This window comes from Urtica dioica, chromosome 4 (assembly GCF_054948205.1).
Source record: "Urtica dioica subsp. dioica isolate 48M chromosome 4, U.dioica_male_clone48M_v1_H2, whole genome shotgun sequence".
Classification (NCBI taxonomy): domain Eukaryota; kingdom Viridiplantae; phylum Streptophyta; class Magnoliopsida; order Rosales; family Urticaceae; genus Urtica; species Urtica dioica.
In genome coordinates this window covers 31,307,443-31,379,531 of record NC_142759.1, presented here as the reverse complement: position 1 = coordinate 31,379,531, position 72,089 = coordinate 31,307,443, and positions in this window count along the sequence as shown.

The window sequence follows — 72,089 nt, the reverse complement described above, 5'->3', positions numbered from 1 at the left end:
CTGTTCTAGCCAGCGTCCACGGGAAACCTGGCCACACAAATGTGGCATCGCGCTAGCCGCCCAGCTCGTGAGCCGATAGGCAACGAGTTACAAAGGGGTTCTAGGCTTGCGTCCGCTGGACGTATCTGGTCTAGCCAGCATCCACGGGAAACCTGGCCACACAAATGTGGCATCGCGCTCGCCGCCCAGCTCGTGAGCCGATAGGCAACGAGTTACAAATGGGTTCAAGGTTCGCGTCCGCTGGGCGTATCTGGTCTAGCCAGCGTCCACGGGAAACCTGGCCACACAAATGTGGCATCGCGCTCGCCGCCCAGCTCGTGAGCCGATAGGCAACGAGTTACAAATGGGTTCAAGGTTCGCGTCCGCTGGGCGTATATGGTCTAGCCAGCGTCCACGGGAAACCTGGCCACACAAATGTGGCATCGCGCTCGCCGCCCAGCTCGTGAGCCGATAGGCAACGAGTTACAAATGGGTTCAAGGTTTGCGTCCGCTGGGCGTATCAGGTCTAGCCAGCGTCCACGGGAAACCTGGCCACACAAATGTGGCATCGCGCTCGCCGCCCAGCTCGTGAGCCGATAGGCAACGAGTTACAAATGGGTTCAAGGCTTGCGTCCGCTGGGCGTATTTGGTCTAGCCAGCGTCCACGGGAAACCTGGCCACACAAATGTGGCATCGCGCTCGCCGCCCAGCTCGTGAGCCGATAGGCAACGAGTTACAAATGGGTTCAAGGCTTGCGTCCGCTGGGCGTATCTGGTCTAGCCAGCGTCCACGGGAAACCTGGCCACACAAATGTGGCATCGCGCTCGCCGCCCAGCTCATGAGCCGATTGGCAACGAGTTACAAATGGATTCAAGGTTTGCGTCCGCAGGGCATATCTGGTCTAGCCAGCGTCCGCAGAAAACCCGGTCACGCAAACGTGACACCGAGGCCCCCCGAGGCCCGAGTCGTGCTAATCGATCACGCCTTCACTGGTAGGTCGAGAAAATAAGCCGCGCACAACAAAGACGTGCAAATCGATTACGCCTTCATCGGTAAGTCGAGAAAATAAGCCACGTGCAACAAAATCCGTCCCTCGCGACGCACAAAAGCCGTCCCTCGTGACGCACAAGAGCCGTCCCTCTTGACGCATAAAAGCCGTCCCTCGTGACGCACAAAGGCCGTCCCTTGTGGCGCACAAAGACCGTCACTCGCCACGCACAAAGGCCGTTCCCTGTGACGCGATCCCGAGAGCGCTCACCCCGCATCCACATAAAAGCGTAGGTTTTGAGTTTCCACTCGACCTACGCTCAACCGGAAACTCGGGGGGCTAATGTTACCGGTCCGTCTCGGCCCGGTAAGTCGACGACAGCCGCGCTGGCGGCCGTCCTAGGACTCCCCCACGTGCGGCCGACTCAGAGCCGGCGCTCGTCCAAGGACGGCGCTCGTCCAAGGCCGGCACTCATCCAAGGCCGGTTCTCATCCAAGGCCGGCTCTCATCCAAGGCCGGCTCTCCTCCAAGGCCGGCGCTCGTCCAAGGCCGGCACTCGTCCAAGGCCGGCTCTCGTCCAAGGCCGGCACTCGTCCAAGGCCGGCACTCATCCAAGGCCGGCACTCCTCCAAGGCCGGCACTCGTCCAAGGCCGGCGCTCGTCCAAGGCCGGCGCTAGTCCAAGGCCGGCACTCGTCCAAGGCCGGCACTCGTCCAAGGCCGGCTCTCATCCAAGGCCGGCACTCATCCAAGACCGGCACTCCTCCAAGGCCGGCACTCGGCCAAGGGGTCCCCCAAACACCCCTTGGCCGCCTATAAATAGAGAGGTCGGCCCTCTCCCAAAGGTAATCCATTTTTTAGTCCCGAAACGCTGCCGAACTCATACTTTGCTTGTTTCGCTCATCTTTGGCCTCTCACCACCCCTAAAATCTCTATACTCCACCTCAATCCCACTAATGTTGAGCGTCGGATAGGTAAACAGGGGCACCCCCCCTGTTTCCCCTTTGTAGTTCACGATCTCTTTCTTGCTTTTCAGGTATCGAGACGAGGTGAGCTTCACCAACAGCTAAGGGACGGCTTGGGATACCAAGCCCGACACGCTCGACTCAAGGCGAGGCCACTTGGTCTGGCCTTGGGTCTAACCGTCTTTGACTCCTAAATCGTTTTCCCAAAGGTGACCGGCAGGTCGATAATGCCCTCGGTCATAACCTTTTCCCCAGTGAACCCAAACAATGGTGTTTGGGTCGGAGTCGGGCGCAGCCCCCCGAGCTTCATGCGCTCTAGGGTAGACTTGAAAATTATATCGGCAGCGCTGCCGTTATCGATGAGAACCCTTTTCACCAAGTTATTGGCCACTTGGGCTTTGAGCACGATCGCGTCATTGTGCGGATGCACAACTCGCTTGGCCTCTTCATTGGTGAAATACATCGTCTCGTGAGGCACGGACGGAGGTTCTTCATATGTGAAGTTGACGTGCATAGCAGCGTCTTCCTGAGACACGGCCCTAAGGAATTTCTTCCGTTGTCGGGCTGAATCTCCATCTTGTGGACCTCCCAGTATGGTGGTTACCACGTGCAGTTGTGGGTTGGCATTGGCAGTAGCCGTGGTTCGGTCGGCAGAAGCGGCTGTTCCTCCTCCTTGACCAGACTGTTGTCTGTTCGCGGTGGGGCCCGCAGCGCCAATCATGCGCAACACGAACTCCTTCAGCTCACCCCGTTGGATCAAAGCCTCGATTTGCCTTTTGAGGTTGTAGCATTCCGAGGTCAAATGACCGTATTCCCGATGGAACTCACAATACCTGGATCGATCGCGAGTTGCGGGATCCTTCTTCATTGGAGCCGGGGGCGTGAAGTTGTCACGTGCCAGAGCCAAGATCCTTTCCGACGCTGTGTTAAGCGGTGTGAACGACGAGTACCCTTTGAAGTTTTCCGCAAGTCGCGGTTTCTGAGGTACAGGGGGTTGGTTGCTTGAAACCTGGTTCCCCTTGTTTCGCCTTTTACGAAGTTCGTTCTGCTCGCGGCTAGGTTCTTCTCGACGACGAGAGCTTTGATTAGTGCTCTTACGACCGTCGAGGTAATCTTCGACTCCCATGAAGGTCTTAGCTCGAGTCATTAACTCGGCCATGGTAGAAGGGACACGGCCGACGACAGACTTGAGGAAGTCACTTGTGCGCAAACCTTCTATGATAGCGGCAATTGTGTCACCGTCGTCAAAGCGGTCGACCTTGTTTGACTCTTCAGTGAATCGGGCGAGGTATCATCTAAGAGACTCTCCACTCTCTTGCCTGATTGACCACAGGTACATCTTGGTCTTCTTTTGGACCATAGATGTAGCGAACCGTGCTAGGAACATGTCCTTCAGGTCTTTGAACGAGTGGATGCTTCCTGGCCTTAAGTTCTTGAACCACTCAAAGCCGGATCCGGCGAAGGTCAAACTAAAAGCTTGGCACATGGCGCCAGGAGAAACACCCTGCATCGTCATCCAGGTTTCATAGTGCTGGATGTGGTAAGCAGGATCTGCTTTCCCATTATAGGGAGTGAGGTTCGGGAGCTTGAAATTCCACGTACAAACCTCAACCAGTATCTGAGCCGTGAAAGGCGATGAATTCTTCTCAACGACCCCATAGGCGCTTCCACCTATTTCGTATTCTCGGAGATCTCGTACCTCATTTCGAAGGTTGTGGATCATAGTGACCACATCGACACCGGTCGTTGGAGTAACCCCTTGTTCAGGAGAAGTCACCTGCAGCCTCTCGTTAGACCCTTGACCTACGCGGCTAGGTTTTTCTCGACGACGAGAGCTTTGATTAGTACTCTTGCGGCCGTCGAGGTAATCTTCGACTCCCATGAAGGTCTTAGCTCGAGTCATTAACTCGGCCATGGTAGAAGGGACACGGCCGACGACAGACTTGAGGAAGTCACTTGTGCGCAAGCCTTCTATGATAGCGGCAATTGCGTCACCGTCGTCAAAGCGGTCGACCTTGTTTGACTCTGCAGTGAATCGGGCGAGGTATCGTTTAAGAGACTCGCCACTCTCTTGCCTGATTGACCACAGGTACATCTTGGTCTTCTTTTGGACCATAGATGTAGCGAACTATGCTAGGAACATGTCCTTCAGGTCTTTGAACGAGTGGATGCTTCCTTGCTTTAAGTTCTTGAACCACTCAAAACCGGGTCCGGGGAGGGTCAAACTAAAAGCTTGGCACATGGCGCCAGGAGAAACACCCTGCATCGTCATCCAGGTTTCATAGTGCTGGATGTGGTAAGCAGGATCTGCTTTCCCATCATAGGGAGCGAGGTTCGGGAGCTTGAAATTCCCCGTACAAACCTCAGCCAGTATCTGAGTAGTGAAAGGCGATGAATTCTCCTCAACGACCCCATAGGCACTTCCACCTATTCTGTATTCTCGGAGATCTCGTACCTCATTTCGAAGGTTTTGGATCATAGTGACCACATCGAGACCGGTCGTTGGAGTAACCCCTTGATCGGGGAGGAGTCACCTGCAGCCTCTCGTTAGACCCCTGTCCTGCGCGGCGGTTCCCGTTAGTTAGGGCTGCCAGCGGGATATTGGGTCTAGAGCTTAGTCGCTATCTCAGATCATTGCCACGCCCAATGCGCTGAGCAGTGAGGCGGTCCCTAAGGTCAGGGCTGGTCGTACGGAGGCGCAGGCTTTGTTTGCGACGGTGCGCTCTCCGCGTGCCCTGACTTTCCGCAACATTCTCCCTCGGACCTAGTCGGTCGAGAGCTGAACGTCGGGAATTCCCCTCTGGAGAAGCTGCCGGCGCATCGCCTGTTCGGGGTAAGGGATTCGACAGACCGTCTTCAAACACGACGGTGAGTCCCCCGTCCTTCGTGAGAGAAGTCTCGATATCCTCCGACTCACCAGTACCCTCGTAATCAGGGTCGCGGTCGCGGCTTTCCTCGTTGAGGTTCTCAGGATCCCCGTTGGGGATTATCGTGTCACGCATAGGTTGCTTTGCAGCCAGTCGGCTGTGGTACCTTGCGTTCCTCGCCTTCAGTCAGCGGATACTCTCCTCTAACTCCATGATGCGGTCGTCCCTGCTATCAGGAGATGGAGATGGTGAGCGGGTCGAGCTCTCTTCGTGGAGCGACTCTTCATCACCATGCGCTCGGGAGCACAAGAAGTATTTCTTGATCCAGTGACGTTTTCGGGGTTGTTCACGCCCTCAGAACGTACGGGTGGTTGGCTACTCATCGTTTCTCAAGTTCGAGAAGGTTGAGTTCGCAGAAGAAAAGAAGAAGATGAACAGAAGGGATTTCGGGCTGAATAGGTCGGGAAGTCCCCTCCTTCTAGCGCCAAAATGTTGTCGCACGAAAATGAACAACTATTTAAAACCTCGGGCGGTTCGATCCAAGGCCGGACCAAGTGATCGCACCCGGGCCAAGAGTGTGAACTCGATAGTCTCGAGCTAGGGTTTTCTCCGATCAACCCGCCTCTCGGGAGAGGTAGGGGGTGAGGAGGAGGAGTGATCGTTCCTTGGTTGTCGGCTGCCTACGTACCCGTGTGTGGGATCAGGTCAGAACGTAGTTCAAGCGTGAAAGACGCAGTATGAGGCGTAGAACTTTGGTGGAGAGGCGTGCTCGACGAAGGAGACGGGGCGCGAGGAGTCCTCGGCAGCGTCTCAGAACCTCGGAGATCGCGTACGCGTCTAGCGTGTTAGACGCGTGAGGGGAACTCTAGTCGAGAACCGGAGAACGTGCGGTCAGAAGGAGCGACGTCCGGGAAGTCCCCGTGAGTGCTTCGGAACCTCTGAGAACGGGGGAGAGAGAAGAGAGACTGCTTCAGGCCAAATATGGCATCCAGAGAAGCAGAGAAGAGTAAGAAATCGAGCGTGTCGATAGGAGATTAAGAGAATTTGTTGGATTGCTTTCCCCTCAATGGGAGAGGGTTTATACAGGCGTTTGAGGGCCTTAGAAGGGTCCTTTGGCGTCCATGTGGGACTAGGAACGCACCCCTCTTCAAGAGGGGGCGCACAACCCGCGGCGCTCAGGGCGCGGGGCGCGACCCGCGGTGCGCAACCCGCGGCGCGGGATCTGCGCCGCTCAACGCGCGGCGCGGCCTTGTCCGGGCGCGGCGCGCGGCGCGTGGTCCTGCTGGTGCGGCGTGCGCTGGGCTTCGTTTCTGCGGGCTTTTTGCGATCGTCTCGCTTCTGGGCCCTTTGAGCTATTGTGGACATGGTATTTTATGACAAAAATGCTCGTTTGACGGATAAGACTCGACTCGATGTTTGATTCGAGGAGATCGATTCGAGGCTCGACTCAAGGAGCGAAGCTCGACTCGAGGAGACCGACTCGAGGCTCAACTCAAGGAGTGAAGCTCGACTCGAGGAGACCGACTCGAGGCTCAACTCGAGGAGCGAGGCTCGACTCGAGGAGCCGACTCAAGTCTCGACTCGAGGGACTCCGCTCGACTCAAGGAGTCAAGAGTTTGGGGCGAGGATTTGAAGGCTTGCCGCTTTCGAGGACCTCCGGCCTGACCATCGACCCTTTCAACGACGTGCCTCCTCGACGTCTCGGATTTTCCGAAAACGACCGACAACACCTTTAACGTAAATGATGAAGGAGTTTCCGAAGGAAGCACCCCGAAACGGCCACGTGACAAGAAAAAATACTGCGACTTCCACAAAAACTACGGGGCACGACACTCTGGATTGCGTCGTGGCCCGAAAAGTACTTATCGAGAAGTATAAAAATGGAGAGTTAAAGAACGTTGACCTGGGGCCACCACCTCAGAAGAAAGAATTTAACAACAACAGAACCCGAGGAAATCCCTCCCCAAAAAGAGGAAGAGCAAAGGAGGACGACAACGACGTCTCCCAAGCAAAACCCCGGATCGACTACATCATGGGAGGTTCAAAATTTTGCAGGGATAGCATAAATTCGATTAAGGCACACCAACGCCGACTTAAAGGTGCGCTGAGGTAACCTGGGTGCCAAGAGGAAGATGATGCCACGATCTCATTTAGCGAAAACGATACCAAAAGGCTATACGGGCCCCATGACGACGCTTTAATTATCGAACTCGAAGTGGGTAACTGCGTAGTAGCCAGAATCTTGTTCGATGGAGGAAGATCCGTGGATGTTATATTCAAACCCACTTTGGATAGAATGAACATCGAGGAGGCTGAAATCGAACACAAACCCAACCAGCTATCAGGATTTAATGGAGAAGTGACACCTTCTCTAGGAATCATTGAACTCCCTGTACGGGCTGGAGACGTAAACCGGATGGTCGAATTTACCGCTCTCGATTGCCCGTCCCCGTTCAATGCTATCCTAGGGAGACCTTGGATACATGGGATAAGGGCGGTACCATCAACTTACCACCCGTGCGTGCGATTTCCGTCCCCCAACGGGATACAAGAAATCAGAGGGAGCCAAGAGGCGTCTCGAATTTGTTATATGAATAATCACAAAAGGATCGTCGAAAAACACCCGCCAGAAGAAAACGATTCGGAAGATCAGACTAGCAAAGAAGCCAACGAGGGCCAATAGCAATTAATGACCGCCGGGGACGTAATCACCTTCTCGCCTCCGAAAGAAAGTTCAGAGGAAAAAGATGAGCCTAGTATGGAGTCAGTAACACAGATTCAAATAGACGGAACCGACCCCGAAAGATGTGTAGGCATCGGAGCCAAGTTGAAAGGAAGCATCCGCCGAGAACTAATAGCGTTCCTAAAGAAGAACAAGGGAACATTTGCATGGACGACAGAGGACATGCCAGGCATAGACCTCGAAATCGCCGCACATCAACTCAACGTCGACCCCAGTTACAAACCTGTGAAACAGAAGCGTAGGAAACTCGGCCCAGAAAGAGCTAAAATGGTCAACGAAGAAGTAGACCGCCTCTTAAAATCCGGTTTAATACGCGAAGTAAAATATCCCGATTGGCTCGCCAATACCGTCGTCGTCAAGAAAAAGAACGGTAAATGGCGCGTATGCGTCGATTATACCGATCTTAATAAAGCTTGTCCTAAAGACAACTTTCCTCTATCACACATAGAACGCTTGGTGGAAGCCACCGCCGATCATAAAGTCCTGTCATTCATGGATGCACTTTCAGGATACAACCAAATCCTGATGCATCCCAACGACCAGGAAAAAACCGCTTTCACAACCGACAAAGGTATCTATTGCTATAAGGTGATGCCCTTCGGGCTGAAAAACGCAGGAGCCACGTATCAACGCCTAGTGAATAAAATGTTCGCCGACAAGATAGGAACAACGATGGAAGTTTATATCGACGACATGTTAGTAAAATCACTACGAGAAACGGACCACGTCTCACATTTAGAGGAGTGTTTCAAAATCCTAAACAATTACCAAATGAAGTTGAACCCGTCCAAATGTACCTTCGGGGTATCTTCTGGAAAAGTCCTCTGATACATGGTAACTCAGAGGGGAATTGAAGCCAACCCAGACCAAATGCAAGCGCTCCGAAATTTACCTTCCCCCCGAAACAAAAGAGAAATCCAGAGGCTAACCGGGCGAGTGGCAGCCCTTAGCCGATTCATCTCTCGGTCAACCGATAAATGTCTTCCTTTGTATAAACTCCTAAGAGGAAATAAGAAGTTCGAATGGACAAAAAAAATGCGAAGAAGCGTTCGAACAACTAAAACAATACCTAGCTAAACCCCCAATCCTAGCCAAGCCTGAAGTAGGGGAACCACTCTACTTGTATGTCGCCGTATCGCACACCGCGGTCAGCGGAGTACTCGTCAGAGAAGAGCGAGGAGACCAAAAACCGGTATTTTACATCAGTAGATCACTCGTTGACGCAGAAACAAGATATTCGGCAATGGAAAAATCAGCCTTGGCCGTCGTCACAGCAGCCCGAAAGGTACGACCATACTTCCAATCCCACTCGATAGTCGTAATGACCACTCAACCTTTACGATCATTCCTACACAGCCCCAATCAATCAGGAAGATTAACAAAATGGGCCGTCGAATTAAGCGAATACGACATCGAATATCGCATTAGGACATGCGCAAAATCACAAGTTCTAGCCGACTTCCTCATCGAGCTCCCCGCAAACGAAAGCGAAACCACGGCAAGCACCGGATGCTGGACCCTTAAAGTCGACGGTTCCTCCACGAAACAAGGGGCCGGAATCGGGATATGGCATCGCCACATGGAGAAATAATCGAACAATCCTTCCGACTGGATTTCACCGCCTCAAACAACGAAGCCGAGTACCAGGCACTAATCGCGGGACTACGCCTGGCAAAAGCTGTAGGAGCAAAATCCGTGTCCGCCTTCTGCAACTCGCAACTCGTCGCAAACCAAATCAGCGGAAAATTCGAAACAAGGGATGAGCATATGGAGGCATACGCACAATTCGTAAAAGAGATGACAAAACAATTCGAAAAATTTGAATTAACCCGAATTCCTAGAGGAGAAAATACCACAGCTGACGCCCTCGCCGCCTTATCTTCAACATCAGATCCCGCCATAAGCCGAATCATACCGGTCGAAGCAATAAAACAATATTCCATCACTACCAAAAGCGCGAGCATAATGGTAATAATAGAAGAGGGGGACTGGAGAAGGGATATAATCAGATATAGATCCGAAGCCCACACCACGACAGATACACAATTGCGCCGAAAACTAATCAGCCAAAGCGCAAGATTCTCCATAATAGATGGAGTGCTTTTCAAAAGAAGTTTCTCCGGAATATACCTGCGGTGTATAGGAAAAGATGAATCCAAACGCATCCTTTCCGTAATACACGAGGGAGAATACGGGAACCACGCGGCCGGAAGAGCTCTAGCCGTTAAAATAAAAAATCGAGGGTACTTTCGGCCAACCATGGTCGCCGACTGCGAACAACATTCACTGAAATGCGACCAATGCCAAAAGCATGCCCCAAATATCAAACAACCAGCCGAAGAACTATCCTCCATATCCGCTCCGTACCCATTTCTAAAATGGTCCATGGATATTGTCGGCCCCCTAGCCACAGCACCCGGAGGGCTGAAATTCCTCCTTATAACAACAGACTATTTTTCCAAATGGGTAGAAGCCGAAGCATTCGTCTCGATAAGGGACGTGGACGTAAAAAATTTTATTTGGAAAAACATAATTTGTCGACATGGAGCGCCGCAACAAATAATCACTAATAACGGCGCACAATTCATATCAAAAGAATTCCGACGATTCTGCGCAGCAGAAGGAATCACTAATAACGGCGACGACAACTCATGATTGGGATCATCGCTCTTCCTGTCGAGTGCCGACATTTCTCTTCACAAGGGCCGGTTCCAAAGAGGGAAAAGCAAGAACCTGGAATCGACCAAACCTAGAAGCCCCGACACCCACTACTATAACCGAAGAAAATCCCGAAATTTTCACAGCCGAAAATGGCGAATACAAAGAAATTCAAGAAACGCAGAAGAAGAAAAAAAAAGAAGAAGAGAAAGTTGCGATTTTTTTTACCTCTAGGATGTGAATGAATTGATATTAATGAAAAAAATCGAAGGGTCACAGCTTTATTTAAGTGTCAAATCGACGGTTGAGAATCCCGAGAAGATCGCTATGATTTAAAAAAAATCTTTTGAGTTATCAAAACACGGACGTAGCGACACGTGTCTATGGCGCCTGCTCAAAAGTAACCAAAAGGTAGAAATACCCGAATATTTCGTCAAATTTCAACCAGATTCCGAAAAAATCTCGGTTCGACAAAGTATATTCTATATTATTTTATAATATAGAAGATACTGGGGGACTGATTGTGGGAGTTAATATCTCTCCCCTCTATCTAGCGAACTAGATCGACCAGGCCCACGGCAAGCTCGGTCCAAAAGGAAAGATAATCGTCAGATCGGCCCAAAGCCCAGTTCGGCCTAATAAGCCCAGAACAGTCCAAGACATTATTCTGGATGGAAATCAGACTCGACCCGGGCCCATAGACGTTCCCAGACGGTCCCGCCAAGGAATTTGAAGTTCGAAGTCATCAAACAAACGGTCAAATCGCCTAGAAGAGTGGAGATATGCGCAAGAATAAAGCATCGAAGACCAGTTCTGCACGTACACGTGCATCGATCTGAAGATGAAGAAAAGTCGGCAAAGTGGCTATAAAAGCTCATTCCATCCTCGTTGAGAGGGACGGATTTTGGAGGAAGGGAGAGAAATTGCGATATTATCTTCTAAAGCTTATTTTCTGTTCAATTACATTCGGATTTTTCTTATTCTGATAGAGCTTTATCTGATTATCAATAAAAAAGGAGCATCCTTTCGCCCTATTTATATTGCTATTTATATCGTTTATTAATTCCTTTCGGATTCTAGTTCATTCTTCATAAAAGGATTCTGAGACCCTCTATTCATATAAATAAATATACTAGATAAATCAAAATAATCCAGTGTAGATTGTTGGGTCGAGAAATCGGTTCAACATGGGCTCTCCTCTTGGGCGCGATCTGCAGGCCACCCGACGTCATCACCCGGCCGAGCAAGGGCCTCCCCCGCGTCGGGACCGGCGCGCGCCTCTCGGCACCGGCTTCGCCGTGCGCGGCCGCCCCGGACTCGCTCGCTCCGCCCGGGTGTCCCTCCTCGCTGGCGCGCCTGGTGGTCACCCACACGGCCCCACACAGTCGGGTGGGGGCTTCCTCAGCGCTGGGATCGACCCAGATCATGCCGCCCCCGGACAGGACGTCCTCCCCGGCGTCGCCTCCCCCCGGCGCGTCTCCCCTGGCATCGGCCGCTCCCAGCGCGGCTTCCTCTGGCACGTGCGCGCCGTCCAGGCCGCCTGTGGGTGATTGGGCGTCGTTCCCCGGTCTGGGTAGGTCTTCCCCGACACCTCCAGCACCGCCGGTGCCGGCCCGGGCCAAGGAGCCTCCTCCGGCGCGCGGGCCATCCCCAGCGTCCACCGGCCGACGCTGGCCGTCTCCAGCACGCGCGTCCTCTCCCTCGCCGGTCAGCCACGCCTCCACCAGAGAGATCTCTTCCCCGGTCATCTCAATCGCGTGGTTCGAGTTTGACGAGTGACGTATGTCGGAGATCGTTGAAGGAGGCGAAAATTGGGCCCAAAAATTATCTAAATCTACGTGGTTATCCCCGAACAAATGAAGCAAGTCATCTTCAATGGCCCCACACCCCGATAGGCTGTCAATGGGGTCCATGGGCGCGAATAACGCGGCTAAAGTGATCGACAAAAAAAATGATAATATTAAAAGACGTCGGAACATACCTCTCGGCGACGGGCTACTCCGATTGGCCGACGACAAACTTTGAGTTTACCACGCGACTTACACTCGATGATAAACTCGGGGGGCTAATTTTCCCGGTCCGTCTCGGCCCGGTAAAGCGGCGAGGGCCGTGATAGCGACCGTCCTAGGATTCCCCCGGCACACGGCCGACCCAAGGCCGACCTTCGCTTCCACGGCCGACCCAGGGCCGGCCTTCGCCTCCACGGCCGACCCAGGGCCGGCCTTCGCCTCCACGACCGACCCAGGGCCGGCCTTCATCTCCACGACCGATCCAAGGCCGGCCTTCGCCTCCACGGCTAACCCAGGGCCGGCCTTCGCCTCCACGGCTAACCCAGGGCCGGCCTTCGCCTCCACGGCTGGCTCAGAGCCAGCCTTCGGCCAAGGGGATGCCCAAAACACCCGTTTGTCGCCTATAAATATCGGGGTCCTTCCCCTGGTCCAGGTAATCCGAATTTGAGTACTGAAACGCTGTCAAACTCGTACCTCGCTCGTTTCTCTCAAGTCTCGACCTCTAAACACCTAACTCTCTACAATCTACCTCAACCCTACTAATGTTGAGCGTCGTAGAGGTAAACAGAGGCAACCGCTTTGTTTCGCCTTTGTAGTTCATCGTTACCTTCTCTTGCAGGACGAACGACGGACGGAGCAAACACCAATCACAGCTAAGGGAATACTCGGGATACCGAGTCCGACACGCTCAAGCCCGAACGCGACCACTTGGTCCAACCTTGGGTCGAACCGTTTGGGGCTTCTAAAATAGTTGTCCGAAAAACAGCGACAACAGCTGTTAAAGCTTTTATTTGTGTTTTATTAACAAGGTAATAACATGGTATAAAAGAAATAACAACAAGCATAAAACGATTCAAGTAAATAAAAGAAACTAGCAAGACAATATAACTAGTCACAAAATTACTCGAAATTTTCTCAAACCTTTAAAACACGTTTTTCAATATAAAAAATTAAAAACTTTTAGGACTGATTCTAATGTGTTTTAAAAACATCCCAAACTCATAGAAAAACAACATGATTTTTAATTTAAAGGCAAGAGCAATAAATTAAAAAAATCTAAGAAAACAATTTTAACTTGTCACAAAATTAGTAAACTTTCGAAAAAGATTTTCAAGCTCATATTTTTAAATACATGTACATGCATATCTTTGACCATAGCTCTGATACCATTTGTTTGAAATGATCTAGGGATTAAGAAAAAGTTTAACGCTTCGGCAAGCGGCGGAATTTTAAAATTTTTCTTTTTCAAGTAAAACGTTTTTACTAACCTAGACAAAGAGCAAGCACATGTAAATAAAAACTATTATGAGCATAAATAATTTACTAACCTTTTAGAAGCTTGAACGTGGATGAGCCTTCGGAAGGTTGCAACGTTCGTCTCCCTCGCAGCACGTCTCTCTTCTTTCCTCGGCAACACGAGCAACCACGATGGTTTCTATCACAAGAATCACTCGAGAAAAAAGGAATTAGTGAGTGGGCACTTTTAAACACGACGACTCGAGAACAAGTCTCAAAGTCGAAGAGCTAAAACCACTAGGTCAAATGAGGACCTAGGTGCCAAAACAAAACAAAAAATAACTAGAGAGAGAGAGAGGAGAAATCGGCCACAAGGTCTAGAGAGAGAGTCTCTCAATCTCTAACTTATGTGAAATGACTAGAATGAGAGGAATGAGGTCTCTATTTATAGGGGACGCATGAGCAAATCTTATTTCCTCTTTTCTACCCATGTTGGACGTTCATGACATGTCATGCAAGTCCTTGGATTTGTTTCCTCATTCGTTCTCTCTTAGTTGGCCAAAAATGCACTTTCCTTCTAGAGGAAATTTGTTTCCTCTTTTCCTTTTGGTAAGTATCTTCATACATTAATGCACAAAATACACTCTCTTTCCCACTATGGAATGAACGAAATTCAGCCTCTAAAAGGAGCTTCTAGATGTTTCTTCATTTGTTCATGACAACATAAGAAAAGCCCATTAAGAATTTTCAAGTAAAATTCTATGAAATGAAATTAATCCTCAAGGCCCAAATTATTTAAGTTGGCCGTATGATTTAAATTTCATTCGTCATCATATGACAATGTTAAAAAATTTATTGACATTCATTTCGTCATATGTCTAAAAAGACAAAAATACCCTTTAGACAATTTTCACAAAACTTGTCTTGTTCTTGTTTTGACTTAGCTGCTAGTTTAACTATTCTTACTCGATATGATTTGTGACAGTGACCTCATGGATCCAAATGAACAAAGCTTGAGCTAAACACTTGGACTCAAAAAGTTCACAAACCTTTTCCAAGTTTAGCTTAATGTCAACTGACTTCACTAAAGAGTTGACACTGAAAATCTCTCAGTTCAAATGAATTTATTTTCTACTCAAGAATTCAACCAAATTATGATGAGCGGATCCACTGAATATTATCTATGTTTACCCTTCATGAATATCATCAGCTAGTCGGGATTTACAATATTACCATTTTACCCTTCTAGCTGTTATTTCCTCAACTCCTTTGTCGCTTGTGAATAAGTTAGAAACAATGTATTGACGAGGAGCTAACAAGTCACATTGTTTCATCCAAAAGAGTCAAGACTCAATTTGGACACTAGCCAGTTCATTTATTCACACTCCAAGGAACAAAGCATGAGGTGATATACATTGCATTTCAGCAATCTTGTACATGAATTCCATATCTATGAGAACTTCACAAAGTTACTCATGACATTCTCACAACTTAGTACTTCACCAATCGGCCCTGTTCGGAATCACATAGTGAGTCCGAACTCTGACTTTCTCAAATGAGAATACGTAATTTGTTAAATGGCATGTCTCATTTAAGGATTAAGGTAAGCACGATGCAATTCATACATCGTGACTTCGAGACATAAGAGGTTAAATGGTTTGTTCTTATTTTGTCTCTAGAAGTGCACTGGTCAATTCAGTACCTTCGGAAGATACCTAGAAGAACTATAGAGTCTCCAACTCTCAATGCCTCATAACCAGACATCATAGATTCTCCTAACAATCATACTGAGGTCAATAGTCCTTTGACACTTAGATTGCGAATATATCGTTTTAAGCAAACTACGATGAGTTTGTTCATGCAAATCTACATTTGTCTCTTCGTAAGTTGTTAAGTTTGTTTATGGACTAAAAGACTAAGGTTTTATCATAAACCTTCAGACAAGGAAGATTGAATGAATGTTTCAACTTTTATTAATAAATAAGCAGTTACAAGCAAAAGTCTTCGTAAGACTATATGACATCAAATGTACATAAATACACACTACAACTCTTCTTGTGGGCAGCATTGACAACAGTGACAACCTCGACTGAGGGCCCGACTCGTTAAAAGAAAGAGAACGTCATCACCACTACAATAAGCCCCACGAGAGGCAACGTCTCAGAAACCTCGGGCCTGAGAGAAGTGAGACCATGAGAGCGGTTCATCAACTAAAGGACAAGCTCGTACCATTTGCGGCCATGACCGACACAGCTTTCGCCGTTAAATTCATGCCTGAACTTGCTCAACTTTGTAATCGCTTTATTTCAAGCATGTTATTTTCTTTTCCCTAAGAAGGCCAAGTGCCATGGCAAGCTGTAACTACCTCGTTATTACAATAAAAAGTTGCGCTACCTATGGTGACACATTTTTGTGTGTCCCTTACATGAGAGTTTCCTGCTTTTCGCCTCACAAATGCAAGAAACTCGGGGGGCTAATAGGAAGCAATACTCAAACCAACTTAAAAACAAAAACAAAAAAAAAAGTATAAGAAAGTCTCAAGGGGCCGATGGTAAGGCCGAGACCCCAAAGAGAAGCAATCTTTGTCCACAAGTCGATTGATGACTCCTCGTGTTGACTCTACACATGACTCCTCGAGTTGGGTTCACTCCTCGAGTTGAGTCCCGAGTCAACTGATAAGTCCTCATGTAAACTCTACATATAACTCCTCGAGTTGAGTTCAATCCTCGAGCTGAGTCCCGACTCCACGAGTCGACTGACAAGTCCTCGTGTCGACTGTACACATGACTCCTCAAGTTGAGTTCAATCCTCGAGTTGAGTCCCGAGTCCACGAGTCGACTGACAAGTCCTCGTGTCGACTCTACACATGACTCCTCGAGTTGAGTTCACTCCTCGAGTTGAGTCCCGAGTCCACGAGTCGACTAATAAGTCCTCGTGTCGCCTCTTCACATGACTCCTCGAGTTGGGTTCACTCCTCGAGTTGAGTCCTGAGTCCATGAGTCGACTGATAAGTCCTCGTGTCGACTCTACACATAACTCCTCGAGTTGAGTTCAATCCTCGAGTTGAGTCCCGAGTCCACGAGTGAACTGACAAGTCCTTGTGTCGACTCTACACATGACTCCTCGAGTTGAGTTCACTCCTCGAGTTGAGTCCCGAGTCCACGAGTCAACTGATAAGTCCTCATGGCGGCTCTTCACATGACTCCTCGAGCTAAGTTCGCTCCTCGAGTTGAGTTCCGAGTCCACGAGTTGACTGATAAGTCCTCGTGTCGACTCTTCACATGACTCCTTGAGTTGAGGTCGGTCCTCGAGTTGAGTCCCGAGTCCATGAGTCGACTGATAAGTCCTCGTGTCAACTCTTCACATGACTCCTCGAGTTGAGGTCGCTCCTCGAGTTGAGTCCCGAGTCCACGAGTCGACCGATAAGTCCTCGTGTCGACTCTTCACATGACTCCTCGAGTTGAGTTCACTCCTCGAGTTGAGTTTCGAGTCCACGAGTCGACCGATAGGTCCTCGTGCCGACTCAATACATGACTCCTCGAGTTGAGTTCGCTCCTCGAGCCGAGTCCCGAGTCCACGAGTCGACTAATAAGTCCTCGTGCGGACTCTACACACAACTCCTCGAGTTGGGGTTGCTCCTCGAGTTGAGTTTCGAGTCCACGAGTCGACCGATAGGTCCTCGTGCTGACTCAATACATGACTCCTCGAGTTGAGTTCGCTCCTCGAGCCGAGTCCCGAGTCCACGGGTCGACTGATGACTTTCCGCGCCGACTCTACACATGACTCCTCAAGTTTAGTTCACTCCTCGAGTTGAGTTCCGAGTCCACGGGTCGACTTATGACTCCCCGTGTTGACTCTACACATGACTCCTCGAGTTGAGTTCGCTCCTCGAGCCGAGTCCCGAGTACACGAGTCGACTGATAAGTCCTCGTACCGACTCCACACATGACTTCTCAAGTTGAGTCCCGAGCCCACGAGCTAGCTGACAAGCCCTCGTGTCAACTCTACAAGTAACTTCTTGAGTTGAGTTCACAAGTCGAGTTGAGTCTTGGTTCCCGGGTCAATTGGCGAGACATCGCGTCGACTTTGCGCATGATTCCTCGAGTTAAGTTTACTCCCCGAGTTAGGTCACAAGCCCACAAGTCAACTTGAAAGTCCTCGTGTCAAACACGCACGACTTCCTGAGTCAATAGTCAACGGTAGACTCACAAGACTCAAGGATAAATCTACATGCTTTACCACAAGCAACAAAAATCATCCCTAACGATGTGCTTAAGTCGCCATTAATGGTGGACCAAAATTCGCTCCACGACGTTCTCGTGAGAAAAAGAGTGGGCCAGTTGAGTCCCCAAACCTGACACGCGCGTCATGGCGTCACACTCACAAAGGCACAAGACTCGACCCAAGAGACTCAACCCGAAAACGCGACCAGTGCACTAAGGTGCCACACTCGTCGGGGAATCAAGTCTACACCTAATCCCGCCTATCACGTGACATGCGCACCCAAGGGTGCCGCGCTCATAAGATAGTGTGGTCACGCTCGCCGCCCAGCTCGTGCGCCAATAGGCAGCGAGTCACATATGGGTTCCAAAGGCCTGCGCCCGCCGGACGAAATTGGTCTAGCCAGCGTCCATGGAAAACCTGGTCACACAAATGTGACACCAAGGCCCCCCGAGGCCCAAGCCGTGCAAATCGATCACGCCTTCATTGGTAGGTCGAGAAAATAAGTCGCGCACAACAAAGCCGTGCAAATCGATCCCGCCTTCAATGGTAGGTCGGGAAAATAAGCCGCGCACAACAAAGCCGTGCAAATCGATCACGCCTTCATTGGTAGATCGAGAAAAGAAGCCGCGCACAATAAAGCCGTGCAAATCGATCACGCCTTCATTGGTAGGTCGAGAAAATAAGCCACGCACCGCTAAGATGTGCGAATCGATTACGCCTTCATTGGTAAGTCGAGAAAATAAGCCACGCACCGCTAAGACGTGCGAATCGATTACGCCTTCATTGGTAAGTCGAGAAAATAAGCCACGCACCGTTAAGACGTGCGAATCGATTACGCCTTAATGGGTAAGTCGAGAAAATAAGCCACGCACCGCTAAGACGTGCGAATCGATTACACCTTCATTGGTAAGTCGAGAAAATAAGCCGCGCACCGCCAAGACGTGCAAATCGATTGCACCTTCGACGGCAAATCGAGTAAATAAGACACGTAAAACGAAAGACAACCAAGGCCGTCCCTCGTGACGCACCAAAGCCGTCCCTCGCAATGCCCCAAAGATGTCCCTTATGACGCACAAAAGCCGTCCCTCGTGATGCATTACGGCCTCTCTACGACGCACTCACGAACTCGAGAGTGTTCGTCTGAAGTCCACGCGTCAACGTGATTCTTGAGTTTCCACTCGACCTACGCTCGACAAGAAACTCAGGGGGCTAATGTTGTCGGCCAGTCCCGGGTCGACCACGTCCGGAGAAGCCCAGGGGAACCTCACCCTGCCGATGGCCGGTCCATGGCCGAAAAGCCCATGGCCGGTCCACTCAGCCGGGACTCGGCCAGCACACGGGGAGTCGAGGGCACCGCGCTCGGCATCCACTCGTCCAGCACTCGGCCAGCGCCCGGGAGGTCGAGGCTCGCCCTCTCGGCCAGCGCCGGGGAGGTTGAGGCTCGCCCTCTCGGCCTCCACTCGGCCAGTGCTCGGCCAGCGCCCGGGAGGTCGAGGCTCGCCCTCTCGGCCTCCTCTCGGCCTCCACTCGGCCAGCGCTCGGCCAGCGCCCGGGAGGTCGAGGCTCGCCCTCTCGGCCTCCTCTCGGCCTCCACTCGGCCAACCCTCGGCCAGCGCCCGGGTGGTCGAGGCTCGCCCTCTTGGCCTCCTCTCGGCCTCCACTCGGCCAGGGCTTCGCCAACGCCCGGGAGGTCAAGGCTCGCCCTCTCGGCCTCCACTCGGCCAGCACTCGACCAGCGCCCAGGAGGTCGAGGCTCGCCCTCTCGGCCTCCACTCAGCCAGCGCTCGGCCAGCGCCTGGGAGGTCGATGCTCGCCCTCTCGGCCTACACTCGGCCAGCGCTTGGCCAGCGCCTGGGAGGTCGAGGCTCGCCCTCTCAGCCTCCACTCGGCCAGCGCTCGGCCAACGCCCGAGAGGTCGAAGCTCACCCTCTCGGCCTCCACTCGGCCAGCGCCCAGGAGGTCGAGGCTCGCCCCTCTCGACCTCCACTCGGCCAAGGGGTCCCCAAACCACCCCTTGGTCGCCTATAAATACAAGGGTCCCTCCCTTGGTCCAGGTAATCCATTTTTGAGTCCTGAAATGCTGTTGAACTCATACTTCACTCGTCTCGCTCATCTTTGGCCTCTCACCCTCTAAAACCTCTATACTCCACCTCAATCCCACTAATGTTGAGCGTCGGAGAAGTAAACAGAGGCACCCCCTCTGTTTCCCCATTGTAGTTCACGTGTTCTTTCTTCGTTTTCAGGTGCTTGGGCGAACTCAAGGGACATTCACAGCTAAGGGAAGACTCGGGATACTGAGCTCGACACGCACGAGCCTGAACGTGACCACTTGGTCCGGCCTTGGGTGGAACCGTTTGGGGCTCCTAAATCATTGTCCAAAAACAAGCGACAACAAGCCCCAAGCCCCGGTGAACGACCCTGAGGCAGTGCTCCGAGAGGACACGGCTCGGAGGCTCGCAGAGTTCCTAGACCGTCCCGGCGTCGACGGCACGCTCATCGGCAACCTTCTCGGCTATGATGTCGAGGATAGGTCCGCCCGAGACGACTCCAACCCCAACTATGTGGGGGGTCGAGAACCGACGAGGCTACTCCTAGCCTCACCCATTAATGGCCCAAGAGATCGAATGGCGCTTTGGCCGGACTGTCGCACCCGACGCGACAGCAGGCACAGTCACATTCCTGGGGACTCGCCCCCTAGGTTTCAAAAGGCGGCCAGACACGGCCCCTCGCCGGGGAGAGGGCGACCCTAGGGGACGATGGGGCCAATAGTCGGAGCGCTCGCCGAACAATCCGGCCAAGGGCAACCTCGTCGCGCCGAGCGCCAAGTGTTGACCTTAGAGAGCACTTGACGGCGCAGAGAAACTCCCGAGGGGAGGATGTCCACCAAAGGCTCAACTCTCGGAGGGACACGCTCCCCGTCATAAATCTTTACCGACCTCAGGCCAATGCCGGGGACCAAGCGTCCAACGAGTGCCAACATGCGACTCCCGCGGTCCCGACAGTCAGCCTTGCTAACGGGCTCGACATGGTGACAATGATTCAGAGCCTCCAGAATCAAATCATTGAGATGAGGGAATCAGGAAGGTAAAGGCCTTATGGAGGGATTGAGGAGACGTACTCTCCCTTCACCGCTCAAATCCTCGTGCATCCTTGCGTGGGGAACTTCGAGCTGCCGTCTATCCCTCCCTATGACGGACGGACGGACCTAAACTTCCACATCCAGCACTACGAGACGTGGATGACGATGCAAGGACAGACGACGCCACCCTATGTCAAGCCTTCAGCCTGACCCTCACAGGGTCAGGGTTTGAATGGTTCCGAAGTCTGAGACCAGGGAGCATCTCGTCCTTTCGGGCTTTGCGAGAAGCCTTCCTTGCTCGTTTCGCCACACTCGTGGCGTAAAAGAAGTCAAAGACCTACCTCCTGTCTATCAGACAGGGAAGAGACGAGACCTTGAGACAATACCTCGCTCGCTTCACCGAAGAGTCTCACAAGGTCGAAGGGTTCGACGACAAGGACGCCATCACGGCGATCACCGAGGGAACTCGCACGAACGACTTCCTCAAGTCTATTGTTGGAAAGGTCCCGCGAGACATGGTGGAGCTAATGTCAAGAGCCCGCACCTACATGGGGATCGAGGACTACCTCGACGGCCGAGACGGCCGGAAGTCAGGGGGACAAAATGGTCGTCGCCATGACGATCAAGACGGAGATCGTCCCGACCCTCGAAAGAGGAGGAATAAGGGAGGCCAGGCCCCTAATGGTCGCTCCCTCCCTGGGCCGAGGCCCCCGCACGTCGATAGCTTTTGGAAGTTTTCGGCATTCACCCCCATGAACACTCCACAAGAGCGGATCCTAGCCCTGTACCGCGACAAGCTAGGAAGCCCCGCTCCTCTCATAAAGGATCCCGCGAAGCGGGATCGAAGTAAGTTCTGTGAATAGCACGAAGACCATGGGCATCTGACGTCCGAATGTTACCAGCTCAAGCGTCAGATTGAGGCCCTAATTCAAGATGGAAAGTTGAAGGAAAACGTCCTTATAACGATCGGGACGGCCGCGGCAAACGGTGAGAGCCCGCGGCAAGAAAGAAAGGGTCCGACAATGGTAACCGTTACGGACCGAGCAGCGAACCAAGAACCGGAAAGCTCACAAATGCTCGTCGTGGGCTCAATCATGGGCGGCCCGGAATTCGGGGACTCGAGCACGCAAAGGAAGAACTACGGTGACGCTATAGTCGTCTCGGCCGCGGTCGCCAACAATCTCTTATGAAGAATCTTAATCGATAACGGTAGCTCCGCCGAAATTGTTGTCGCACGAAAATGAACAACGATTAAATACCTCGGGCGGTTCGATCCAAGGCCGGATCAAGTGACCGCGCCCGGACCAAAAATGGGAGCTCATAGACCGAGCTGCACCCTCCAGACCCTGAGGTGTGTTTCGGGGGGTGTGACCGTGCCAAAGGTTAGCTACCTACGTACCTTTTAGTCGGGATCAGGTCAGAACATAGTTCAATTTGGATGTTGGGGGCTATCTTGGGCTCGGAGGCTAGAGAATCCAAGGCTTTAGAGTAGGACCCGGCTCGTAGCTTCTAGTGAAGACTTTAGAGGGGTCGCTTGCCTCATAGCTTAGAGTTCCAGCTCAAGGTCAAGAAGCGGGAGAGCAGTGTGTACTGCAGAAGCTCGGGTCACAGAAGAGGAGCGCGCTCTCTCTCGTGGAGGGGGGTCCTTGTATTTCTGAGCCGAGGGGGGAGGAGCGCGCGCTATGGGAATGTCACAAGAGCACGGGAGAGGAGAGAATTCTCGAGAGAGAAGTGGAGATGTGTTGGTATGAACCAGGATGATTTTCCCTCCCCCTAAGGGGGGGTATTTATAGCGTTTGGAGGAGGCCTTGGGCCGGCCCCCTCAAGGCCACCCAGGTGGCCGGGAGTAGGGCGCGCTATTTGGATGCGCGCGAGGCGCACATGGTATGAGGCCTGACCGGGCGCGGGGTGCCCGGCAGCAGGCGTGCCCGGCCGAGGTAGCAGAGGCTCTTGGCCAGGGGAGCAAGAGCCTCCGGCCGAGGTGGCAGGGGCGCTCGGTCGGGGCAGCAGGACCTTCCGGCCGAGGAAGCAGAGGTGCTCGGCCGGGGCAGCAGGGGCACCTGGCCGAGGCAGCATGAGCGCTCGGCCGAGGTAGCAGGAACGCTCGGCCGGGGCAGCAGGGACTTCCGGCCGAGGCAGCAGGCGTGCTCGGCCGGGGTGCTGGAGCGCGCGCGGGCCGAGACGCCCGAGGGCGCGTGCGAGTTAGGACGCCTAGGGGCGCGAGAGCGCGCGCGGGCCTGGACGCTCGAGGGCGCGGGAGTGCGTGGGCTGGGATGCCTGGGGGCGCGGGAGTGCGCGGGTCGGGACGGCCGAGAGCGCGGGTACGCGTGCGGGCCGGGACGGCCGGGAGCGCGGGAACGCGCACGAGCTGGGACGGGAAGGATCGCCGCCCTAACGCGATTCGTCTCCAAGGCAACCAATAGGTGCCAACCATTTTTCAAGGCATTGAAGAAGACCGACGGATTTGTGTGGACAGAGGAGTGCGAGGAGGCGTTCCGCGAAATGAAGGCCTACTTCAGCTCCCCCTCGTTCCTCGCGAAACCGAAGGATGGCGAAACCTTGTATATCTATCTCGCGGTGACCGACAGGGCCGTGAGAGCGGTTCTGATACGCGAAGAAGACAAGGTACAATGGCCAGTTTATTATGTTAGCAAGGCGCTCCTCGGCGCCGAAACTCGATACCAGAAATCGAGAAATTGTCCCTCGCCCTTGTCACGAGCGCGAGGAAGCTTCGCCCCATCGAGAAGGCCCTACAAAAGCTGGGATGGCCATATGGTCCCAAGAGCTGGGCGAATACGGGGTCGAGTTTCAACTGAGAACCGCCATTAAGGGCCAGGCCCTCGCCGACTTCATGGTTGAATTCATCAATGCGCCCTCAACAGACGAGGGCAACAAAGACAACGAGAATGAAGAAGACAAGGAGAACGACCACGACGGCTCGTCAAAGAAGAGGACCAACGACCCGATAGGGCTGGTCTGGGAGTTGCATGTGGATGGCGTGTCAAACGCCCGGGGGGCTGGCGCCGGCGTTTTGCTCACAAATCCTGATAGGGAAAAACTGAGATACGCCCTGCGGTTCGAGTTCAAGGCTTCCAACAACGAGGTAGAGTACAAGGCTCTGATCGTTGGCTTGGAATTGGCAAATAAGCTAGGCGTCCAAAACCTCCACATCCACTGTGACTCGCAGTTGATTGTGAACCAGGTCAAGGGCGACTACGCAGCCAACGAGCCTAACATGATCGCATATCTGTCGAAGACCCAGAAAAATCTATAGGCCCTGTCATGGTTCGAGATAGTCAAAGTTCCTCGAGAGGCGAACATTGACGCCGACGCCCTGGCGCGCCTTGCGTCCGGGATAGACGAGGAGGGGGAAGGTAGCGTCCCAATAGAAGTGCTAACTCGACCCTACGTCTCGAGAGGCGACGTAGGGGTAGTCGAAGGAACTCCGCCCCGCTCATGGAGGACGCCACTCGTGGAGTATCTCAAGCGAGGAGTCGTCCCTGAAGACAAAGAAGAGGCCAGAAAGCTGAGAAGCTTGGCGCCGAAATATACAATGAGGGAAGATAACTTGTTCAAGAGAGGATACTTCATGCCCCTTCTCCGATGCCTGACCGAAGTCGAGGCAAAGAAAGCGCTCCGCGAGGTGCACGAAGAGGTGTGCGGAAACGATGCCGCCGGACAATCTTTGGCACTAAAGCTACTAAGACTCAGATATTTTTGGCCTACCTTGAAAAAGGACTCCCACGAATGGGCCAAAAAATGCGACAAATGCCAAAGGTTCGCCCACGTCCCGCGCCAAGCGCCGGCCCCATTGTGCCCAATCATTGTGCCTCGACCCTTTGCGAAATGGGGAATCGACCTCATCGGTGAGGTGCCTATGGCCCCGAGGCAGTACAAACACGCGATCGTGGCTATCGACTACTTCACGAAATGGGTAGAGGCCGAACCGCTAGCAAAGATCACCGAGGCGAACACGACGAGCTTCATCTGGAAGAACATTGTCTGCCGCTTTGGGATCCCCGCATCCATTGTGACTGACAACGGAAAGCAATTCGATAATGCGCGCCTCCGGGACATGCGAACAGTTGGGCATCAGCAAAACTTTCTCCTCTCCCCACCACCCGCAAGCCAACGGTCAGGTCGAGGCGGTCAACAAGACAATCAAAGAGAAGCTGAAGAAGAAGCTGGAAGAGAGAGAGGGGGCTTGGGCCGAGGAGCTTCCCATGGTCTTATGGGCATACCGAACCACCGCGCGAAATGCGACCGGCGAAACCCCTTTTGCTCTCGCATTCGGCGTCTAGGCCGTCGTACCTATCGAGACCAAGCTGCCAACCTTGCGCATCGAGGAGTATGAAGAAGCCGCCAACGACGAAGGAATCAGGCTCGAGCTGGACCTCATAGAAGAGAAGAGGGCGGACGCACTCTCCCGCCTTGCCGCGCAGAAGAGAAAGGTCGAGAAGTACTACAATTCCAAGGTCAAGCTGCGGAAGTTTGCCGACGGAAGCCTCATCCTTAGAAGGGTGTTCCAAAACACCAAGGTGCAGGGAGCGGGAGTTCTGGGCCTACTTGGGAAGGCCCGTATCGCGTGCACCGAGCCATTCACAACGGCACGTACAAGCTCGAGAACCTGGAGGGGCTCGTGTTCACACACCCATGGAACACGGAGCACCTGCGACAATATTACCAATAAAAGCCCGTTCCCGCCTTCTTTATGTTTAATTGCTTTCGTCTTATTTTCAGTTTTAGCAAAAGATAATTTCGAGTTTCGAATAAGGCCAATGGCTCGGGAATGTAATTTTCAACTATTTTGACATGGTAATTGGATTACATTTCACTTCAAAACATTCATCCTATAGCATTATAATTTCTAGTCTCCTCTACGAGTACACAAGAAACTCGGGGGGCTAATGAGGGTAACAAGTACACATTTCTCGCGCGACGTGTTGTCAATGGTGCCCACAAGAAGAGTTGTAGTGTGTATTTATGTACATTTGATGTAATAAAGTCTCATGAAGACTCTTGCTTCTAATTGCTTATTCATTAATAAAAAGTTGAAACGTTCATTCATTTCTCCTTGTCTGTTTGAAGCTTTATGATAAAACATTAGTCTTTAGTCCATAAACAAACTAAACAACTTACGAAGAGACAAATGTAGATTTGCATGAACAAACTCTTCGTAGTTTGCTTAAAACGATATATTCGCAATCTAAGGGTCAAAGGACTATTGACCTCAGTATGATTGTTAGAAGAATCTATGATGTCTGGTTATGAGGCATTGAGAGTTGGAGACTCTATAGTTCTTCTAGGTATCTTCCGAAGGTACTGAATTGACCAGTGCACTTATAGAGACAAGATAAGAACAAACCATTTAACCTCTTATGTCTCGAAGTCACTACATATGAATTGCATCGTGCTTACCTTAATCATGAAATGAGACATGCTATTTCACATCTTACGTATTCTCATTTGAGAAAGTCAGAGTTCGGACTCACTATGTGATTCCGAATAAGGCCTATTGGTGAAGTACTATGTTGTGAGAATGTCATGAGTAACTTTGTGAAGTTCTCATAGATATGGAATTAATGTACAAGATTGCTAAAATGCAATGTATATCACCTCATGCTTTGTTCCTTGGAGTGTGAATAAATGAACTGGCCAGTGTCCAAATTGAGTCCTGACTCTTTTGGATGAAACAATTTGACTTGTTAGCTCCTCGTCAATACATTGTTTCTAACTTATTCACAAGCGTCAAAGGAGTTGAGGAAATAACAGCTAGAAGGGTAAAATGGTAATTTTGTAAATCCCGACTAGCTGATGATATTCATGAAGGGTAAACACTGATAATGTTCTGTGGATCCAGTCATTACAATTAGGTTGAATTCTTGAGTAGAAAATAAATTCATTTGAACCGAGAGATTTTCAGTGTCAACTCTTTAGTAGAGTCAGTTGACATTAAGCTAAAGTTGGAAAAGGTTTGTGAACTTTTGAGTCCAAGTATTTAGCTCAAGCTTTGTTCATTTGGATCCATGAGGTCACTGTCACGAATCACATCGAGTAGGAATAGTTAAACTGGAAGCTAAGTCAAAACAAGAACGAAAATTGTCAAAAGGGTATTTTTGTCTTTTGAGACATAGGATGAAATGAATGTCAATAAATTTTTTTGACAAGGTCATTTGATGACTCAATAACACTCGGCGATGACTTGATCATTGGGCCTTGTGAATTAATTTCATTTCATAAGAATTTTATTGAAAATTCTTAATGGGCCTTTCTCATGTTGTCATGAACAAACGAAGAAGCTTCTAGAAGCTCCTTCTAGAATGAAATAGGCGCCCAACATACCCAAGGAAATAGAATATTTTGTGCATAAATGTATCAAGATACTTGCCAAAAGAAAAAGAGGAAACAAATTTCCCATGCATGCATGAGGATATTCGGCCAAGAGAGTCAAAGGCAAGGCATGGAACAAAAGAGGAAACTAATCCCTTGGGGATTTGCATGAGGTGGGCGCCCATTTTGGAGAATTGGGCAATAAGGGATTGCTCATAAAGGCTTGGAAAATAAGAGGAAACTACTTCTTTCCAAGGCCAACCCTTCTCCTATAAATACCCCACCTCATTCCTCTCATTTCATTCATTCCACATAAGTTAGAAATTGAGAGCCTCTCTCTCTAGACCTTGTGGCCGACTCCTCTCTCTCTCTCTCTAGTCAATTTTGTTTTATTGTTTTGGCACCTAGGTCCTCATTTGACCTAGTGTTTAGCTCTGCGACTTCAAGACTCGTTCTTAAGTCGTAGTGTTTAAAAGTGCCCACACACTAATTCCTTTTCTCTCGAGTGATTTAGTGATAGAAACTTTCGTGGTTGCTCGAGTTGCCGAGGAAGGAAGAGAGACGTGCTGCGAGGGGAGACGAACGTTGCAACCTTTTTCCAAAAGCTTCTCAACGTTCAAGCGTCTAAAAAGGTTAGTAAACTTCTATGCTCATATTAGTTTTTATTTACATGTGCTTGCTCTTTGTCTAGGTTAGTAAAAACTGTTTTACTTGAAAAAGAAAATTTTTAAAATTCCGCCGCTTAACGAAGCGTTAAACTTTTTCTTAAACCCTAGATCAATTCCAACACGACGCACTCGCACGACTCCACGTTTCACGCACCGAGAGGTAGCCAAATGTCAACAAGTCGGATCCGCGCAGCGGACCTCCGACCCTACACATCTTTCGCGCGACGCTCTCGCACGATTCCACGCCTCGCATACCGACAGGTAGCTGGGCGTCGACCGATCACGTCCGTGCACCGGACCGTTGATCTTAGCAGCCAAAGCCCAAAACGTGAGACGCATACCGACAGGTATCACACTCGCTGGGAACTGTGCTCGCCTCAAGCCCATTCTGGCGCACAATACGCACGCCGATAGGTAGCGTACGTGCCGGAAGGTGGGCGCGATAACCACTCAGCTCGCACACGCCGACAGGCAGCGAGTCACTAATGAACGGCAAAAAAAATCGCATCCGCTCGACGAAAATGGTCTAGCTAGTGTCCGCGGAAATCCTTGCCGCCAGGTGCGGCACTAAGCCGTGTAAACCGGTTACGCTAGATATAGTAAGCCGGTTTCGTAAGACACGCACTAATCGGTAGTCGCCATAAGATCTGGGGACTCGAAGAGCGATCCCTGTCGCCTCGAATCCGGTACCGCTCCGACCACGAGCGCGAGCTCGGAACTCTCGATGCCGTGATCGGCCGGGAAGTGGGCCGCGAGGCCGAAGGTGAGAGGCGCCGCCCCGTAGACGGATTCGGATACCCACACCCAAGGGTAGCGGTGTTTGGAAGATAACTTGGTGAGTATGGGAAATCGCTTGCGATGTTGAACCTTGTAGAAGTCGGGCTTCCCGGGGACGTCGTAGACGGATACAAGGTTCCTAATATCGTCGGCCGTCACGGGTCGGCCCTTCGCTCGATGTGGCATCATGTGGGACGCCGCCACCACGCGATAGAAAGATGGAGACATCTGCGACGCGTGGACGTTCAGTCGGACCAAGAGATCTTGGATCACGGGTTGGAAAGGCAACCGTAGCCCCACGCGGAGACTCGCCTCGTGAATAGCGGCGTATCCCCTTTGCGGACGAGTTGGAAGGTTGTCGGGCAACGGTCGCAACAACGAAACAGATAGCGGAATGCCGAATCGCTTCCTCAAGCCTCTAAAGCTAGCAAGCAAAAGAGAGCTCGAGAAGTCAACTCCGGAACAGTCGAAACCACCTCGAATCGCCGAGTCCCCGATAGGGAATGATACGGCACGATCCTCCTCTTGAGCGGTCGAAGTACGCACCTCGGCCGCCGACAAAGGAGGTAAAAGGGACTCACCTGAGCCTTCCGGGTTCGCTGAGCCTTCGGGGCCGGCCGACCGTGTTCCCTCACCGGTGCCCAGGTTGGCCAGTTGAGTCCCATCGCCCGCGCTCGGGTCCGCCAAAAAGCTCTCCTCGCCCATATTTAGCCGAGTCGAAGGAGCATGTCCATGCGCAACCAGCCCAGCAGGCCCATCCGGGCCCCCGCATTGAGCACCCAAGGTTATTGGGCCGGCCTCACCGGCGCCCGGCCCGGCTGGGGGACTCCCTCGCCCGCCCAGGCCTCTGGGGTCTTCTCCCGGCACAACGGCGCGCCCCTCCGGCCCAGCAACGCGGCCCGGCCTGTGGCCAGGTGGACTGCCCTCGAGCAACCCTAGCCCACCAGCCCCTAGGGCTAGGGCGAATAGTGCCTCGGCCGCCGCCCCCCAACCGGCGCCGCCCGGCCGGCACAACCCGTCCCCGGCGCCGGCGCCTCCACCTGCAGCGCCGCCCGCCTCCGGCGGCTCTCCACAACCCACGCGCGCTCAAGCCCGGCCGGGACTAGACCCCCTGGGCTCCCATGGTCGACGGCCACCTGCAAAACAGCCCCACCCGAGAGGGTGGGGTCCTTCCCGACGTCAGTGTCAACCCTGATGGCGTCTCCCCAAGCCGACGCGCCATCTCCCATGGCTCGCGTGCCTCTCCAGCATCCTCCACGGCCAGCTGAACTCCCTCTGGCCGAGAGGGATCCCCACCGGGGCTGGGTTCGACCCAGACGACGCCAATCCGGCCGGGCGCGGTTCCCGCCACGCCGGCGTCTGTCTTCTCATTCCCTTCGGCGTGCGCCCCGGCCAGGCTAGTCGCGCGCGGCCCAGCAGGTGCTCCTCCGGGGCTGGGATCGGCCCAGACAGCACCGACCCAGCCAGGCGTGACTCCCCCGACGCCGGCGGCGGCCTGCGCGACGCCACCCACAGCCGATTCGTCTCCCTCGGCTCCAGACTCGCCGGAGATGGCTCTCCCGGCGCTGGATGGCTCGCCAGCGGCATCCTGGGTGGCCGACCCTACGCGCGCGGGGCTCCCGGCACATCCCTTGGCCAAGCCGGCCCCGCGCTGGTCGGCCCGGCTCTCCCCTGCGCCCGGCGTCACCGGGCCGACGTCCCCTTGACGGCATTGGCCATCTCCGGTGCGCGCGTCCTCATCTCCGTCGGCCAGCCACGCCTCTATCGAGGAAAAATCGCCTCCTACCATCTTTACTACGCTTTTGTTCGAGGACAATGAAGGTGGTGCATTGTAGGTGGTCGAAGGGGACGAGAATTGTGCCCAAAAATTGTCCAAGTCCGCGTTTTGATTTCCAAGAAGGGGAAAAAGGTCGTCCTCAACGGTCCCGTACCTCGACATGTGGTTGGTGGGATCCATGAGCACGTGTAACGATGAACGTTTTAGAAAAAATAATAAAATATTAATAGGGGAGGGAGGCTTACCAATTCAAAACAAGGCGGTCCGACGAGACGACGAGGGGCGGAGCTCACTTGAGTTTACTACACGAGCTGCGCCCGGTGGCAGACTCGGGAGAAAAATGTTATCGGCCCGACGAGGTCCGGCGACGCGATCAACCCTTCGGGCAGCCGGACGAGCTCACCCGGCCGATGGCCGGCCCAATTCACTCGGCCATTGGCCGGCCCAAGCAGTTCACTCAGCCAATGGCCGAGTGAATCTCATCCGGCCCCTCAAGTTCACTCGGCCAAGGGCCGAGTGAAGCCTTCAGCCGGCCCATAAATTCACTCGGCTTAGGGCCGAGTAAACCCTCAGTCGGCCCAGGCCTTTTCACTCGGCCAATGGCCGAGTGAACCCCCCAGCCGGCCCAATAATTTACTCGGCCAATGGCCGAGTGAAACCTCCTGCCGGCCCAGGCATTTAACTCGGCCAGTGGCCGAGTGAATCTCCCCCGGCGGCCAACACTTCACTCGGCCATCGGCCGACCGAGTCTCATCCGGCCAATGGCCAACTCAACCTCACTCGGCCAAGGGACCTTCAAAACGTCCCTTGGTCACCTATAAATACGAGGCCCGACCCCTCGAGATAGGTAATCCAATTTTGAGTCCCAAAACGCTGCCGAACCCATAACTCCCTCGTTTCGCTCATCTTTGGCCTCTAAACACTTAAACCCTCAATATTCCACCTCAATCCTACTAATGTTGAGCGTCGGAGAGGTAAACAGATGCACCCCCTCTGTTTTCCCTATGTAGTTCACACCTCTTTTCTTATCTTTTTAGGTGTTCGGACGAGATAGACATCACCAACAGCTAAGGGACGACTTGGGATACCAAGTCCGACACGCTCGAACCGAAGCGAGGCCACTTGGACCGGCCTTGGGCCTAACCACTTCCGGTTCCTAAATCGGTTTCCGAAAACGAGCGACAACAACTTGGTTTTTTTTTTTTTAAATTTTATTAGAAAGTTTGATTGGACGGAAATGAAATTGGGGCAATTTAGTAAACTTCTCCATGTAATTAAAATCTGATGGCTATTTGTCTAATATTTACAAAACCTTGGCTATTTTGCAATTCTCAACGTTTAAGTTGGCTATTTTGATAAATTACCCAAAAACATAAGTGTCTACTGTATAAAGTTAAACTAAAAAAACATAAATTTTAAATAGAGGCCTCCCCTCTATTCCCCAGGTAATCCATGTTATAGTCCTGAAACGCTGTCGAACTCCTAAGTCACTAGTTTCACTCATCTTTGGCCTCTAACCTCTAAACACCTTTCTTCCACCTCACTCATACTAATGTTGAGCATCGAAGAGGTAAACAGAAGCAACCCCTCTATTTCCCCTATGCAGTTCTTCGTTTACCCATCCCTTTCAAGTACAACGACGAGCTCAAGCTAGGGAGAACTCGGGCCACCGAGTTCAGGATGCTCGAGCCTGAACGCGACCACTTGGTCCGGCCTTGGGTCGAACCGTTTTGGCTCCTAAATAGTTGTCCAAAAACGAGCGACAACATTTTGGGGCTAGAAGGAGGGGACTTCCTTACTTGGCATCTCGTTCCCTCACCACTTTCATCATATACTTTCGCCAGCAACACTCTCGACAAATGAGTCATTTGCCCGCTACCTCTACCGCCGGCCGAGTGTAATAGCTCGAGGTACGGCTTAAGAAGTTTGGCACACCGCATAGGGGAACTACGGCCTCATGACAATGAGAGCCAGCCCATAGAACCGGCCCATGGCACCGAGGACGCTCTCCGTGAGGACACGGCCCGGAGGCTCGCCGAGCTCCTCGACCGACCGAGGGTGGATGACACGCTCATCGCAAACCTCTTTGGTTACGACGTCGAGGATGAATGTAGCCGCCGTGATACCGACCCCGATTACGTGGGAGAGTCAAGGACCAACATGGCCAACCCTAGCCAAGCGCTCACCCAGTCCGAGAGGCCAAGAGACAGCGCGACCGTCCCCGCCCAGGGTCGACAAAGTGCAGCCCCGTCGGTGAGTCAAAATTTGCACACTCATTCCCGGGGGCATGCCGCCTCTGTCTCAGGGGAGGTCGGACACGCCCCCTCACTGGAGATAGACCTACTCGTGGTGAAGACGGAGTCGAGATTCAAGAGGCACGCCGAAAGGCTCGGTCAAGGGTTACGGCTCCCCGCCAAACGCATAGTGGGGACCTTAGAGAGCACCTAACTGCTCAAAAAATTCCCGAGGCAATGACCTCCAACAGCGGCTGAACTCCGAGAGGGATGTTCTAGGCGCCGCCACGCTAGGTCACCCTCTGGTCAACGTCGTGGACCAAGCTGTTGGAATAGATCTAGGATTTAAGAAAAGATTATCGCTTCTAGCAAGTCGCGGAATATAAAAATTTCTTTAAAAACTCGTAAAATGTTTTTACTACCTAGACAAAGTGCATGAGCGTATAATTTAAAATTTTAAAACTACTCTGAGCGTATAAACGCGCCCACGCCCTGCCGGCCATGCGCGCCCGCGCCCTGACGGTCATGCGCGCCCGCGCCCTGCCGGTCATGCGCGCCCACGCCTTGCCGCAAATGCGCACCCGCGCCCTGCCGGACATGTGCGCCCGCGCCCTGACGGCCATGCGCGCCCCGCGCCCTGCCGGCCAAACGCGCCCGCGCCCTGCCGGCCATGTGCGCCCACGCCCTGCCGGTCGTACGCGCCCGCGCCCTGCCGGTCATGCGCGCCCCGCGCCTTGTCCTTCTGTGGGCTCCCAAGTGGGTCGGCCCATGGCCTTCCCCACTCCTATAAATATCCCCCCCTAGGGGAGGAAGACACACGCTGATTCAGCCCCACAACTTTCTCTCCAGAGAAATTCCAAGAGAACATTTTCTCTGCATTCTCTCCTCCGGCCTGGCGTGTCCGACGCCGCCGGCCCGTGCGCGCCCTACGCTGCCGGCCGTGCACGTCTCACGCCTCAGGCTATGCGGCCCGGGCCATGTGCGCCCTGCGCCCTGCGCAGTCGGCTGCGCGCGGCCTCACACCTCCGGCCCGCGTGCGCTCCCTGCGCCCCGGCCCTCCGGCCCGTGTGCGCTCCCTGCGCCCCCGCGCCCCCGGCCCGCATGCGCTCTCGCGTCCCGGCCCTCCTGCCCGTGTGCGCTCCCTGCGCCCCGGCCCTCCGGCCCGCGTGCGCTCCTCGCGCCCAGGCCCTCTGGCCCGAGTGTGCTCCTCGTGCCCCGGCCATCCTGTCCACGTGCGCTCCCTGCGCCCCGGCCCTCCGGCCCGCGTGCGCTCCCTGCGCCCCGGCCCTCCGGCCCGCGTGCGCTCCCTGCGCCCTGGCCCTCCGGCCCGCATGTGCTCCTCGCGCCCCGGTCCTCCTACCCATGTGCGCTCCCTGCGCCCCAACCCTCTAGCCCGCGTGCGCTCCTCGCGCCTCGGCCACCTCGGCCGAGCATCCTGGCCACCCCGGCCACCTCGGCCGAGCGCCTTTGCCACCTCGGCCGAGCATCCTTGCCGCCTCGGCCGAGCATCCTTGCCACCTCGGCCACCTCGGCCGAGCGTCTCTGCCACCTCAGTCACCCTGGCTGAGTGTCCTTTGCCACCCCGGCCACCTCGGCCGAGCGTCCTTGCCACCTCGGCCACCTCGGTCACCTCGGCCGAGCGTCCTTGCCACCTCGGCCACCTTGGTCGGGCATTCTTGCCACCTCGGCCAGACACGCCCGCTACCGGGCACGCCGCGCCCGGCACGCCCCGCACCCATCCAGGCGACATGTCCCGCGCGCCCCGCTCCCGGCCACCCGGTGGGCCTCAAGGGCCCGGCCCAAGGCCTCTCTCCACAACTATAAATACCCCCCCCCTAGGGGAAGGAGAGGGGATCCTGATTGATTCATTCGAGAACTCTCTACTTCTCTTCTCTCGAGAACTCTCTCTCGCCCTCTTGTGACATTTCCAAGAGCGCGCACTCCTCCTCCCTCGGCTCAGAAACAAGGACCCCCCTCCACGAGAGGGAGAGCGCTCCTCTTCTGCGACCCGAGCTTCTACGGTACACACCGCTCTCCTGCTTCTTGGCCCTTGAGCTAGAACTCCGAGCTACGAGGCAAGCGACCCCTCTAAAGTCTTCATTAGAAGCTACGAGCTCGGTCCCCCTCTAAAGCCTTGGATTCACAAAGCCTCCGAGCCCAAGATAGCCTCCCAATACACAAATTGAACTACGTTCTGACCTGATCCCGACTAAAGGGTACGTAGGCAGCCAACCTTTGGCACGGTCACACCCCCCAAAACACACCTCAGGGTTTGGAAGGTGTAGCTCGGTCTACGAGCTCCCATTTTTGGCCCGGGCACGATCACTTGGTCCGGCCTTGGATCGAACCGCCCGAGGTATTTAATCGTTGTTCATTTTCGTGCGACAACATTTTGGCGCTAGAAGGAGGGGACATCCCGACTTACACAGCCCGAAATCCCTTCTACAGTTCGACCCCTTTCTTCTCGACTCGAGAAAGACATGAGTGGTCAACCACCCGTTCGTTCTGAAGCCGTGAACAACCCCGAAAACGCAACCGCGGTGAAAGAATACTTCCTGCGCTCCCGAGCGCAAGGCGATGAGGAGTCTCTCAACGACGAGAGCCCCACTCCCTCGCCCCCTCCTCTTCAGGACAGTCGGGACGACCGCATCCTTGAAATGGAGGAGAAAATCCGCCAACTAGCTGGCAAGGCGCCCCCCCACGGGGAATCCAAGGACCTCATGGACGAGGGACATGATTATGACCCCGACTATGAAGGCTTGGAAATTTCGGCGGACGTCGAGACTTCTCTCACCAAAGACAAGGAACCTCTGTCCGTACCTCACGAGACGATACAATCCACCAAGGAAGAGGCCAAGCGAGTTGTGCACCCGTGCAATGACGCTATAGTCCTTGAGGCCCAGGTGGCCAACAACCTGGTAAGAAGAGTTCTTATTGATAACGGCAGCGCAGCCGATATAATCTTTAAGACCACCCTCGAGCGCATGAAGCTCGGGGGGCTCCGCCCTATCCCGACTCAAACCCCTCTGTTTGGGTTCACGGGAGAAAAGGTCATTACCAAAGGAATCATTGATTTATCGGTCACCTTTGGAACTACCGGAGGTATCGAAGTCGTTCACATGTCGAGACGCGCTCACAACTCCTCGAGTTGAGTTCGCTCCGCGAGTCGAGTCCCGATCCACGAGTCAACTGACTAGTCCTCGTGTCGACATTACGCACGACTCCTCGAGTCAAGTTCGCTCCTCGAGTCGAGTTCGCTCCCCGAGTCGAGCTCCGAGTCCGTGAGTCGACTGATACTCCTCGTGCCGACTCTTCACGCAATTCCTCGAGTCGAGCTCGCTCCTCGAGTCAAGTTCGCTCCTCGAGTCGAGTTCGCTCCTCGAGTCGAGCTCCGAGTCCGCGAGTCGACTGATACTCCTCGTGCCGACTCTCCACATAATCCCTCGAGTCGAGCTCGCTCCTCGAGTCAAGTTCGCTCCTCGAGTCGAGTTCGGTCCTCGAGTCGAGCTCCGAGTCCGGGAGTCGACTGATACTCGTGCCGACTCTCCACGTAATCCCTCGAGTCGAGCTCGCTCTTCAAGATGAGCTCGCTCCTCGAGCCCAGTTCGCCCCTCAAGTCGAGTTCGCTCCTTGAGTCGAGCTCAAGTTCGCTCATCGAGTCGAGCTCGCTCCTCCAGCCCAGTTCACTCCTCAAGTCGAGTTCGCTCCTTGAGTCGAGCTCAAGTTCGCTCCTCAAGTTGAGCTCGCTCCTCTAGTCGAGTTCGCTCCTCGAGTCGAGCTCGCTCCTCAAGTGGAGTTCGCTCCTTGAGTCGAGCTCAATTTCGTTCTTCGAGTCGAGCTCGCTCCTCGATAACAAGCTCCTCGAGCTCAAGTTCGCTCTTCGAGTCGAGCTCGCTCCTCCAGTCGAGCTCGCTCCTCGAGCCCAGTTCGCTCCTCAAGTCTAGTTCGCTCCTTGAGTCAAGCTCAAGTTCGCTCCTCAAGTTGAGTTCGCTCCTTGAGTCAAGCTCAAGTTTGCTCTTCGGGTCGAGCTCGCTCCTCGAGCCCAGTTCGCTCCTCAAATCGAGTTCGCTCTTTGAGTCGAGCTCAAGTTCGCTCCTCAAGTCGAGTTCGCTCCTTGAGTCGAGCTCAAGTTCGCTCGTCGAGTCGACTCGCTCCCCCAGTCGAGCTCGCTCCTCGAGCCCAGCTTGCTCCTCAAGTCGAGTTCGCTCCTTGAGTCGAGCTCAAGTTCGCTCCTCAAGTCGAGTTCGCTCCTTGAGTCGAGCTCAAGTTCGCTCTTCGGGTCAAGCTCGCTCCTCCAGTCGAGCTCGCTCCTCGAGGTCAGTTCGCTCCTCAAGTCGAGTTCGCTCCTTGAGTCGAGCTCAAGTTCGCTCCTCAAGTCGAGTTCGCTCCTTGAGTCTAGCTCAAGTTCGCTCTTCAGGTCGAGCTCGCACCTCTAGTCGAGCTCGCTCCTCGAGCCAAGTTCGCTCCTCAAGTCGAGTTCGCTCCTTGAGTCGAGCTCAAGTTCACTCCTCGAGTCGAGTTCCGAGTCCGCGAGTCGACTGATACTCCTCGTGCCGACTCTTCACGCAATTCCTCGAGTCGAGCTTGTCCTCGAGTCAAGTTCGCTCCTCGAGTCGAGTTCGCTCCTCGAGTCGAGCTCCGAGTCCGCGAGTCGACTGATACTCCTCGTGCCGACTCTCCACATACTCCCTCGAGTCGAGCTCGCTCCTCGAGTCAAGTTCGCTCCTCGAGTCGAGTTCGCTCCTCGAGTCGAGCTCCGAGTCCGCGAGTCGACTGATACTCGTGCCGACTCTCCACGTAATCCCTCGAGTCGAGCTCGCTCCTCAAATCGAGCTCACTCCTCGAGCCCAGTTCGCTCCTCAAGTCGAGTTCGCTCCTTGAGTCGAGCTCAAGTTCGCTCCTCAAGTCGAGTTCGCTCCTTAAGTCGAGCTCAAGTTCGCTCTTCGAGTCGAGCTCGCTCCTCAAATCGAGCTCACTCCTCGAGCCCAGTTCGCTCCTCAAGTCAAGTTCAATCCTTGAGTCGAGCTCAAGTTCGCTCCTCAAGTCGAGTTCGCTCCTTGAGTCGAGCTCAAGTTCGCTCTTCAGGTCGAGCTCGCACCTCCAGTCGAGCTCGCTCCTCGGGCCAAGTTCACTCCTCAAGTCGAGTTCACTCCTTGAGTCGAGCTCAAGTTTGCTCCTCAAGTCGAGTTCGCTCCTTGGGTCGAGCTCAAGTTCGCTCCTCAAGTCGAGTTCGCTCCTTGAGTCGAGCTCAAGTTCGCTCTTCAGGTCGAGCTCGCACCTCCAGTCGAGCTCGCTCCTCGGGCCAAGTTCGCTCCTCAAGTTGAGTTCGCTCCTTGAGTAGAGCTCAAGTTCTCTCTTCAAGTCGAGTTCGCTCCTTGAGTCGAGCTCAAGTTCGCTCTTCGGGTGGAGCTCGGTCCTCCAGTCGAGCTCGCTCCTCGAGCCCAGTTCGCTCCTCAAGTCGAGTTCGCTCCTTGAGTCGAGCTCAAGTTCGCTCTTCAGGTCGAGCTCGCTCCTCCAGTCGAGCTCGCTCCTTGAGCCCAGTTCGCTCCTCAAGTCGAGTTCGCTCCTTGAGTCGAGCTCAAGTTCGCTCCTCAAGTCGAGTTCGCTCCTTGAGTCGAGCTCAAGTTCTCTCTTCGAGTCGAGCTCGCTCCTCGAGTCGAGCTCTGAGTCCGCGAGTCGACTGATGCTCCTCGTGCGGACTTCAATGATTCCTCGAGTCGACCTCGCTCCTCGAGCGCAGTTCGCTCCTCAAGTCGAGTTCGCTCCTTGAGTCGAGCTCAAGTTCGCTCTTCGAGTCGAGCTCGCTCCTCCAGTCGAGCTCGCTCCTCGAGCCCAGTTCGCTCCTCAAGTCGAGTTCGCTCCTTGAGACGAGCTCGCTCCTCAAGTCGAGCTCGCTCCTTAAGTCCAGTTCGCTCCTCGAGTCGAGCTCGCTCCTCGAGACGAGCTCCGAGTCCGTCAAGCCGACTGGTACTCCCCACACTGAATCTACCCTCCTCGAGTCGAGCTCGCTCTTCGAGTCAAGCTCCGAGTCTACGAGTCGACTGATACTCTTCGTACCGACTCTCCAAAAAAAAAAAAAAAAAAAAAAACCTTAAGCCCCCCGCTCACGGGGGACAAAGGCTTAAGAAGCTCGGGCCCCCGATGGCCCATCAGGCTTACGGGTCCGAGAAAAGACGTCGGCCTAACCCGACGCACCCGCGTTCGCTCACTCCAGGGTGAGCGGGCCCAGAAGACGTCGGCCTAACCCGACGCACCCGCTTTCGCTCACTCCAGGTTGAGCGGGCCCAAAAGACGTCGGCCTAACCCGACGCACAAGGCCTAAGTCCCCCACGGGGATACAGACTTAGGAAGCTCGGACCCCGATGGCCCTTCGTGCATACGGGTTCGAGTAAAACGTCGGCCTTTCCGGCGTGCCGTAAGACGCGTAAAGGCGTAGGTGAAAGACGTCTTCCGAGACGCATGTAAGTCGCGTAAAGGCGCTGCCTCAAACCCGAAAAAAGGCCAAATTTGAGCAAAACAAAGTTCGCTAGCCTTAGGGCACGAACACCAAAAGACGCCGGCCTAACCGCGTTCGCTTGCCCCAGAGCAAGCGAGCCCAAAAGATGTCGGCCTAACCCGGCGCAACCGCGTTCGCTTGCCCAAGGACGAGCGAGCCCAAAAAAGACGCCGGCCTAACCCCTCTGTTTGGGTTCACGGGAGAAAAGGTCATGACCAAAGGAATCATTGATTTATCGGTCACCTTTGGAACTACCGGAGGTATCGAAGTCGTTCACATGTCGAGACGCGCTCACAACTCCTCGAGTTGAGTTCGCTCCTCGAGTCGAGTCCCGATCCACGAGTCAACTGACTAGTCCTCGTGTCGACATTACGCACGACTCCTCGAGTGATACGAACCTCGGCCGACTAAGCTCCAAGACCCGATATCCCAATAGCACAGCGGCGGATCGTCTACAATTTAGGAACGAAGGTGGATCGAATGACGCCACGAACGGTTGCGAACGACCGTCTGATGTGTCGGGTTTGAACGCCACAAGACTAGTCTTGATATGTTCGATAAAAGTTCATAAGAACTCAAGAGAAGACTCTCATATTTTTTTTTATAAAAATCTGGATGCCCTTTCATTCAGCTTGAAACCTCCTTTAAATAGGAAAATACAAAGCAAATTCGGAGTACATTGTTGCCCTAGTTTAAATGGGCCTACAAAACATTATTTAGGCCTGATAACATTAAAATTAAAAGCCTAACTTAATACCTAACACATATAGGCTTCATTAAGCATAACTAAAGCCCAAAAACACTTTAAAAAGACTCTAACTTCATCTATTATTTTAAACTACGAAAATAACAAATAAATAGCTCAAACTGCTTAAAATAACGTGAATAAGCTTTCCTTTATTTGTGCCGCCCTTGGCCTCGTGGTTGGGTTTTCTTCTTGCGTAGCTTTTGGCTCTAGCTTTATATTTCTTCCATTTAGCTTTGTTCAAACCATGAAACTCTTTGTTGAAGTCTTGTACTCTTGAATTAGGAATAGGCTCGATGAAGCGCCTTTGTTCCTTTGCACGTGGGATCACGTCATCGAGTCAAGTTCGCTCCTCGAGTCGAGTTCGCTCCTCGAGTCGAGCTCCGAGTCCGTGAGTCGACTAATACTCCTCGTGCCGACTCTTCACGTAAATTCCTCGAGTCGAGCTCGCTCCTCGAGTCAAGTTCGCTCCTCGAGTCGAGTTCGGTCCTCGAGTCGAGCTCCGAGTCCGCGAGTCGACTGATATTCCTCGGGCCGACTCTCCACATAATCCCTCGAGTCGAGCTCGCTCCTCGAGTCAAGTTCGCTCCTCGAGTCGAGTTCGCTCCTCGAGTCGAGCTCCAAGTCCGCGAGTCGACTGATACTTGTGCCGACTCTCCACGTAATCCATCGAGTTGAGCTCGCTCTTCAAGACGAGCTCGCTACTCGAGCCCAGTTCGCCCCTCAAGTCGAGTTCGCTCGTTGAGTCGAGCTCAAGTTCGCTCTTCGAGTCGAGCTCGCTCCTCGAGCCCAGTTCGCTCCTCAAGTCGAGTTCGCTCCTTGAGTCGAGCTCAAGTTCGCTCCTCAAGTCGAGCTCGCTCCTCGAGTCGAGTTCGCTCCTCGAGTCGAGCTCGCTCCTCAAGTCGAGTTCGCTCCTTGAGTCGAGCTCAAGTTCGTTCTTCGAGTCGAGCTCGCTCCTCGATAACAAGTGTTGTCGGCCCGTCTAGGGCCAACGGGAACAAAGGCATCTCTTCGACCTACGTGGCTGGTACGAGGTCTTGGGCGGCGAAACCCTGACTCAACTAGGGGCCGGCCCAAACCAATGGCCAAGTCAAATGCCTTGCCCAGCCATGGGCCGAGTCAATGGCTCACTCGGCCATTGGCTGGGTCAATGGCTCACTCGGCCATTGGCTGGGTCAATGGCTCACTCGGCCATTGGGTAGTTCACTCGGCCAATGGCCGAGTGAACCCTCCAGCCACCAAGGCAGTTCACTCGGCCATTGGCCGAGTGAACCTTCCAACAGTTCACTCGGCCAATGGCCGAGTTAACCCTTCAGCCGGCCATGCAGTTCACTCGGCCATTGGCCGAGTGAACCTTCCAGCAGTTCACTCGGCCAATGGCCGAGTGAACCCTTCAGCCGGCCATGCAGTTCACTCGGCCATTGGCCGAGTGAACCTTCCAGCAGTTCACTCGGCCAATGGCCGAGTGAACCCTTCATCCGGCCATGCAGTTCACTCGGCCATTGGCCGAGTGAACCTTCCAGCAGTTCACTCGGCCAATGGCCGAGTGAACCTTCATCCAGCCAAGACTCCTCACTCGGCCATCGGCCGACCCAACCCTTCAGCCGGCCAATGGCCGACCCAAACTTGCTCACTCGGCCAAGGGGTCTTCAAACCACCCCTTGGCTGCTTATAAATACAGGGGCTGCTCCCCTAGTCCAGGTAATCCATTCTTGAGTACTGAAATGCTGTCGAACTCGTACCTCGCTCGTTTATCTCAAGTCTCGACTTCCAAACACCCCTAAAACCTCTATACTCCACCTCAATCCCACTAATGTTGAGCGTCGGAGAGGTAAACAGGGGCACCCCCCCTGTTTCCCCTTTGTAGTTCACAATCTCTTGTTTGCTTTTCAGGTATCGAGACGAGGTGAGCTTCACCCACAGCTAAGGGACGACTTGGGATACCAAGTCCGACACGCTCGAGCCGGAGTGAGACCACTTGGTCCGGCCTTGGGTCTAACTACTCTGGGCTCCTAAATAGTTGTCCAAAAAAGAGCGACAACATTTTGGCGCTAGAGGAAGGGGATCTCTCGACCTTGGCGACTCATTCCCTCTACCACGTTAATTCCTGCTACTTCTACGACTCTCGAGAGATGAGTCGTATCCCAGCCACCTTCGTGGGCGCCCGAGCGACTAGCTCGAGGCGCGACCTCCAAAGCTCTGCGCACCGTCTCGAAGGGCAACCTCATGATAATGAGAGCCAGCCCCGAGACCCGGCGAATGACCCCAAGGCCGTAGTCCGAGAGGACACGGCTCGAAGGCTCGCCAAGCTCCTAGACCGCCCCGGCGTCACCGGCGCGCTCATCGCCGACCTCCTCGACTCCAACGACGTCGACGACGTCAAGCACGAGACCAACCTCGACCACGCTGTTCACGAAAGGGGACGCACGCGCACGCTTCCAAGGGGACACCCTCGGGCGACCGCGCCGAGACGTCAACTTTCTGATGAGCACGCGCACGCGCCCTCGAGGGGACACCCTCGGGCGACCATGTCAAGGCGTCAAAGCTCGCACAATACCCGAGGACGCTCAGTCTCGAGGTCCCGAAAGGGACGTTCCAAGCTCACCATCCGCGTCCAAAACCCTTGTGAAGGTGACAACGTCGATGGTCGCGGCCTCCGCCAAAGGCGTCGCCTGAGTGACACGCCCTTAACAAGGGTGATAGGGACGGCCTCCGGAGACTTGAGAGACCGCCTCAGCTCTCAAAGAGAAGATCACGAGTTCGACTTGAGAGAAAAACTCGACGCTCAACGCGAGACCGCGATCGTCTTGGGGCAGCAACCACCCAACATTGATCGAGCACCCAACCAGAAACGCGCGGCCGCGCTTGTGATACCGGCCGTTGTTCCCATTCACCAAGGCCCTAGCGAACAAGGTCTTCGACCAACATCGTGAGGGATTAGGCATGAAAGACTACACACATCTTCTTTGAGTCAAGTGGGAGTTTGTTGTCAATGGTGCCCACAAGAAGAGTTGTAATCTTTATTTTGTTCATTTGATGTAATAAAGTCTCATGAAGACTCTTGCTTGTAATTGCCTATTCATTCATTAATAAAGTTGAAACGTTCATTCATTCTTTCTTTGTTTGAAGCTTTATGATAAAACCTTAGTCTTTAGTCCATAAACAAACTAAACAACTTACGAAGAGACAAATGTAGATTTGCATGAACAAACTCTTCGTAGTTTGCTTAAAACGATATATTTGCAATCTTAGGGTCAAAGGACTATTGACCTCAGTACGATTGTTAGAAGAATCTATGATGTCTGGTTATGAGGCATTGAGAGTTGGAGACTCTATAGTTCTTCTAGGTATCTTTCGAAGGTACTGAATTGACCAGTGCACTTCTAGAGACAAGATAAGAACAAACCATTTAACCTCTTATGTCTCGAAGTCACTATGTATGAATTGCATCATGCTTACCTTAATCCTGAAATGAGACATGTCATTTCACACCTTAGTATTCTCATTTGAGAAAGTCAGAGTTCGGACTCACTATGTGATTCCGAACAGGGCCTATTGGTGAGGTACTAAGTTGTGAGAATGTCATGAGTAACTTTGTGAAGTTCTCATAGATATGGAATTCATGTACAAGATTGCTGAAATGCAATGTATGTCACCTCATGCTTTGTTCCTTGGAGTGTGAATAAATGAACTGGCCAGTGTCCAAATTGAGTCCTGACTCTTTTGGATGAAACAATGTGACTTGTTAGCTCCTCGTCAATACATTGTTTCTAACTTATTCACAAGCAACAAAGGAGTTGAGGAAATAACAGCTAGAAGGGTAAAATGGTAATTTAGTAAATCCCGACTAGCTGATGACATTCATGAAGGGTAAACATAGATAATATTCAGTGGATCCGCTCATTATAATTAGGTGAATTCTTGAGTAGAAAATAAATTCATTTGAACCGAGAGATTTTCAGTGTCAGCTCTTTAGTGGAGTCAGTTGGCATTAAGCTAAACTTGGAAAATGTTTGTGAACTTTTGAGTCCAAGTGTTTAGCTCAAGCTTTGTTCATTTGGGTCCATGAGGTCACTGTCACGAATCACATCGATAGGAATAGTTAAACTGGAAGCTAAGTCAAAACAAGAACGAAAATAGTCAAAAGGGTATTTTTGTCTTTTGAGACAAAGGATGAAATGAATGTCAATAAATTTTTTGACAAGTTCATTTGATGACTTAATGTCACTTGGCCATGACTTGATCATTGGGCCTTGTGAATTAATTCCATTTCATAAGAATTTTATTGAAAATTCAAAATGGGCCTTTTCTTATGTTGTCATGAACAAGTGAAGAAAATTCTAGAAGCCTTTTCTAGTGAGATAGGCGCCCAACATACCCAAGAGATAGAGAGAATATTTTGTGCATAAATGTATGAAGATACTTGCCAAAAGAAAAAGAGGAAACAAATTTCCTCTAAGGGAAAGAAGAGGTAGGCGCCCAAGTAGAGAAAGAAGCAAGGCAAGGAACAAAAAAGGAAACAAATCCAAGCCTTCTAGAAGGTTGCCTTGGCCGAGTGTCTCATAGAGGAAAAGAGGAAATTGGCTCATGAATATGTGATATTCTATAGAAGAGGAAACTACCTTATTGAAGGTGAGACCTCTCCTATAAATAGGAGCCTCATTCTTCTCATTTTTCTCATTCCACATAAGTTAGAGATTGAGAGCTTCTCTCTCTAGACCTTGTGGTGGCCGAAACTCCTCTCTCTCTCTCTCTAGTTCATTTTCGATTCTTCTTGTTTTGGCACCTAGGTCCTCACTTGACCTAGTGTTTAGCTCTGCGACTTCAAGACTTGTTCTTAAGTCGTAGTGTTTAAAAGTGCCCACTCACTGATTCCTTTTATTTCGAGTGATTTAGTGATAGAAACTATCGTGGTTGCTCGAGGTGCCGAGGAAAGAAAGAGAGACGTGCTGCGAGGAGACGAGCGTTGCAAACTTTCCAAAAGCTTCTACAAAGTTCAAGCTTCAAGAAAGGTTAGTAAACTTCCATACTCATAATAGTTTTTAATTACATGTACTTGCTCTTTGTCTAGGTTAGTAAAAACTGTTTTTACTTGAAAATAAATTTTTTAAAATTCCGCCGCTTCCCGAAGCGTTTAATCTTTTTCTTAAACCCTAGATCAATTCCAACAAGAGAGACAAGCGCCCACCACTCGCCGTGACGACTACCACGGCTTCCGCCATTAGACTCACCCCCGAACTCGATCAGCTTCATGATCGCTTTTATTTCAAAATTGTAATTTTCTTTTTTCTGAAAAGAAGGCCAAGTGCCATGACTACCTGTAACAACACCCTTTATTGCAATAAAAAGTTATTCTACACATGACAACTCTTTTATATACCTCCAACACAAGAGTTTCTTGGCCTTCGTCTCACAAACGCAAGAAACTCGGGGGGCTAACAGGGATCAATGCTCAATAAAAAACAACTCAACAACAACTCACAAAAAAATATAATAATAATAAAGTCTCAAGGGGCCGATTGTTAGGCCGGAGGTCCCCAGGAAAGACTTTTCACGTAACTCCTCGAGATGAGTTCATTCCTCGAGTCGAGCTCCGGGTCCACGAGTCGACCGATACTCCTCGCGCCGACTGTCCACGAAACTCCTCGTGCAGGCTCTACGTGAGTCCTCGAGTCGAGTTCGAATCCACGAGTCGACTGATACTCCTCGTGCCGACTCTCCACATGTCTCCTCGAGATGAGGTCATTCCTCGAGCCGAGTTCGAGTCCACGAGTCGACCGATACTCCTCGTGCCGATTCTTCATGAAACTCTTCGTGTAGGCTCTACAAGAGCCCTCGAATTGAGTCCCAAGTCCTCAAGTCAACTAACTACTCCTCGTGCAGGCTCTACAGGAGTCCTCGAGTTGAGTCTCGAGTCCGCGCTCGCCGCCCAGCTCGTGAGCCGATAGGCAACGAGTTGCAAATGGGTTCAAGGCTTGCGTCCGCTGGGCGTATCTGGTCTACCCAGCGTCCACGGGAAACCTCGCCACACAAATGTGGCATCGCGCTCGCCGCCCAGCTCGTGAGCCGATAGGCAACGAGTTACAAATGGGTTCAAGGCTTGCGTCCGCTGGGCGTATCTGGTCTAGCCAGCGTCCACGGGAAACCTCGCCACACAAATGTGGCATCGCGCTCGCCGCCCAGCTCGTGAGCCGATAGGCAACGAGTTACAAATGGGTTTCAGGCTTGCGTCCGCTGGGCGTATCTGGTCTAGCCAGCGTCCACGGGAAACCTCGCCACACAAATGTGGCATCGCGCTCGCCGCCCAGCTCGTGAGCCGATAGGCAACGAGTTACAAATGGTTTCAAGGTCTGCGTCCGCTGGGCGTATCTGGTCTAGCCAGCGTCCACGGGAAACCTCGCCACACAAATGTGGCATCGCGCTCGCCGCCCAGCTCGTGAGCCGATAGGCAACGAGTTACAAATGGGTTCAAGGTCTGCGTCCGCTGGGCGTATCTGGTCTAACCAGCGTCCACGGGAAACCTCGCCACACAAATGTGGCATCGCGCTCGCCGCCCAGCTCGTGAGCCGATAGGCAACGAGTTACAAATGGGTTCAAGGTTTGCGTCCGCTGGGCGTATCCGGTCTAGCCAGCGTCCACGGGAAACCTGGCCACACAAATGTGGCATCGCGCTCGCCGCCCAGCTCGTGAGCCGATAGGCAACGAGTTACAAATGGGTTCAAGGCTTGCGTCCGCCAGGGCGTATCTGGTCTGGCCAGCGTCCACGGAAAACCCGGTCACGCAAACGTGACACCGAGGCCCCCCGAGGCCCATGTCGTGCTAATCGATCACGCCTTCACTGGTAGGTCGAGAAAATAAGCCGCGCACGACAAAGACGTGCAAATCGATTATGCCTTCGTTGGTAAGTCAAGAAAATAAGCCACACGCACGAAAGCTGTCCCTCGTGACGCACAATGGCCATCCCTCGCGACGCGCAAAGGCCGTTCCCCGTGACGCAAACCCGAGAGCATTCATCCCGCATCCACATAAAAGCGTAGATTTGGAGTTTCCACTCGACCTACGCTCGACCGGAAACTCGGGGGGCTAATGTTGTCGGCCCGTCTAGGCCAACGGGAACAAAGGCATCTCTTCGACCTACATGGCTGGTACGAGGTCTTGGGCGGCGAAACCCTAACTCAACCAGGGGCCGGCCCAAACCAATGGCCAAGTCAAATGCATTGCCCAGCCAAGGGCCGAGTCAATGGCTCACTCGGCCATTGGCTGGGTCAATGGCTCACTCGGCCATTGGGCAGTTCACTCGGCCAATGGCCGAGTGAACCCTCCAGCCACCAAGGCAGTTCACTCGGCCATTGGCCGAGTGAACCTTCCAACAGTTCACTCGGCCAATGGCCGAGTGAACCCTTCAGCCGGCCATACAGTTCACTCGGCCATTGGCCGAGTGAACCTTCCAGCAGTTCACTCGGCCAATGGCCGAGTGAACCCTTCAGCCGGCCATGCAGTTCACTCGGCCATTGGCCGAGTGAACCTTCCAGCAGTTCACTCGGCCAATGGCCGAGTGAACCTTCATCCGGCCAAGACTCCTCACTCGGCCATTGGCCGATCCAACCCTTCAGCCGGCCAATGGCCGACCCAAACTTGCTCACTCGCCAAGGGGTCTTCAAACCACCCCTTGGCTGCCTATAAATACAGGGGCCGCTCCGCTAGTCCAGGTAATCCATTCTTGAGTACTGAAACGCTGTCGAACTCGTACCTCGCTCGTTTCTCTCAAGTCTTGGCCTCCAAACACCCCTAAAACCTCTATACTCCACCTCAATCCCACTAATGTTGAGCGTCGGAGAGGTAAACAGGGGCACCCCCCCTGTTTCCCCTTTGTAGTTCACAATCTCTTGTTTGCTTTTCAGGTATCGAGACGAGGTGAGCTTCACCCACAGCTAAGGGACGACTTGGGATACCAAGTTCGACACGCTCGAGCCGGAGTGAGACCACTTGGTTCGGCCTTGGGTCTAACCACTCTGGGCTCCTAAATAGTTGTCCAAAAAAGAGCGACAACAACAAGCTCCTCGAGCTCAAGTTCGCTCTTCGGGTCGAGCTCGCTCCTCCAGTCGAGCTCGCTCCTTGAGCCCAGTTCGCTCCTCAAGTCTAGTTCGCTCCTTGAGTTGAGCTCAAGTTCGCTCCTCAAGTTGAGTTCGCTCCTTGAGTCGAGCTCAAGTTCGCTCTTCGGGTCGAGCTCGCTCCTCCGGTCGAGCTCGCTCCTCGAGCCCAGTTCACTCCTCAAATCGAGTTCGCTCCTGGAGTCGAGCTCAAGTTCGCTCCTCAAGTCGAGTTCGCTCCTTGAGTCGAGCTCAAGTTCGCTCGTCGAGTCGAGCTCGCTCCCCCAGTCGAGGTCGCTTCTCGAGCCCAGCTTGCTCCTCAAGTCGAGTTCGCTCCTTGAGTCGAGCTCAAGCTCGCTCCTCAAGTCGAGTTCGCTCCTTGAGTCGAGCTCAAGTTCGCTCTTCGGGTCGAGGTTGCTCCTCCAGTCGAGCTCGCTCCTCGAGCTCAGTTTGCTCCTCAAGTCGAGTTCGCTCCTTGAGTCGAGCTCAAGTTCGCTCCTCAAGTCGAGTTCGCTCCTTGAGTCGAGCTCAAGTTCGCTCTTCGGGTCGAGCTCACTCCTCGAGCCAAGTTCGCTCCTCAAATCGAGCTCACTCCTCGAGCCCAGTTAGTTCCTCAAGTCGAGTTCGCTCCTTGAGTCGAGCTCAAGTTCGCTCCTCAAGTCGAGTTCGCTCCTTAAGTCGAGCTCAAGTTCGCTCTTCGAGTTGAGCTCGCTCCTCAAATCGAGCTCACTCCTCGAGCCCAGTTCGCTCCTCAAGTCGAGTTCGCTCCTCAAGTCGAGTTCGCTCCTTGAGTCGAGCTCAAGTTCGCTCTTCGGGTCGAGCTTGCTCCTCTAGTCGAGCTCGCTCCTCGAGCCAAGTTCGCTCCTCAAGTCGAGTTCGCTCCTTTAGTCTAGCTCAAGTTCGCTCCTCAACTCAAGTTCGCTCCTTGAGTCGAGCTCAAGTTCGCTCTTCGGGTCGAGCTCGCTCCTCCAATCGAGCTCGCTCCTCGAGCCGAGTTCGCTCCTTGAGTCGAGTTCGCTCCTTGAGTCGAGTTCGCTCCTCAAGTCGAGTTCGCTCCTTGAGTCGAGCCCAATTCGATCCTTGAGTCGAGCTCGCTCCTCAAGTCGAGCTCGCTCCTTAAGTCCAGTTCGCTCCTCGAGTTGAGCTCGCTCCTCGAGACGAGCTCCGAGTCCGTCAAGCCGACTAGTACTCCCCACACCGAATCTACCCTCCTCGAGTCGAGCTCGCTCTTCGAGTCAAGCTCCGAGTCTACGAGTCGACTGATACTCCTCGTACCGACTCTCAAAAAAAAAAAAAAAAAAAAACCTTAAGCCCCCCGCTCACGGGAGACAAAGGCTTAAGAAGCTCGGGCCCCCGACGGCCCACCAGGCTTACGGGTCCGAGGAAAGACGTCGGCCTAACCCGACGCACCCACGTTCGCTCACTCCAGGGTGAGCGGGCCCAAAAGACGTCGGCCGAACCCGACGTACCCGCGTTCGCTCACTCCAGGGTGAGCGGGCCCAAAAGACGTCGGCCTAACCCGACGCACAAGGCCTAAGTCCCCCACGGGGATACAGACTTAAAAAGCTCGGACCCCGATGGCCCTTCGTGCATACGGGTTCGAGTAAAACGTCGGCCTTCCCGGCGTGCCGTAAGACGCGTAAAGGTGCAGGTGAAAGACGTCTTCTGAAACGCATGTAAGTCGCGTAAAAGCACTGCCTCAAACCCGAAAAAAGGCCAAATTTGAGCCAAACAAAGTTCGCTAGCCTTAGGGTACGAACACCATAAGACTCCGGCCTAACCCGGCGCATAGGGTTTGAGTAAAAGACGCCGGCCTAACCCGGCGCAACCGCGTTCGCTTGCCCCAGAGCAAGCGAGCCCAAAAGACGCCGGCCTAACCCGGCGCAACCGCGTTCGCTTGCCCAAGGGCGAGCGAGCCCAAAAAGACGCCGGCCTAACCCGGCGGACCTACGTTCTGACGCTCAAGGGCGCGACCAATAAAAAGACGCCGGCCTAACCCGTCGCACCTACGTTCCGACGCTCAAGGGCGCGAACGATAAAAAGACGCCGACCTAACCAGGCGCACCTGCGTTCCGACGCTCAAGGGCGCGAACGATAAGAAGACGCCGGCCTAACCCGGCGCACCTACGTTCCGACGCTCAAGGGCGCGAACGATAAAAAGACGCCGGCCTAACCCGGCGCACCTACGTTCTGACGCTCAAGGGCGCGAACGATAAAAAGACGCCGGCCTATCCCGGCGCACCTACGTTCCGACGCTCAAGGGCGCGAGCGATAAGAAGACGCCGGCCTAGCCCGGCGCACCTACGTTCCGACGCTCAAGGGCGCGAACGATAAAAAGACGCCGGCCTAACCCGGCGCACCTACGTTCCGACGCTCAAGGGCGCGAACGATAAAAAGACGCCGGCCTAACCCGGCGCACCTATGTTCCGACGCTCAAGGGCGCGAACGATAAGAAGACGCCGGCCTAGCCCGGCGCACCTACGTTCCGACGCTCAAGGGCGCGAACGATAAAAAGACGCCGGCCTAGCCCGGCGCACCTACGTTCCGACGCTCAAGGGCGCGAACGATAAAAAGACGCCGGCCTAACCCGGCGCACCTACGTTCCGACGCTCAAGGGCGCGAACGATAAAAAGACGCCGGCCTTACCCGGCGCACCTACGTTCCGACGCTCAAGGGCGCGAACGATAAAAAGACGCCGGCCTAACCCGGCGCACCTACGTTCCGACGCTCAAGGGCGCGAACGATAAAAAGACGCCGGCCTGACCCGGCGCACCTACGTTCCGACGCCTAAGGGCGCGAACGATAAAAAGACGCCGGCCTAACCCAACGCACCTATGTTCCGACGCCCAATGGCGCGAACACCAAAAAAGACGCCGGCCTAACCCGGCGCACCTATGTTCCGACGCCCAATGGCGCGAACACCAAAAAAGACGCCGGTCTAACCCGGCGCACCTATGTTCCGATACTCAAGGGCGCGAACACTAAAAAGACGCCGGCCTAACCCGGCGCACCTCCGTTCGCCTGCTCCAGGGCACGAACCCAAAGACGCTGGCCTAACCCGGCGAGCTCGGTCGCTCAAACAGCGCGAGCTCAAAGACGCCGGCCTAACCCGGTGAGCTCGTCGCTTAAAAGCACTGGCTCCCAAAGACGCCGGCCCAACCCGGTGCCACACGCACGTCCAGTCGCCGAAGGCACGGACGCAGAGCCCCCGGGAACTACCCGGTACGACCTCTTTGATCGTCGGAAGTCGCGAAGTGAAGTCACTGGGCCACGACCACATTAGGCACGCTGAATCGTCGGCCTAACCCGACGGGCCGATGCCACCGTTCAAACACGGGTCGGCCAACCGCCTAACTAGGCACAAACGCCCCCTCATGTCGAACGCCTAAACGACGACGATCGTAACGACGAAATGAGTGGAGGACGAACCCTAGTTAAGGACGCAAAACCTGCCAAAACTATTGTAAGGATACAAGCCCTTTCTTGCCACGCTAGCCCACGAAGAAGGCGCATACGAGCAAAAAATGCTCGAAAAATGAGATAAGCATTCAGCATGAAAGCAACAAAAATATCTCATAAATAAAAGAAGCCACACGGCTCAAACAGTACCCTCATCTAGCAGGGGAAACAAGGTGTCGGAGAAGTCAAAAGTGACCCCCCGGGCCTCGTTCTCGGCCGCGGTCGCATCTCGACATTCCACCGCTCCGGCACGACGGGCCTCCTCGGTCCCTATGTCGTAGTCATCCTGCAAGTCGGACGCTCTTCGCCCCGCTTCAGCAAGCTGGGACGAGAGGCGAGCGTTTTCCTCCACCAGAGAGTCGCGCTCGCGCTCCGCCCGAACGCGCGCCGCTTCGCTCGAAGTAAGCTGGCGGTGCGACGTCTCCAAAGCATCGGATCGAGCATCCAGTTGCCTCCGAAGGTCGGTAACCTCAGTGCAAAAAATCTCCGCTGATCGGGTCGCCACTTCGCGAGCTCGCCGTTCTTCGGTGAGCTCTCCCGCCATCTTGGCCGCCGACATCTGGGTTCCATCACGCTGATCTTGGGCGATCTGGAGTTCCACCTTTGTCCCGTGAAGTCGATCCCAAAGTGTCTAGAGTTCCGCCTCCGAGCGAGAACCGCGATCGACTTGGGCAAGCCTAGACCTCAAACGCCCTTGAGAAATTAAAGTTCACGATTCGTGATTCACGAGCCATGAACTTGGGGGGCTAATGTTGTCGATCGTTTTCGGCAAACCGAAAATCTAAAAACAATTCGACGCCGGCCGGGCTTCGCCAGCCGGATCACCTAACGGGTCCCGGCCGCCTCGGCCCATGCGCGCTCCGCACCCTGCCAACCATGCGCGCCCGCGCCCTGATGGCCATGCGTGCCCCGCGACCTGCCGGCCAAACGCGCCCACGCCCTGCCGGCCATGCCCGCCCGCGCCCTGACGGTCATGCGCGCCCGCGCCCTGCCGGTCATGCGCGCCCGCGCCCTGCCGACCATGCCCGCCCGCGCCGGCCCGCGCCCTGCCGGCCATGCCCGCCCGCGCCCTGCCAGCCATGCGCACCCGCGCCCTGATGGCCATGCGTGCCCCGCGACCTGCCGGCCAAACGCGCCCACGCCCTGTCGGCCATGCCCGCCCGCGCCCTGACGGTCATGCGCGCCCGCGCCCTGCCGGTCATGCGCGCCCGCGCCTTTTCGGCCATGCGCGCCCGCGCCCTGACGGCCATTCGCGCCCGCACCCTCCCGGCCATGCGCGCCCACGCCCTGCCGGTCGTGCGCGCCCGCGCCCTGCCAACCATGCGCGCCCCGCGCCTTGTCCTTCTGTGGGCTCCCAAGTGGGTAGGCCCACGGCGTTCCCCACTCCTATAAATATCCCCCCTAGGGGAGGAAAACACACGCTGATTCAGCCCCACAACTTTCTCTCTAGAGAAATTCCAAGACAACATTTTCTCTGCATTCTCTCCTCCGGCCTGGCGTGTCCGACGCCGCCGGCCCGGGCCATGTGCGCCATGCGCCCTGCGCAGTCAGCTGCGCGCGCCCTCACACCTCCGGCCCGCGTGCGCTCCCTGCGCCCCGGCCCTCCGCCCCGTGTGCGCTCCCTGCGCCCCGGCCCTCCGCCCCGTGTGCGCTCCCTGCGCCCCCGCGCCCCCGGCCCGTGTGCGCTCCCTGCGTCCCGGCCCTCCTGCCCGTGTGCGCTCCCTGCGCCCCGGGCCTCCGGCCCGCGTGCGCTCCTCACGCCCCGGCCCTCCGGCCCGCGTGTGCTCCTCGCGCCTCGGCCCTCCTGTCCAATGCGCTCCCTGCGCCCCGGCCCTCCAGCCCGCGTGCGCTCCCTGCGCCCTGGCCCTCCGGCCCGCGTGCGTTCTTCGCGCCCTGGCCCTCCTGCCCATGTGCGCTCCCTACGCCCCGGCCCTCCAGCCCGCGTGCGCTCCTCGCGCCTCGGCCACCTCGGCCGAGCGCCTTTGCCGCCTCGGCCGAGCATCCTTGCCGCCTCGGCCGAGCATCCTTGCCACCTCGGCCATCTCGGCCGAGCGTCTCTGCCACCTCGGTCACCCCGGCTGAGTGTCCTTTGCCACCTCGGCCACCTCGGCCGAGCGTCCTTGCCACCTCGACCACCTCGGTCAGCCCGGCTGAGTGTCCTTTTCCACCTCGGCCACCTCGGCCGAACGTCCTTGCCACCTTGGCCACCTCGGTCGGGCATTCTTGCCACCTCAGCCAGACACGCCCGCTACCGGGCACGCCGCGCCCGGCCAAGTCCTGCGCCCGGCACGCCCCGCGCCCATCCAGGCGACATGTCCCGCGCGCCCTGCGCCCTCTTGGGAGTGAGGCCTCGCGCGCCCCGCTCCCGGCCACCCGGTGGGCCTCAAGGGCCCGGCCAAAGGCCTCTCTCCACAACTATAAATACCCCCCCCCTAGGGGAAGGAGAGGGGATCCTGATTGATTCATTCAAGAACTCTCTACTTCTCTTCTCTCGAGAACTATCTCTCGCCCTCTTGTGACATTTCCAAGAGCGCGCACTCCTCTTCCGTCGGCTCAGAAACAAGGACCCCCCTCCACGAGAGGGAGAGCGCTCCTCTTCTGCGACCCGAGCTTCTGCGGTAGACACCGCTCTCCTGCTTCTTGGCCCTTAAGCTAGAACTCCAAGCTACGAGGCAAGCGACCCCTCTAAAGTCTTCACTAGAAGCTACGAGCCCGGTCCCCCTCTAAAGCCTTGGATTCACAAAGCCTCCGAGCCCAAGATAGCCTCCCAATACACAAATTGAACTACGTTCTGACCCGATCCCGACTAAAGGGTACGTAGGCAGCCAACCTTTGGCATGGTCACACCCCCCAAAACACACCTCAGGGTTTTGAGGGTGCAGCTTGGTCTACGAGCTCCCATTTTTGGCCCGGGCGCGATCACTTGGTCCGGCCTTGGATCGAACCGCCTGAGGTATTTAATCGTTGTTCATTTTCGTGCGACAACAATGAACAAATCGTAGTTTCCTTTCTCTCCTTGGACGTCCAACATGGTGCTATTAAGCCCTTCGATTTGTTTCCTCATATGTTTTCTCCTTGATTGCCGCCCATCTTGATGCTTCATGAAGCAAATTTGTTTCCTCTTTTTCTTTTGGCAAGTATCTTCATACATCAATGCACAAAATAAATTCATTTTCTCTTCTATGCTTGGATGGTTTTGGAGCTTCTAGAACATGCTTCTAGATGTTTCTTTATTTGTTCATGACAATATAAGAAAAGCCCATGTAAAATTTTCACATATAATTCCATGAAATAAAAATCAATCCTCAAGGCCCAATTCCTTTAAGTTGGCCGTGTGGACTAAATTCATTGTCATCATATGACAATGTAAAAAAACTTATTTATTGACATTCATACCATCCTATGTCCTAATGGACAAAATTACTCTTTAGACAATTTACGTAAAACATGTCTAGTTCAACATTTAAACTTGTTTTGACTTATCTTTCTTGTTTAACTAATCCTACTATAATGACTTGTGGTAGTGACCTCATGGATCCAAATGAACAAAGCTTGAGCTAGCATACTTGGACTCAAAAGTTAACAAACTTTTACCAAGTTTTAGCTTAATGTCAACTGACTCCACTAAGGAGTTGACACTGATATCTCTCTGTTCAAATGAATATATTTTCTACTCAAGAATTCTTCTTAATTTTGATGAGTGGATCCATTGAATATTATCTATGTTTACCTTTCATGAATATCATCAACAAGATGTGATTTACAAAATTACCATTTTACCCTTATAGTTGTTATTTCCTCAACTCCTTTGTCGCTTGTGAATAAGTTAGAAACAATGACGAGGAGCTAATAAGTCACATTGATTCATCCAAAAGAGTCGTGACTCAATTTGGACACTGACCAGTTCATTTACTCACATTCCAAGGAACAAAGCATGAGGTGATATACATTGCATTTCAGCAATCTTGTACATGAATTCCATATCTATGAGATCTTCACAAAGTTGTTCATGATATCTTCATAACTTAGTACTTCACGAATAAGTCTTGTCTATATCACATAGTGAATCTAGAACTCTGACATTCTCAAATGAGAATGAAATGCTATGTCTCATTTCACGATTGAGGTAAGCATGATGCAATTCATACATAGTGACTCTGAGACATAAGAGGTTAAATGGTTTGTTCTTACAATGTCTCTAGAGCTGCACTGGTCAATTCAGTATCTTCAGAAGATACCAAGGAAGAACTATAGAGTCTCCAACTCTCTATGTCTCATAACCAGACATCATAGATTCTCCTAACAATCATACTGAAATCAATAGCCCTTTGATCCTTAAATTGTGAATATGCTGTTTTAAGCAAACCATGGAGAGTTTGTTCATGCAAATCTAGATTTGACCCTTCATTTGTTGTTAGGTTTGTTTAAAGACTAAAGACTATGGTTTGTCATAAAGCTTCAAACAGACAAGGAAGAATGAATGAAAGTTTCAACTTTTATTAATTATTCAGCACTTACAAGCAAGAGTCTTCGTGAGACTTTATTACATCAAATGTATATAAGTAATGACTAACTACTCTTCTTGTGGGCACCAATGCCAACACAAGCGTCCAATGAGCGCAGATAGGTGGCTCTCGTGACCCAAACCATCAACCCGACAAACACGCTTGACATGGTCACTATGATCCAGAGCCTCCAAAACCAAATCATCGAGATGAGGGAGTCGGGGTCGGGGGGCCAAAGACCATACGATGGCATAGAGGAGTCATACTCGCCATTCACCGTCCGAATCTTGGCACAACCATGTGTTGGGGATTTTAAGCTGCCTTCGATTCCTCCATACGATGGGTGCACTGACCCGAACTTCCATATCCAACATTACGAGACATGGATGCAAGGGCAACCCGACGCTGCCCTGTGCCAGGCGTTCAGCCTGACCCTCAGCGGATCTGGGTATGAGTGGTTTAGAAGTTTGAGACCGGGTAGCATCCACTCCTTCCGAGCCCTCTGAGAGGTATTCCTCGCTCAGTTCTCCATGCTCGTGGCCCATAAGAAGTGAAACATGTACCTCTTGTCCATCCGGCAAGAGAGTGGCGAGACCTTGAGGTAATACCTCGCCCGCTTCACCAAGGAATCCCACAAGGTCGAGGGGTTCGACGACAAGGACGCAATTACCGGCATCACCAAGGGGGCTCGCACGAGCGACTTCCTTAAATCCATAGTCCTGAGGGACATGGCTGAGCTCATGGCGAGAGCCCGCACTTACATGGGAGGATTACCTCAATGGCTGAAAACGGGGAGGTCAAAGCAGTCGGCGTCGAGATGACCGAGATGAGGATCGCCTTGAGCCTCGAAAAAGGAGGCACAAATGAGGCCAGACCCCTTACCGACAGCTTTCGTAAATTCTCGACATTCACCCCACTTAACACTATCTTGAGCGGATCCTAGCCTTGCACTGAGACAAGCTGGGTACCCACGCTCCTTTGAGAAAGAATCCCACAACGTGGGATCGCAACAAGTTTTGTGAGTACCACAAAGATCATATGGGCACCTGTCATCAGAATGTTACCAGCTTAAACGCCTGATCGATGCCCTCATCCAGGATGGGAAACTCAAAGAATATGTCCTCCGAACAATCGGAACGGCCGCCGCGTCTGGAGAACGCTCGCGGCACAAAAAGAAAGGCCTGGCGACGGTCACCGTCACTGACTGTGCAACAAATAACGAACCGGAGAGCTAACAAATGCACGTTGTGGGCTCAATAATGGGAGGCCCCGAGCTCGGGGACTCTAGTATTCAAAGGAAGAAGTATCTTTGGGGGGTCTCTCATGAAAAGATAGCTCATCACATCAACCTCACATACAAGGGCCTACCCCCCTCTCCTTTCGAGTCAATGTTCTTCACCAATCAGGAGGCGGTGTGCTTGCTGCACCTGCACAACGATGCGATCGTCATCTCAGCACCAGTCGTAAACAACCTAGTCCGAAAAATCATGATTGATAATGGTAGCTTGGCCGACATCATCTTCAATTCATCCCTGGACAGGATGAAGCTGGCCGGACTACGGCCGACTCCGATCTCGACCATGCTCTTTGGCTTCTCCGGGGAGAAAGTCATGACCGAGGAGACCATCGACCTCCCCATCACTTTCGGGACTCCTAGAGGGATCGAAGTCACCCATATCATGCTATTCCTGGTAATGGACGCCCCACCTTGAACCGTTTGACATCCATCAGTTTTACTTACCACCTCATGATGAAGTTTTCGACGGAGAAAAGGATTGCCGCAATGCTGGGAGACCAATCTATGGTGACGATGTGCTACGTTCAATGGCTGGACGACGAAGAGAAAGGAAAGATGGTGGGCACCATCTACAACCTTGGAGACAAGTTCCCGTGTGAGCTGAAGGAAGGAGGGACCTTCGGGGAACTAGACAAGAGGGATGACATAGAACACTGAAATGTGGAGACACCTGACGATGCCATTCGCATTGTGTTGGACGATGCTAAACCTAACCAAGTTGTCAAGATCGATGCCAACTCTCGGCCGAGTTCCAGCTCCAACTGTGGATTTTCTCCACGAGTACAAGGATGTCATCGCATGGACACATGCCGACATGCCTAGGATCAACCCCGAGGTGATGGTGCACCACCTCAACAATGACAAGAGAGTAACAGAGCTCGTGCAGCCAAGGCGAGCATTCAGCGGCGATAGGTACCAAGCCATTGGAGAGGAAGTTGATAAACTAATCGCCGCCGACTGTTGTCAATGGTGCCCACAAGAAGAGTAGTAGTCTTTACTTATGTACATTTGATGTAATAAAGTCTCACGAAGACTCTTGCTTGTAACTTCTGAATCATTAATAAAAGTTGAAATGTTCATTCATTCTTCCTTGTCTGTTTGAAGCTTTATGATCATCTATATTCTTTAGTCCTTAAACAAACCTAACCACATATGAAGAGACAAATGTATATTTGCATGAACAAACTCTTCATGGTTTGCTTAAAACAATATATTCGCAATCTAAGGATCAAAGCACTATTGATCTCAGTACGATTGTTAGGAGAATCTATGATGTCTGATTATTGGACATTGAGAGTTATAGACTTTATAGTTCTTCTAGGTATCTTCTGAAGGTACTGAATTGACTAGTGCACCTCTAGAGATAGAATAAGAACAAACCATTTAACCTCTTATGTCTCGAAGCCACTACGTATGAATTGCATCATGCTTATGTATTCTCATTTGAGAAAGTCAGAGTTCGGATTCACTATGTGGTTCTAGCTCCTTTTGTTTTTGTTTTGGCACCTAGGTCAACATTTGACCCAGTGTTTTAGCACTTCGACTCTAAGACTTGTTCTTGAGTCGTCGTCTTTAAAAGTGCCAACACACTTATTCCTTCTTACCTCGAGTGATTTATGTGATAGAAACTTTCGTGGTTACTCGAGTTCCCAAAGAACGAAGAAAGACGAACTACGTGGGGAGACGGGCGATTCAACCTCCACAAGCTTCTCAATGATCAAGCTTCATAAAGGTTAGTAAACGTGTAATCGCTTTCAGATAGTTTTAATAATAACATGAGCTTGCTCTATGTCTAGGTTAGTAAAATCGTTTTACTTGTTTAAAAGAAAATTTTTATTTTCCGCCGCTTGCTGGAAACATTAAATCTTGTCTTAACCCTGGATCAATTCCAACACCGACTTCATTAGGGAGGTAGAACACCCCAAGTGGGTGTCCAACGTGGTGATGGTAAAGAAGCCCAACGGGAAGTGGCGAATCTGTATAGACTACAAGGATCTCAACAAAGCTTGCCCGAAGGATAGCTTTCCTCTCCCGAGTATCGAACAACTCGTAGACGCTACAGTCGGACATGAGCTGCTAAGTTTCATGGATGTGTACTCAGGGAACAATCAGATCCGCATGCACGAGCCGGACCAGATCAAGATGACATTCGTCACAAACCGCGGACTTTATTGCTACAAGGTCATGCCTTTGGCCTCAAAAATGCGGGGACAACGTATTAGAGGTTGGTCAACTGTATGTTTGTCGATCTGATAGGCAAGACAATGGAGGTCTAAGTCAACGACATGCTAACCACTCTTCAAGGCACTGAAGAAAACAGACGGGTTCGAGTGGACGGACGAGTGCAAAAGGGCATTCCACGAGATGAAAGCCTATTTTAGTTCGCCCCCGTTCCTATAAAAGCCTAAAGACGGAGAGACCTCGCAGTTTCTGATAGGGCCCTGAGTGCGGTCTTAGTGACAAGAGAGTAACAGAGCTCGTGCAGCCAAGGCGAGCATTCAGCGGCGATAGGTACCAAGCGATTGGAGAGGAAGTTGATAAACTAATCGCCACCGACTGTTGTCAATGGTGCCCACAAGAAGAGTAGTAGTCTTTACTTATTTACATTTGATGTAACAAAGTCTCACGAAGACTCTTGCTTGTAACTTCTGAATCATTAATAAAAGTTGAAATGTTCATTCATTCTTCCTTCGCCGACACCGAGCTCCCATCACCCCATTTGAAGGAGAATTCATCTTCCTCTAAACTGTTGCTTTTCTTGAAACCTGTAAAGGAACAACAAATATGGTTAGTAGCAGCGGAGTCAAGAATCCACGTTGATACATTATAAGCTACTAAGCATGCTTGGTAATAAGTACAATACCTTTTTCCTTAGTTTTGAGATAGGCATGACAGTTCCTGCGCCAGTGTCCAGGTTCATTGTAGTGGTGGCACTTGTCGTTTGACTTGTCCACCTTAGCTACCTGGGGCTACTTCTTCTTTTGAACCTTAGCTTGGTTTTTCTTCTCGGCCTTGCGAGTTCTCTTCTTAGATCCAGAGGTGGAGGCTCTGTGCTCAGTAGCATGTACCTCTCCTTGATTCCTCTTTTTCTTAGTGAGACCTTCAGTATTGTGAAGCTCCTTCATAGGCTCAGTAATAATGTACTCTAGCTTGTTCATGGAGTAGTTCAGCTTGAAGGTATCGAATGATTCGGGGAGAGTTTTCAAGATCATATCTATTTTGGTCTCCCCATCAATTTCGGATCCTAGGATTTCCATCTCGTTCAGGTAACTAATGATGAGCATCATATGGTCCCTGATAGTAGTCCCAGCCTTCATGCGACAGTTCATAAACTGTATGACTGCTTGCTGTCTAGCCTGACGCCCTATCCCTCCAAACATCTAATAGAGATTGTAGAGCATATCGGCGGCCACGTCTATGTCACGATGTTGCTTTTGCAGCACATTGTTCATCAATGCTAAGATATAGCACCTCGCAATCTCATCGGATTGGAGCCAGGCTGCCAAGGCGTCTTTTTCCTCTTGAGTCGAATCATCATTCGTTTGAGGACATGGGGTGGTGAGTACCCACTTGTGCTTGTCAACAATAAGAACAATGTCGAGGTTACATTTCCAGTCTACGTAGTTCTCGCCTTCGAGTTTGTTTGAGGAAAGGATGGTTGAGAGAGTTTTGAGAAACAATATGCTGAAAAGGTTGAAACAAGTTTATGATTAGTGTTTTGGTTTAGGATTTAAGTTTGTTTAAATTTTTAGGATGAACAAGACAGGAAAAATCAAAAGGTGTTATGAACGAAATGACACTTTACTCCTTCGAGGGAAGGTCGCAAAGTGTCTCCTTTCATAATTAAATGACTCATCATTAATGCATAGCCAAGATGTCAATACATCATATATGACTAGCCAGCTTATAAAAAAGTTTGATCACTCACATCCTTTCGTAGGGCCTCGAGGGAGGATTACTAGGGATTGAGTCTAAGTGTGTAGCCAACCATTTAGTTCAAAAGATCGACTTTGAAAAACAATCCACCGAGGGGAGGCCTTGTCTTATTATCTTACTCTCGGACATAGCTCTTCGAGCAATGATAAGAGAAAAGTGTCGTTGAGTACTCTCATTTAAGAGAGGGCCACGAGGTTGACTCTTAGTCTGACGACAAGTATGACCCCCCCATATAGTTCTTAGTGTTGGCACATCGTCTCTTATAACTCCGGAAACACATTTCCTAGTTATATAGCGATAGAGTGGAATTCTAGAAATTGAACCTTAGATCTATTGTCAATGGTGCCCACAAGAAGAGTTGTAGTCTTTACTTATGTACATTTGATGTAATAAAGTCTCACGAAGACTCTTGCTTGTAATTAACTATTTATTATTAAAAGTTGAAACGTTCATTCATTCTTCTTTGTCTGAAGCTTTATGATAAAACCTTAGTCTTTAGTCCATAAACAAACCTAACAACACATGAAGAGACACATGTAGATTTGCATGAACAAACTCTTCATTGTTTGCTTAAAACAATTTATTCGCAATCTAAGGATCAAAGGACTATTTATCTCAGTACGATTGTTAGGAGAATCTATGATGTTTGGTTATGGGACATTGAGAGTTGAAGACTCTATAGTTCTTCTAGGTATCTTCTGAAGGAACTAAATTGACCAGTGCACTTCTAGAGAAAAAATAAGAACATACCATTTAACCTCTTACGTCTCGAAGTCACTACGTATGAATTGCATCATGCTTACCTTAATCCTGAAATGAGACATGCCATTTCACAGCTTACGTATTCTCATTTGAGAAAGTCAAAGTTCCGACTCACTATGTGATTCTGAACAAGACCTATTGGTGAAGTACTAAGTTGTGAAGATGTCATGAGTAACTTGGTGAAGTTCTCATAGATATGGAATTCATGTACAAGATTGCTGAAATGCAATGTATATCACCTCATGTTTTGTTCCTTGGAAAGTGAATAAATGAGCTGGTTAGTGTCCAAGTTGAGTCTTGTCTCTTTTGGATAAAACAATGTCACTTGTTAGCTCCTCGTCAATACATTGTTTCTAACTTATTCACAAGCAACAAAGGAGTTGAGGAAATAACAGCTAGAAGGGTAATATGTTAATTTTGTAAATCCCGACTAGTTGATGATATTCTTGAAGGGTAAACATAGATAATATTCAGTGGATACACTCAACACAATTAGTTGAATTCTTGAGTAGAAAATAAATTCATTTGAACCGAGAGATTCTCAGTGTCAACTCTTTAGTGGAGTCAGTTGACATTAAGCTAAACTTGGAAAAGGTTTGTGAACTTTTGAGTCCAAGTGTTTTAGCTCAAGCTTTGTTCATTTGGATCCATGAGGTCAATGTCACAAATCATATCGAGTAGGAGTAGTTAAACTAGAAGCTAAGTCAAAACAAAAACGAGACAAGTTTTACGAAAATTGTCAAAAGGGTATTTTTGTCTTTATGGACATAGGATGAAATGAATGTCAATAAATTTTTTTGACATGGTCATATGATGACTTATATTACTCGGCCATGATGAGTTCATTGGGCCTTGTGGATTAATTTCATTTCATAGAATTTTACTTGAAAATTCTAAACGGGCCTTTCTTATGTTGTCATGAACAAATGAAGAAGCTTCTAGAAGCTCCTTCTAGAGAGTCTTGGCGGCCCAACCCAAAGAAAGAAAAGGGAGATTATTGTGTGCATTAATGTATGAAGATACTTGCCAAAAGAAAAAGAGGAAACAAATTTCCTCTATGAGGAAGGAGAATTTCGGCAAACAAGCAAGGGGGAACAAAAGAGGAAATAAATCTAAGGCTTCTAGAAGCCCCCTCTTGGCCGTGTGAATGAGGAAAGAATGGGCAATAAAGGATTGCTCATGAAGGCTTGGAAAGTAAGAGGAAACTACTCCTTTCCAAGGCCAACCATTCTCCTATAAATAGGACCCTCATTCCTCTCATTCTATTCATTCCACATAAGTTAGAGATTGAGAGCTTCTCTCTCTAGACCTTGTGGCCGATCCTCTCTCTCTCTCTAGTTATTTTTCGGTTTTTGTTTTGGCACCTAGGTCCACACTTGACCTAGTGTTTTAGCTCTTCGACTTTGAGACTTGTTCTCGAGGTGTCGTGTTTAAAAGTTCCCACACACTAATTCCTTTCTTTCTTGAGTGATTCTTGTGATAGAAACTTTAGTGGTTTCTTGAGTTCCTGAGGAAAGAAGAGAGACGTGCTGCGAGGGGAGACGAACGTTTCAACCTTCCGAAGGCATCTCAACGTTCAAGCTTCTTAAAGGCTAGTAAACATGTATTGCTCGTTTATAGTTTTAATTTATATGTACAAAATAATGATATGATTTTACGCGGACACGAATGAAATCTAGAGAACGATGACAAAACATCGCCTAAACGATGAAATCGCGAGGAAATCGTGTGGCAAAATGCGGAACATGGCATAAACTTGGTGGTTCCTCTAGAATCGCGCAATTTCGAAGCAAAATCCTTGAGATACCCCGACATTTTAATTTATAAGTTTAAAAAAATAATAAAAGAAAATTCACATAATTTAAAGAGTGAGAGTGACAAAGTGGCGGTAGAAAAATATGAACAAATCTCTGACAAAGACGAAGAAGAAATTGAAATGTACATAGGGAAAATGAAAATTAATATTTATTACCCATGTAAATGAAAATATAAAGATTGATAAGCTTTATTTTGTGTGTTTGAAAAAAAATGCTATTTTATTTGCGGGGGGCATCTCTCGATTTTTTTTTTGTCAAATATTAGTAATATGCCTTATATTTCAAAATCGTTCATATTCATGCAATCAATTGTATTGACTATTATATATATATATATATATATATATATATATATATATATATATTTAGATGGAGCAATTAGTTCCATATCCCAAGAACTCACCCTCCTTTTAAAAATTCGCTCAGATTTCGTTTTATTAAAAATATAATTCATCAGCCAGCCCGCAGTAAATTATATTAACTAAAGAATTAATATAATTTACTGCAAGTTGGTACGCTATTTTTATAATATATGAAACTTGAGTTAGAAAATTAAGAGTCGATGAAATGACTAGTAACAACAAATTCTTCTTCTTAATATTCATTTTTTTTGTGTTTATTCTGATTCATTAATCAATTATGGATATTAACACAATTTTATATGGATTAATTATTTCCTTGCCCCCTCAACGGTAATGCGATGAACCATTTGTCCCCTTATGTTGAGAATCGTAAAAAACTGACCTTGTAATCCCGCATCGTAACAAACCAAGTACTTTCGTCAAATTTTATTCATGGACGTTGGGTTTTTGGTCACGTTTGTAGCACGTGCATTGATTTGTTTGTGAAAAGAACAAAATACCTGTTGTCGCACGAAAATGTACAACGATTTAAAGCTTCGGGCGGTTCGACCCAATGCCGGACCAAGTGGCCGCACCCGAGCCAAATGTGTGAACTCGAAAGTCTCGAGCTGGGTTTCCTCCAGTCGGAGGGCTTCTCAGAGGAGAGAAGGGGTTAATAAGGGGAGTGACCGTGTCTCTTTTGTAGGCTGTCTACCTACTCGTGTGAATAGGGATCAGGTCAGAACGTAGTTCAAGGCGTATGTAACGAAGTATGAGGCACGGAGCTTGAAGGGTGTGCTCGACAGAGTAGACGAAGCGCAGAGGAGTCCTCGGCGACGCCTCAGAACTCTGGGATCGAGTGACCCAAGAGAGAATGTGTGTTTTCTCTCTTTTGTAGACGCGGGAGACTCTAAGTCAAGAGTTCCTTGTCATGGCGGAGCTTCCGGATGCTTAGGTGATTTTCAGTCGGAAATGCAGGACGCGTAGGCGATTTCTTGTCAAAAATGGTGGACGCGTCTAGTATGCTAGACGCGTAAGCAATTTTTAGTCGAAAACCGTAGGAGCACTTGTGAGCTCGCGATTATTCGTTCGATCAAGAGAGGTGGCGCTCGGGAGTCCCCGGGAACACTACAGAATCTCTGAGAACGAGAAATCGAGGAGAATCCGCTTCAGGCCAAGGATGGCATCCAAAAAAGCGGAGAGAAGAGTGAGTATTCAAGGGAATGAATGGGATGGCTTCCCCTAAAGGAGATGGGTATTTATAGTAGTTGGAGGGGCCTAGGAGGCTTCTACTTTGTCCATGTGGGACTGGAGAGCGCGCTCTCCTCGAGGAAGAGCGCGCTCCGCCAAGAAGAGGGGCGCAGCGCGAATGCGCGGCGCGCAAAGTGGTGTGTGACGCACATGCTGTCCTGTGCGGCGCACAGTGCGCCGCCCGGGCCGCGCGTGCCCCATTTTTAAGGGTGCACTCGTGCACTCCTCTTGAGGGGTGTGCGCTGCGCATCCCCTTTGACGATGGGCGTGCTTTGGGCCATTTATATGGGCCTTGGCCGTTTGTGGGCCTTAGTGGTCTTTGACGACCCGGCCCGTTGGGACTTCGGAGCTCGGGATTCCACACAAGTCGCGTGAAGTATAAAAAGTCTCTACTCGAGGAATTAAGGTCGACACGAGGACTCGTCAATCGACTTGTGGACACGTAATTCTACTCGAGGTGTTATTTCGACTAATGGATGACGACACGACTCTAGGAGGGTGACTTGACTAAAGGAGCAAGGCTCGACTCGAGGAGAGTGACTCCACTTTGAGGACCAAGCCTTGATTCGAGGAGAGTGACTCAACTCGAGGAGCTAAAAGTTTCGGCACGAAGACTTGCCAGTCGACTCGTGGCGGAAGACTTGCCGCTATTCAGGACCTCCGGCCTGACCATCGGCCCTTTGAACGGCGTGTCTTCTCGGTGTCTCGGGTTTTTCGAAAATGACCGACAACATTAGCCCCCCATGTTCGTCGCTCGAGAGGCTCCGGGCGGTGAACTTTTAGTTGTTTCAGCTGGGTGTTTGAGGAAAATTTATTTCCCAAAGCTTCGCCTTCGCGAAACCTTTGTGATGATAAAGAATGTTCTCACAATTGCATGTGTTCTCTCCCGCTTTTCCGTCTCTCTCAGCACGAGCGTGTGATCAACATGTGGATGAGGATCCAAGCGGATAGGAGGCGTAGCTCGATGTTGGCAAGGCGGACGCGATTCCATCTGTCGCTCTAGCCTCGGAGCAAGGGAAGGTGCGCGTGTAAGCAGGCGGGCACGTGTGCAGAGGCGGACCGGCGTGTCGCGGCTTGTTGATCTTCGGGTGAAGGCTTGCCTAAGTCTTTCTTTGAAGGCGTTTTGTTTGATGATGTCTTCAAGCCGGAGTCTGTGGGACTCTATGATGACTAGCAGGGCGATGATTGTCTAATTGTGACATGTTAGGGGAAGATCATGGCATCCGTCTCGGCCAGCTTGGAAGGTGACTGCACTTTTCCATTTTGCAAAGGTGTGCTCATTCCTAGGTCTCGGAGACGGAGGTTGATGCTGCGGGCCGATGCTTCGAGAAAACGGAGTGGTATCTGGTGGAAGGCTCTGTCGCTCCGGAGGGCTTCGATTACTTGAGGATCGACGCTCAAAGTTCGATCAGGCATCGAGCATAAGTTGGTCTCACGGAAGCATCCGCCGTTCCGACTTTGGTCTCACGGAGGCATCTGCGTCTGCGTTCGAAAGATTGACCCCTATTCCCCAGACGCGAGTGCAGGTCTCAGTTGTGTCTTTTGGAGCAGTGCCGCTCCAATTTTGGCTGACTTTTTCTGCCGATGTAGGGGCGGATAGTCTCGAGTTCGTGAAGGAGATCCACAGCATATCAGAGGCTCGAAGAGCTTGTGAGCGATTCAGCTCATCCGGGTTGATGGCGTCGACTGGGTGGTTCCCGTCTTTCTTTCCCGGTTACGGAGACGTCCAGTAAGTGGAGGAAGTCCTTCGCGCCGCGGTGTCTCCCTCGAGCGCTGGTCTTCTAGGTACTTTCGCCTTTAGCTTCATATGTTGAGTCGTTTTTTTAGTCAGAGTCCTGGCTTTTGTTATCTTTGCCGCTTCCTCGGCTAGGGTGAGGGTTCGTGCGTGTTTGGCGAGGTATTCTCGTGACTCGAAATCCTTTGCAGAGACTCGTTCTCGGATCGCGGCACGGAACGGCAAAGAGAAGTCCGATACTGAACGTTCTTTAGAAAGCGGTCCCCGCACTTCTTTGAAGTCACCCTCTTTCTTGGCACTACCGGATGCGACTTCAGACTCGAAGCACGCGAACTCGATGATCGAGGCGGAGAATGTGGATGTCAGAGGGGAGTGTTCTCGGGGGATGGAGCAGTCTCTGTTGAAGACGTGGAAGGGCATCCTAACGAGTAGCGATGTGGACTTCTTCTGTCATGGCGTTTCTGACGCCCAGAGGGTAAGTTTCCGTCTGTTTATTTTTTCACTTTGGTTTGCAAACATCTTGCTTTGGCTGCCTTCTCTTCAAATCGCTTCAGGTGCTTTCTCTTGCAACCCGAGGCGAGAAGTTTCTACATGACTTCATTCGTAGCATGGGACTCCTCCGGGATGAGCTTGCTCAAGCGAAGTATGAGCTAGTTCAGGCCGAACGAGGTTCTTGCTCAAAGGCCGAGTTCACGAGTCTTCGAGAGCAGCTTCAATTCGCTCGCGTGGAATTGGGAGTCTCCCAAGGCAAGTGTGATCGTGCTCAAACGGCGGTGGAGAAGATGGCTGGAGAGTCAACTATGGAGCGTCAAGCTCTATAGATGGCGACTCAGTCGTCGAAAGTTTACCGGAGCGAGGTGCGTGACCTTTGACGTCAGTTGGACATGTGGACGGATGAGGTGTCATCCTATAGGGCCAACTTCCGCCAAGCGAGGTTGCCTGTTTCCGGGCGGAGCACGAGCGTGACTCTTTGGCGGAGGAAGTAGCTCGGCTTATTGCGGAGAAGGCAGCAGCGGAACAGCTTGCATGTGACTTGCAGGACGACTTTGATGTCGGAGTCGAGGAGGCGAGGCGACTTTGAAGTCGGGAAGCTACTGTTGTCAATGGTGCCCACAAGAAGAGTAGTAGTCTTTACTTATGTACATTTGATGTAATAAAGGCTCACAAAGACTCTTACTTGTAACTGCTGAATCATTAATAAATGTTGAAACGTTCATTCATTCTTCCTTGTCTGTTTGAAGCTTTATGATAATATATAGTCTTTAGTCCTTAAACAAACCAAACAACATATGAAGAGACTGTTACCGGCCCGTTCCGACCCGATGAAGCGAAGACGAGAGCGGCAACGGCCAGTCCGAGGGATTGCCTCGGCCATTGGCCGGCCCTAGGGCACGCTCGGGCAATGGCTGGCTCAAGGGCCTGCCTCGGCAAATGGCCGGCCCAAGGGTTTGCCTCGGTCATTGGCCGGCCCTAGGGCATGCTCGGCCAATGGCCGGCCCTAGGGCACTCTCGGCCAATGGCCGGCCCAAGGGCAGGCTCGGCCATTGGCCGACCCTGGAGCCTTCCCCCGGCGCATGGCCGACCGTGGAGCCTTCCCACGGCGCATGGCCAACCCTAGAGCCTTCCCACGGCGCATGGCCGACCCTGGAGCCTTCCCCGGCGCATGGTTGACCCTGGAGCCTACACCCGGCCGATGGCCGACCATGACTCACACCCGGCCATCGGCCGGCCAATGGCCGACCATGGTTTCACACGGCCAAGGAGTCTCCAAACACTCTTTGGTCTCCTATAAATACAGGGCTCGACCCCTCGAGTCAGATAATCCGAAATTGAGTATTGAAATGCTGCTAAACTCGTACTTCACCCGTTTCGCTCAAGCATCGGCCCTCTAAACACTAAACCCTCTATATCCCACCTCAATCCTCCTAATGTTGGGCGTCAGAGAAGTAAATAGAGGCACCCCCTCTGATTTCCCTTTGTAGTTCACGTGTTCTTTCTCTTGTTTCAGGTGTTTCAACGAACCCAGGGATCATTGACAACTAAGGGACGACTTGGGATACCAAGTACGACATGCTCGAGCCAAAATGAGCAACAACATTTTGGCGCTTGAAGGAGGGGACCTACTGACCTTGGCAACGCTCTCCATTCCAACCTCCTTATCTACAACTTCTGCGGCTCTTGAAAGATGAGTCAAATTCCAACTACATCCGCGGGCACCCGAGCGACTAGCTCGAGGTACGGGCTCAGAAACCAAGCGGGTGGTCTAGGAGAGTAGCCTCGTGATAACGAGAGCCAGCCCCAAGATCCGGCGGCCGACCTCGAAGCTGTTCTCTGAGAAGACACAGCTCGGAGGCTCGCCGAGCTCCTAGATTGTCTAGGCATGGACAGCACGCTTATTGCCAATCTCCTCGGCTACGATGTTGAGTCTGGTTCCAACCATGACGACTTCGATCCCGACTACGACGGGGAGTCAAGAACCTACGAGGCGACCCCTAGCCTTGTACGCTCCTGGTCCGAAACGACGAGGGACGCCATGGCCGGGCCGGCCCCGCTGACATGCCAATGCTCGCGCTCCCAGTCTCGAGGGCTTGCCCCCTCGGTTTCAAGATTCGGGCGAACACGGCCCCTCGCCGGGGAGAGAGCCGCCCCCAACGACGAATGGGCCGACGTCCGAGATGTCCGCCGGGCAGCCCGATCGAGGGCCGCGCCCCGCCAGTCACAAAGTGGGGACCTTCGGGAGCATTTGGCAGCCCAGTGGAACTCCCGAGGCGAGGACCTCCACCAAAGGCTTAACTCCTAGAGGGATGCGTTACCCGCCGCCACTCAAGGTTTGCCTCAAGCTAACGTTGGGGACCAAGCGTCCAACGAACATCGACAAGTGAGTCCCGTGGCTCCGGCCTTCAGCCCAGCTAACGGGCTCGACATGGTGACGATGATTCAAAGCCTTCAAAATCAGATCATCGAAATGAGGGAGTCAGGCGGCCAAAGGCCCTATGGCGGCATAGAGGAATCCTACTTACAACGGGCGGACGGACCCGAACTTCCACATCCAACATTATGAGACGTGGATGTCCATGCAAGGGTAGTCTGATGCCACCCTGTGCCAGGCATTCAGCTTGACTCTCACCGGGTCGAGGTTTGAGTGGTTCCGAAGTATGAGACCGCGAAGCATCCAATCCTTCCGAACCTTGCGAGAGGTGTTCCTCGCTTGATTCGCCACTTTAGTGCCGCAAAAGAAGTCAAAGACGTATCTCTTGTCCATCCGAGAAGAGAGGGACGAGACCTTGAGGCAATATCTAGCTCGCTTCACCGAGGAATCCCACAAAGTGGAGGGATTCAACGACAAGGACGCCATCACATCAATCACTGACGGAGCTAGAACGAGCGACTTCCTCAACTCCATAGTCGAAAAGGTCCCAAGAGACATGGCGAAGCTCATGTAAAGAGCTCGCACTTACATGGGGATCGAGGACTACCTCGATTGATATGAACATCGATCGACTTGCTCCGAGACCCAATATCCCAAATAGCACAGCGGCGGATCGTTCTACGAATGAGGAACGAGGGTGGAATGAATGACGCCACGAACGGTTGCGAAAGACCGTCTGATGAGTCGGGTTTGAACGCCACAAGACTAGTCTTGATAAGTTCGATAAAAGTTCATAAGAACTCAAGAGAAGACTCTCATATTTTTTTTTTATAAAAATCTGGATCCCTTTCATTCAGCTTGAAACCTCCTTTAAATAAGAAAATACAAAGCAAATTCGGAGTACAGTGTTGCCCTAGTTTAAATAGGCCTACAAAACATTATTTAGGCCTGATAACATTAAAATTAAAAGCCAAACTTAATACCTAACACACATGGGCTTCATTAAGCATAACTAAAGCCCAAAAACACTTTAAAAAGACTCTAACTTCATCTATTATTTTTAACTACGAAAATAACAAATAAATAACTCAAACGGCTTAAAATGACATGAATAAGCTTTCCTTTATTTGCGCCGCCCTTGGCCTCGTGGTTGGGTTTTCTTCTTGCATCGCTTTTGGCTCTAGCTTTATATTTCTTCCATTCATCTTTGCTTAAGCCATGAAACTCTTCTTTGAAGTCGTCAACTCTTGAATTTGGAATTGGCTCCTTGAAACGCCTTTGTTTCTTTGCATGTGGGATCACATCATTCTCTCTCTCTTGAAGAAGATTTGTCCTCAAATCTTGTACGTTGTTGAATTCAGAGATGGGAGAGAAAATCTTGACCTTCTTCGTTTGAAACGAAATTACTTCGTCCTCCATATTCTTGTTTTCCTCAAAATAAGGAACTGCAAAATTCGGGACTTCTAATTTTATGGGAATAGACTCCTCGATTAGCGTAGTCACTAACTCCTCTCCCACAAGAATTTCCTTTTCTTCAACAATTTCGGGATGTTGGTCTTTTTTCTTCTTCTTTTGTTGGAAGGTCTGGTGTTCAAACCAGATACAAAATTTTTCTGTCAAAACATCCCATTTCTTGTCAAGGGCCTCTACCCTTTTCTTTTCAGCAATACTTTTGGACTGTTGATTTTCTTCAATTCGATCCAATCTCTTCATAATTTTTTTTGTTTCTTTCGAAATTATATCCTTTGCCACACTCAAAAACTCATCAAAATCCATCTTTTTTTTTTTTGGATTCTTCTTTCTTTTTTTTTCTTTGTTTTTGTTCAGACCCCAATTTTTTTTTTTGGATCTGTCTCTTTTTTTTTTCTTTTTTTTTTCTGGAAAAGGTACTTCAAAAAAAAAAAAACGAATACAAATAAAATGAAAAAAATAGAAAATTGGATAAGCAGACCTAAACGTAGGGCACAGCTCTGATACCACTTGATATGAACCTCGATCGACTTGCTCCGAGACCCAATATCCCAAATAGCACAGCGGCGGATCGTTCTACGAATGAGGAACGAGGGTGGAATGAATGACGCCACGAACGGTTGCGAAAGACCGTCTGATGAGTCGGGTTTGAACGCCACAAGAATAGTCTTGATAAGTTCGATAAAAGTTCATAAGAACTCAAGAGAAGACTCTCATTTTTTTTTATAAAAATCTGGATCCCTTTCATTCAGCTTGAAACCTCCTTTAAATAAGAAAATACAA